At 43.5% G+C, this 72,089-nt stretch overlaps 2 protein-coding genes across 2 annotated transcripts; both read left to right on the forward strand.

The window, feature by feature from the left end:
* Positions 1 to 14,953: 14,953 nt before the first annotated feature.
* SLC25A43 (solute carrier family 25 member 43) lies at positions 14,954 to 48,379 on the forward strand (the record flags this gene model as incomplete). The annotated part of the gene is made up of 5 exons (XM_080652595.1): positions 14,954 to 15,258; positions 24,214 to 24,455; positions 27,903 to 28,075; positions 46,873 to 47,007; positions 48,179 to 48,379. Exons 1-5 carry the CDS (start codon positions 14,984 to 14,986, stop codon positions 48,377 to 48,379), a joined length of 1,026 nt encoding a protein of 341 aa, XP_080508721.1. The 5' UTR covers positions 14,954 to 14,983.
* A 12,448-nt stretch (positions 48,380 to 60,827) lies between these two features.
* SLC25A5 (solute carrier family 25 member 5) lies at positions 60,828 to 63,925 on the forward strand. The gene is made up of 4 exons (XM_080652850.1): positions 60,828 to 61,313; positions 62,309 to 62,795; positions 63,023 to 63,163; positions 63,506 to 63,925. The coding sequence occupies exons 1-4, from the start codon at positions 61,203 to 61,205 to the stop codon at positions 63,661 to 63,663; spliced, it is 897 nt and encodes a 298-aa protein (XP_080508976.1). The 5' UTR covers positions 60,828 to 61,202; the 3' UTR covers positions 63,664 to 63,925.
* Positions 63,926 to 72,089: the final 8,164 nt, after the last annotated feature.

Genomic DNA, 72,089 nt, shown 5'->3' on the forward strand with positions numbered 1-72,089 from the left:
TGGAATACATGAAACAAGCTCTCCAGTTAGATTTACCATACCTTTAATATCTTTCCTACTTTATCCTTATACATAACTTTCACTCTGAATTATTCTCATAGTAGGATGCTTTCACTCTGAATTATTCTCATGGTAGGCTCAATAAGCTTAAAGTCCTTCCCTATCTTAGTTAATTGCATCACCATCCAATCATTTACTCAAATCCAAAACTTGGAAGTTATCCTTGTTTCCTCTACATGGAAACTAGGAAAAAGAAAAGAGACCCAAAGAACCCAATGCAGTCATGATTCCAGAGCAACTTCCATGAATATTACCATCCAATAGGAAGGTATATTCCTACAAATGAAGATGGTTTGATAGCATTACCTATAAAGAGTATCCTAATATATTTCCCTAACTTCTCATTGTATATATACTAATCATACCCTATTAAGACTCCCCTAAAAAGAAGAGGGTACCCTGAATGTCTAAAGTGAGTATTCAGGTCTTCCTAGCTGTCATATTTATCTTGGTCAATTGATAAACAGACATTCTGATTCATATATCAGTATGTGTTAGATCATTCATACAGTCAACAAATATTTATTGAGTGCAGACTAGCCTACTATATGCCATGATTCTGTTCCACATGCCAGAAATATGTAAATATAAAAAAGAGACAAAACCTCTGCCCTCAAGCTTATATTCTAGTGGGCTAAAGAGAGTCAGTTTTTTAAAGGAAACTATATAGGGTGCAGGGATCCTCAAACTTTTTAAACAGGGGGCCAGTTCACTGTCCCTCAGACGGTTGGAGGGCCGGACTATAGTTTAAAAAAAAAACTATGAACAAATTCCTATGCGTACTGCGGGCCCGGAACGAGTCGGCTGCTAAGCAGGACAGGCAGCGGCACCCGGCAGGCCGGATAAATGTCCTCAGCGGGCTGCATGTGGCCCGAGGGCCATAGTTTGAGGACCCCTGGGGTAGGGGTTCAGAAGAGTCTCCCTAGAATATACCACCCTGGTATGCAGATTATTTCCAGCTGAAGGCAATTAAAGATCAACAAACTCAAGAAAAGTTTTGTTTTTGGTTTTTACCTCCCCCTCTACTTGCCTAAATAAATTAAAATAGAAACACCTGCTTTGGGAAGGAAATCTTAGTATATCCACCTTAGCATAATGTGAACTAAATGTGGCAGACATAGGATCCAGGCAAGTCTTTTTTATTTTTTGTTTCTTTAATCCTTACCCAATGATATATTTTTTTCATTGATTTCTAGAGAGTGTGTAAGGGATGGAGAAGACAGAGAGAGAGAGAGAGAGAGAGAGAGAGAGAGAGAGAGGAACATCAATGTGAGAGAGAAACATTAACTGGTGGCCTCCCACATGAACCCCTACGGAAGTTAGGGAACCTGAAACCAAGGTACATGCCCTTGACTGGGAATCGAACTTGAGACCCTTCAGTCCGAAGGCTGACGTTGAGCAAAACCTGCCAGGGCTTGCTTTTTGTTTTTTTGTGGGGTTTTTTTAAAGTATTTTTTTTATTATTATTCCCATCTGTATCCCACTGTTTTTGGGTGTCCAGGCAAGAATTGGTTTACCAAATGTTTGCTCTTTTCCATCTATCTGTGAATTGTCTGTTTTCCATATGAAGTCCCAGACCCCTTTTTCTCTCTCATTAGTCCAGAATATACCTCATCTCGCCTCACTGTCTTTGTAATTTTCATGCTTATGTGAATTCCCGGTGCATTAAAACTTGATTTTTTTTCTGTTAACCTGTTGTATGTTGTTTGAATTATTTCACCAGCCAGAAGAACTAAGAGGGGAAGGGAAAAGTTTCTCCATCCCTCATTAATAATATGCCAGGTAGTGATAAATTCTATAAAGAAAAAGAAAGTAGGGAAATTGACAATGCTAGAAGCAGAAAGACCTGTTAGGAGGAAATTCCAACAATGTAAGTGAAAGGTGTCAGGCATGACTACAGGATTTGGGCCTGAGTTACCATAAGAACCAAATTTTGGGATTTACTAAGATGGGTTAGACTGAGGGAGGGGCAGCTTTGGTAGGAAAGACCAGGTGTTTGGTTTGGGACACATTAGGCTTGAGATGCTCATTAAATGTCCAATGGATCTATTTTTTAATATATTTTATTGATTTCAGAGAGGAAGGGAGGAGGAGAGAGAGATAGAAACATCAATGATGAGAGAGAATCATTGATTGGCTGCCTACTGCACGCCCCACACTGAGGATCGAGCCTGCAACCTAGGCAAGTGCCCTTGACTGGAATCAAACCTGGGACTCTTCAGTCTGTAGGCCGACACTCTATCCACTGAGCCAAACCAGATAGGGCCAAGTGGAGCTATTAATAAAGCATCTAGGTATGAGGACCTGGAAGTTCAGGGCAGAATTCCAGGCTGGAGATACATATTTGAAAATCATCAGGACATACATGGTATTTCAAGACACAAGACTAGATGAGATCACCATGGAAATCAGTTTAAATAGAGAAGAAGCTCAAGGACTGAGTCTGGAGCATTCTAATACTTAGAGGTTGCAGATATGACGAAAAAGTTGCAAATGAGACTGAGGACTGACCAGGAGTCAGTCCCCTGAACCAGCTCACTACAGGATACACTGATAAAGCTGAATTCCTGGATCCATAAAACTAAGGAATAGCTAACAGGGACTCCCACCAATGTCCTGCAGTCCTGTGAAGTCTGGCTAAGTAGTCAGTCAGTCTTCCTTTTGACATACTTTAAATGCAACAAACCTCATGCAGATTATATGCAAAATAGCAACAGCATGGCCATATTGTGGTAGATGTGGCTAGTCTCTGAATGGGGATGTTAAATACCAGAACCATACATGTCACACTTGCAGGAAGAGCTCAGTCCTATAAATCCAACCAGGTCCTCAGGCCCTGTCTTGGAGAACACCCAAAAGGCACACTGAACACCATTCCCAGGACCTCAATAGCATAGGGCTCCATGGTTCAATGCCGCCAGCTGCTGCTACCTTCACTGCTGCTGCCAACACCAGCTGACACAGAAGTAAGGGAACACTTTATACCTTTACACCTGGAACTTACTAACAGGTTAGGGTAAGGATGAAGGATAAGTTAGGGTTAGGGTTGGTTTAAGATTAGAACTCCCAGTCCGTCATGGGCTAAGTCCCAATAGCCTTGAACCTCTCCTCATTCCCTCTACATCTTGATGGTGACTGACACCTTGGCTGTCTGCTGGCCTCTCTAAAATGCAGGCTGTTTTTTTCTCTCACCTCCCTGCAGCTAAATGACTTTGAATGCCAAGAGGCAGAGCTGGAGCTCTCCTTGCTCCCCAAAGCCACTTTATGACCTTTGCTCCTTCCCACTTTTGAGAAACATCTGGCTCCTCCTTGGCTCACACCATCACAATATTTCACCCTCTCCCCATCCTGGTGGTAGTTCTCTGTCACTCTCCTGGTCACTGCCCTCCTTCATAAAGGCTTTAGCTCTTGACTCACTATCTGTCCTTTTTGTCCCAACTTCTCCCATCCTCAGTGATTTCAACATTCACATAGCCAACCACCCAGCACCCTGGCCTCTTGTTTCCTCCATCTGTACATTGCCAATGATCCCTGCTATCTTGCAAAGCACTTCACAACCCAGAGAACCAGTATGGGGCCTTGTATCTTGAAGGTCCCTGTACATCAATACATTTATATGACATTCTCAAAAGGCAAAACTATAGGGACAGAGAACAGCTCAGTGGTTGCCAAGGGCTAGGGGTGGAGGAAGGCCTTGACTACAAAGGGGCAGCACATGAGAATTCTGAAGGCCGATGGAGCAGTTTTGTATTCTGATTGTGGTGGTAATAATCACACAGATCTAGAGTTAAAACTCCTAGAAGTCTATAACAAAGATTACAAGGTAATTATACCATACATAAATTGCAAAAAGTATAGAGGTAAAGTGATTAAAACATGAAGTTTAGCCTTAGGTCTTCAGATAAGTATCAGAAATTTTTTAAAATATATTTTTATTGGTTTCAGAGAAAAAAGGAGAGGGAGAAAGAAACAGAAACATTAATGATGAGAGAACCACCTCATCATTGGTCAACCCCTCTTGCACGCCTCCCACTGGGAACCGAGCCTGAAATCCAGGCATGTGCCCTAACCTGGAATTGAACCATGACCTCCTCGTTCATAGGTTGATGCTCAACCTCTGAGCCATGCCGGCTGGGTGGTATCAGAAATTTATCATTCCATCAACTGGACCATCTCTTAATGTAAAAATATCAATGGCAACAAAACTAAAAATATCATGTGACTCCCATGAAAAATCATTGAAATTTGTATTATCATAGCCTGATAATGGGAGCAAGTTAAATTCCATTAAGTGGTATATGTATCTCCAGCATAGTTCCTGATATAGAGTAAGTATTCAATAAATATTTGTGGAATGAATAAAACAATGAGTGAATGAATGAATGAATGAAAAGGCTCACACAGCCCACACCCAGGCATATAACTTCTTTAGTAAAAAGCCTACCTTGCTCTAGCTGGTTTTGCTCAATGGATAGAGCATCGGCCTGCGGACTGAAGGGTCCTAGGTCTGATTCCAGTCAAGAGCTCGATTCTGGTCAAGGGCACATACCTTGGTTGCAAGCTTGATCCCTGGCCCTGGTTGGGGCGCATTCGGGAGGCAACCAATCAATGTGTCTCTCTCACATCAACGCTTGTCTCTCTGTCTCTACCCTTCCCTTCCACTCTCTCTAAAAATCAATGGAAAAAGATCCTTGGGTGAGGATTACAAAAAAAAAAAAGCAAACTTTGGTCACTGTTTCTGTGCACCTATGTTAACACTCCTCTGAAATGCCTCCTTTCAGAATCCTCCTTCTAAATGTTTTTTGTTACTTGATTACAGAGAGAGGAAGGGAGAGGGAGAGAGGGATAGAAACATCAATGATGAGAATCATTGATCAGCTGCCTCCTGCACGCCCCCTACTGGGGATCGAGCCTGCAACCTGAGCATGTCCCTTGACTGGGTTTCGAACCGTGACCTCCTGGCAGAACCCTCCTTCTAAAATGTGACCACCCTTGCCCTGACTGGTGTGCCTCACTTGACTGAGCATCGTTCCTTGCACCAAAGGGTCGTTGGTTTTATTCCCAGTCAGGGCACATACCCAGATTGTGGGTTGGATCACGAAGGCACATATTGGAGGCAACAGATGGATATTTCTCACATCGATGTTTCTCTCTCTCTCCCTCTCCCTCTCCCTCTCCCTCTCCCTGTCTCTCTCTCTCTCTCTCTCTCTCTCTCTCTCTCTCTCTCTCTCTCTCTCTCAAGAAAAAGAAAAAAAATTAAAATGTGACCACCCTCAAGAGAGCGAATAATCTTAACTTCCTATAATCCAATTCCTGCCTTGCTTTCTCCTACCTTCATGTAGTCTTCCTTATGGCCCCTCCTTACTTTCAAATGCAGAAAAGAAACTGGATGCTGGAGGGTGAGAGGGGCCGGGGAGAGGTCAATGAGGGGGGAGGGGGGAGGAGACATATGTAATACTTTAATCAATAAAGAGTAAAAAAAAGAAAAAGAAACTGGAAACTATAATTCTTTGGAGCATTTGAGATCTTGCTCCCCGGCATATGTCCTCAGTTTGGTTTAAATAAACTCTTATATACAGGTTTGGGCATGTCTTACAGGGACATTTACTTGGTGTAGTACAGCAGGATTCTGAAGAAGCCCACCCAGGACTGTCCCTCAGGCGTAGACCAGGTGCCAGGTACCAGTAAGGGCTCTTTGTGCACCACCAGCTACTCACTTCACATCAGGTGAACTTGAGTGAGTCTTTTCTTGCAATCCCGAATGCAGCTACTTTAGGTAGTGGTTCCTGACCTTGAGCTGTTCTTATGTAACTGGTTTTAATTTCAGCTTTTTAAAATTGGCTCAAAAGAAAAATTAAAATTAAGATGGGAAATCCTGCTGACGAGGCAAACAAACCCTACAATAGTAAGCCTCTCTTTAGTACTCTGGCGAGTTTTATATACAATACATACAAAGCCTTAACTTGCTAGTATCTACAGAAATGGGGAAGTTTAAAATTGATATCATTTGACAATGGCCAAAATAGGGTGCTCTTTTGACACCTCTAAATTAATTTTTTTGTGTGTGCTCAGTTGGAAAAAGCAGGCTCTAAAACTGAACTGAATAAATGGGACGTTTACCTTGATTGGAAAATAGAAACCTCTAAAAGGAGCACAGATAGCCTGTCCAGTGTTGCTCAGTGGTTGAACATCCACCTATGAACCAGGAGATCTCAGTTCTATTCTGGTCAGGGCACATGCCTGGTTCCCGGCTGAATCCCTAGTAGGGGGTGTGCAGGAGGTAGCCCATCAATGATTCTCATAATTAATGTTTCTATCTCTACCTCTCCCTTACTCTCTCTGAAAATCATTAAAAACATATTTTTTAAAAGTAAGTTAAAAGAAACACAGATAAACTTCCTTCTTTTAAGAAAGTTAATAAAATTTTAAAGACTGTCTTTGAACCCTCAAATAAAAATCTCTTATCTTCAGGAAGTTAATAAGAAAATTTTAGAGAATGTCTCTGAACTAAAGAAGGCTTCCAAAACTGCTCAATGCCACACCCCACTTTCCCCCTTTCTCCAACAACCCCACTTCTTTCTGAGCTCCCTTTTTTAAACTTGCCCTCCCTTTCTCCTCTTTTCTCCTCTTCACCAACACCCTCTACTGACTTAGGGGAAACTAAGAATAGAAAGCCAGACCAGGATAGGCTAGAAAAACCAGAAATTCTGGCAGCTGCCTTTTGAGAAAAGCCAGTCCCAGGACAAGGGGAACAAGCAATAATTTACTCTCCTTTAACTAAAGCAGATTTAAGGGATCTAACTAAATATTTTACCAATCTTCTCTAAGACCCTGTTCAGTTGGTAAAGAAATTTTATTTAATTGTTAGAATACATGATCCTGGCTATTCTGACCTAGTCCAACTAATACACCTATTGATTTCTGAGAGCAAAGCAGCAGAATGGCTAGGTAAGTTCTGCTGGGGAACTCCTATAGAGGAACTTTTAAAACAAAGAGAAATAGACAAAGAAAAATGCAGGGAATTAGCCCACCAGCTTCACCAAGACATCCCTGAGATTTTCCCCTGGAAAATAAACTGGACAAAAATCTAGCAATTTAGACAAAAACCTGATGAAACCATACTTGCTTTCTTTGAGCATTTTGAAAAATTTTTCAAACAATATTCAAGATTGTCTCCAATTTTAAGAATCATCAAAATTATATAATGCTTAATTCAGCATTTCTAGAAGGATTAGATGACAAGCTTGTAATTCTGATTAAATAACTTGAATTAAACTGGGCAACAACACATGCCGATAAACTAGCAACTCTGGAAGATCAATTATTTAAATTAGAAGAAATGGATAAAGCTACTAAAATTATGAATTTACTGTTATTCTCTGAAGCATTTATCTCAGTCTGTTGAGATTTTGCTTCCAGGTAGTATCTTCTCTTTAGCTCAAATAAACTTTTATAAAGTTTTTCTACAGGTTTAGATGTTTCTTACATCAACACCCCAATTGTTGAGGGCAGAGCAAGGTTTCTGTAATTAGAGTAAGTCCTGTCAACCTAAACCTTGCAATACCTTTTAGAAAAGGTTCCTTTATCATGTGTATCATTAAATAAATGTAGAACATAACCATACAAGCCTAAAAGCAATTGTGTACCTGGGATGTCTTATATTAACAGACAGACATCTGCCCCTTTCCTTTTTATACTTATTACTAGAGGCCCAGTGCACGAAATTCGTGCACTGGGGAGGGGTCCCTCAGCCCAACCTGCACCCTCTCCAATCTGGGACCCCTCGGAGGATGTCCAACTGCCTGTTTAGGCCCACAGGTATCGGGCCTAAACAGACAGTCAGACATCCCTTTCACAATCCAGGACTGCTGGCTCCCAACTGCTAGCCTGCTGCCTGATTGCCCCTAACAGCTTCTGCCTTATCACCCCCTAACCACTCCCCTGCCAGCCCGATCATCCCCAACTGACCTCCCCTGACAACCCAGTCACCCCCAAATGCCCTCCTCTGCATATTCCCTCTTTATTAGATAGGGTTTTTTCTTTAACATATTGGACAGCCCTAACTGGTTTGGCTAGGTGGATGGAGTATTGGCCTGCAGACTCAAGGGTCCCAGGTTCAATTCCGGTCAAGAGCATGTACCTTGGTTGGGGGCACATACCCAGTGGGGAGTGTGCAGGAGGCAGCTGATTGATGTTTCTCTGTCATAGATGTTTCTAGCTCTCTATCCCTTTCCCTTCCTCTCAATAAAAAAATCAATAAAATACATTTTTTTAAAAAAGAAACATTTAAGATTCCTCCATATCTGCCTGGCTGGTGTGACTCAATGGTTGAGACCCCAGGCTGCCACCGCTGGCAGGGGGATCATGCCGTGAGGGTGCGCCCCCTTGACGGGCTTAGACCCCAGGCTGCCACGGCTGGGAGGGGATTGGGCCGTGGGGAGTGAATTTATTTTTGTTTTTTATAAAGGGTCAGGAGGGCCTCTGGGTGGCATTCTGCCAGGCCGCTTACTCTGCAGGATCTCAGCAGCAGCTCTCCCTGAGACTGGGGGACTCCGGTGGGGCTGAGAGGACTGGGCACCGCCATCTTGTGGCTATGGGCGCCGCCATTTTGTTGCAGAGTGATGGTTAATTTGCATGTTGTTCTTTTATTAGATAGGATTGATATTGGTTCTGATCTCTCAGCCCTGGTTTATACCATAAAAACCACAGTTCAGAGCATCAACCACTACCCCTCACATCACCATGGAGCAATACTACCCCCCATACATCCATAAGTGGCTAAAAATAATTTGGCATTGGGTTATGTGATACATAACAAAGACACTGGGCAAGTGACCAATTCTAATTTCTACTTGATGCTACACTCTTGGTAATGCTAAGTATACCATGTCCTACCAAGCCAACATTACAAGATCCCGATTCATATAAAACACATTTTCAAACCCATTAATTTGCTATATACTCTTATGAAACATGACTTGTTTTTTTATATGTTTATTGATTTCAGAGAAGAAGAGAAATGGAAAGATAGAAACATCAATGATGAGAGAGAATCATTGATTGGATGCCTCTTGCACATCCCCTACTGGGATCGAGCCCGCAACCCGGGCATGTGACCATGACCAGAATCGAACCTGGGACCCTTCAGTCCGAAGGCCAACGCTCTATCCACTGAGCCAAACCAGCTAGGGCAAACATGACTTATTTTTAATTGATAAACACCTTTTTAGAAATATATTCATATCCTGTTATCAAATCACCAATAAACCATTATTAAATTTCTGGATTAATTTCTTCTAAAAAAGAAAGATAAAGAGACAGGGAAAATTCTAAATTTTTAAAAATTTATCAAAATCTGTCTTGGATTCTTGCCAACTTACTCTTAGCCCTTCTTTCCCTCTATTGTTCTCTTAGCTAAGAGAACCATTGCAAATGTTCTTACTCAAGTTACAATCTGCAGTCAGGTGGATGTGTAGTGTAGCTGATAGTGGATGTTGCCACAAAACTGACCTAGATGTGAATCCTGACTGCCTAGTAGTAGCTGTGGTACCTTGAGCAAGTCAATCTCTCTTAGTTTCCTCTTCTGTAAAATAAGAGCTAATCAGTTAACACATATATAGTGCTTACTGTACTTTAATTCTTATAACACCCCCTAGCAGGGGTGGGCAAACTTTTTGACTCGAGGGCCACAATGGGTTCTTAAACTGGACCGGAGGGCCGGAACAAAAGCATGGATGGAGTGTTTGTGAGAACTAATATAATTCAAAGTAAAGGAGCAGAGGGGAGAGCAAGAGAACCCTCCGCTCTTTCGGCTCTGCTGGCCGGATAGAACAGCCTAACGGGCCGGATCCGGCCCGCGGGCCGTAGTTTACCCACAGCTGCCCTAGAGGAAGGAACTGTCAGGATTGGGGAACCTTTTTTCTGCCAAGGGTCATTTGGATATTTATAACATCATTGGGGGAACCATACAAAATCATCAACTTAAAAATTAGCTTGCTAGCTCTAGCCAGTTTTTCTCAGTGGTTAGAGCATCGGCCTGTGGACTGAAAGGTCCCAGGTTGGATTCTGGTCAAGGACACATGCTCGAGTGTGCCTCAATCTCCAGTGTAGGGGGTGCAGGAGGCAGCCAATCAATGATTCTATCTCATTATTGATGTTTATATATATATATATATCTCCCTCTCCCTTCCTCTCTGAAATCAATAAAAATATATTACAAAAATAAAAATAAAAAAAATTAGCTTTCTAGGCAATAGGGTAGTGAAGCCTGGAGCAGAGGGTGGGGGCAGGCTGGAGGGAGTAAATGTGGGAAAAGGGGGAACATATGTAATACTTTCAACAATAAAGATTTTTTTAAAAAAAATTAGCCTGCTAAAGGACCTAAATAGACACTTCTCCAAAGTGGACATACAGAAGGCCAAGAGACATATAAAAAAATGCTCGAAGTCACTAATCATCCAAGAGATGCAAATTAAAACACAATGAAGCATCACCTCACACCTGTCAGAATGGCTATCATCAATAAATCAACAAATGACAAGTGCTGGTGAGGACCTGGGAAAAAAGGAACCTAGTGCACTGCTGGTGGGAATGCAGACTGGTGCAGCCACTGTGGAGAACAGTATGGAGTTTCCTCAAAAAACTAAAAATGGAACTCCCATTTGACCCAGTAATCCCACTTCTAGGAATATATTCCAAGAAACTAGAAACACCAATCAGAAAGAATATATGCACTCCTATGTTAATAGCAGTGCAATTTACAATAGCTAAAATTTGGAAAAAGCCCAACTGCCCATCAGCAGATGAGTGGATTAAAAAGCTGTGGGACATTTACACCATGGAATACTATGCAGTGGTAAAAATGAAGGAACCCTTACCATTTGCAACAGCATGGATGGACCTGGAGAGTATTATGCTAAGCCAAATAAGTCAGTCAGAAAAAGGTAAGTATCACATGATCTCATCCATATGTGGACTCTAATGAACAAAATAAACTGGTGAAAAAAATAGATCCAGAGACACAGAAGCATGAAACACACTGACTAATTTCAGAGGGAAGGCAGGGGTGGGGTGGGGTGGGGTGGAGAGAGATTAACCGGGGAACATATATTGAAATATGTATTGCCCATGGACACAGACAATATTGTGGTGAAAGCCTGGGAGGCTAGCATGTGGGATGGAGTGGGTTAATGGGGAAAAAAACAAAGGGGACATCTGTAATACTTTCAAAAATAAAGATAAATTGGGGAAACCAAGATGGCGGCATAGGTAAACACCTAAACTGCTGCCTCGCACAACAATTTCAAAACTACAACTAAAAGACAGAACGGACACCATCCAGAACCACAGGAAAGCTGGCTGAGTGAAAATTTTACAACTAGAAGGAAAGAGAAAAGCTCACAGAGAATTGGAGGTACGGCAAAGGGGCTTTGTGCGTGCAGAGAGGAAGGGCGGCTGAGAGCCTGGCTGACTTTCTCTGGCAGAAGGGGGAAGGAAGCCTCCGACCGCACTGAACCCCAGTTCTGACTGCACTGAACCCCAGTTCCGGGCGAACCCCTGGGGACCCACGCTCTTACGGGGGGAGTCTGGACTCTCGGGCGGAGACTCGAGCTGGGAAAGGCAGAAGTCTGAAGGCGCACGCGGGCCAGTGCGCACAAAGGCTGCGGAGGTTGCCACAGGCTTTCCCTAGTGGAAGGGAGTCAGAGGATCCTGACTGCACTGAGCCCTAGTTCTGACTGCAGTGAACCCCAGTTCCAGGTGAGCCCCTGGGGACCCACGCTCTTGTGGGGGGAGTCTGGACTCTCGGGCGGAGACTCGGGAGCCGGGGAAGGCGGAGGACTGAAAGTGCGCACGCGCGCGCGTGCCAGTGCACACAAAGGCTGCGGAAGTTGCCACAGGCTTTCCCTAGTGGAAGGGAGTCAGAGGCTCCTGACGGCACTGAGCCCCAGTTCTGACTGCAGTGAACCCCAGTTCCAGGCGAGCCCCTGGGGACCCACGCTCTTGTGGGGGGAGTCTGGACTCTCAGGTGGAGACTCGAGCTGGGGAAGGCAGAGGACTGAAAGCGCACATGCGCGCAAGGGCAAGGCTGACAGGAAGCCAAGACTGAGACTCCACCCCATCCAAGCTGAGCACAGAGGCTATTGCAATTTGGCAAGTCTAATCCTATAAGGCTGTCTCCAGCACCGAACTTCTCCCAGCATAGACACAGCTGATCCTTACAGCCAACTGGCCCGGAGGTCAATTCTTCCCAGCGATACCAACAACAATAAAGACTTAATTACAACAAGGCTGTACACACAGTCCACAAAGGGGTGCACCAAGAGTGTCCACCTCAGGTTAACTGGGGAAGCAGACCACTGGGCCATATTGGAAACCTAGCACAAATATCTACCTTACCAACTCAGGGAATCAGTGAAAATGCGGGGTCAAAGAATCAGATCACAAACGAAAGAAATGGAGGAAAACAAACGACTGGATATAGAATTCAAAACCACGGTTATAAGACTTTTTAAGAATATCCTAGAAAAGGCCAATAAATATAACGAGACCCTCAAAGATATGAAAAAGGACCAACTAGAAATTAAACATACACTGACTGAAATAAAAAATATTATACAGAGACCCAGAAACAGAATAGAGGAACACAAGAATCAAGTCAAAGAATTGAAATACAAAGAAGCAAAAAACACTCAACCGAAAAAGCAAAAAGCAAAAAAAAAAATCCAAAAAGTTGAAGATAATGTAAGAAGACTCTGGGACAACTTCAAGCGTACCAACATCAGAATTATGGGGGTGCCAGAAGAAGAGAGAGAGCAAGATACTGAAAACCTATTTGAAGAAATAATGACCGAAAACTTCCCCCACCTGGTGAAAGAAATAGACTTACAAGTCCAGGAAGCGCACAGAACCCCAAACAAAAGGAATCCAAAGAGGACCACACCAAGACACATCATAATTAAAATGCCAAGAGCAAAAGACAAAGAGAGAATATTAAAAGCAGCAAGAGAAAAACAGTTAATTACCTACAAGGGAGGACCCATACGACTGTCAGCTGACTGCTCAACAGAAACTATGCAGGCCAGACGGGAGTGGCAAGAAATTTTCAATGTGATGAATAGCAAGAACCTACAACCAAGATTACTCTACCCAGCAAAGCTATCATTCAGAATTGAAGGGCAGATAAAGAGCTTCACAGATAAGAAAAAGCTGAAGGCGTTCATCACCACCAAACCAGTATTATATGAAATGCTGAAAGGTATTCTTAAAGAAGAGGAAGAAGAAAAAAGTAAAGAGAAAAATTATGAACAACAAATACATATCTATCAACAAGCGAACCTAAAAATCAAGTGAATTAAAAACCTGAGGAACAGAATAATCTGGTGAATATAATAGAATCAGGGGCATAGAAAGGGAGTGGACTGATAATTCTCAGGGGGGAAGGGGTATGGGGGGTTCATGAAGAGAATGGACAAAAATCATACACCTATGGATGAGGACAGTGGGGGGGAGGTAAGGGCAGAAGGTGGGGTGGAAAATGGGTGGAGGGGAGCTATGGGGGGAAAAAGGAGAAATAATTGTAATAATCTGAATAAAGATTTATTTAAAAAAATAAATAAGGATAAATTTTAAAAATTAGCCTGGTATAATTTGGCCAAACATTTAATTAACTCACCCCTGATGCCTTGGCAGGGCCAGACCAAATGATTTCATGAGCCAGATGTTCCCCACCCCTGCAAGCAACTGAGGCACAGAGAGGAAAATTGACTTCCCCAAGGGCACACAACTGGTAACCTGAAGAGCCAAAATTCTAGTGCAGTTTCCAGAGTCCAGGCTCTAACCACCACACCTACAGCCTCTCCAAATGAGAGCAATAAATGAGGCTATACTTACTAAGGGATGTTATGAGAATTAATAAAATAATGTATGTAAAGCCCAATATATGACAAGTGTCTGATAGGTAGCAGTTGTGTGTGTTATAGATTTTTCCTTCTGCACTTAGAAATCTGCATGGCTTTGTCTCAGAATAGAAAAATAAAAGAGGTTGGAAGGAAAAGAACAGAAGCCAGGGGAGAAAGGGGTGAGGTAGAATATGGAAGGGGAGAATATGGAAGAAACTTTCCTCTACCTTTCTAGTTCCTTCAGCTGGTCTAATAATCAAATAGACATGAGACAGATTAACAAGAGAAAATAAGTAAAATTAATTACATATGTATGTATGGGGACCTCACATACATGAGAGGTTCAGAGACAGAAAGGAAAAATGAGGTGTATATGGCATTCTAAGCTAAGGATAAGTAAAGTGCTGTGGGGCTTCAGAGGGGAGGAAGGTCATTCCCAGGCTGATAAGAGGAGCAGGTATTCAGTAATTAGGAGTTTGCCCTGCCCTATAGATAGATCACAAAAAGTTATTTCTGATGATAAGTCTTTTTACGGGCAAGGGCCCTAATTTAAATTCTTTAAAGGAGAGGTAAAAGTTTACCATGAGCCTGCAGGGTCTCTGTTGTTCCCTTTAGCTCAAAATAGTCTGCATACCACAGAGGCACATCTTAGGGTGACTGGTTCTGAATCCTTACAGGGTAAACAAGAAGAGAGGCAACCCTGAACACTTAGGAAACAAGAAGTCTAACTGGCTGGGCCTTGAGGGAGCATGGTGACTCTTTCTCAACAGCAAACAGAAACTTGCTAACTGCAGAGCAGATGGCAAATCCGAGAGGCTTCCGACTTTTGAGGCCTCCTCCGCCCCACCCACCCACCCCACCCTGAGGCCGCCAGGGCGGTCCGGCTTCCCAGCCTGGCCGCGTCCGTCCCCCTTCGGGCGGACCACGCCCGCCCCCTCTGCCAAGAGCCCAGGAGCCCGGGAACCCCAGGCCCGAGACACTTGGCGTCCCGGAGTCCGGGGCCGGGGCTCGGCTGGTGGGGCGCTATGGCGACATGGCGACGTGATGGCCGGCTGACTGGCAGCCAGCGGCTGCTGTGCGCGGGGCTGGCAGGAGTGCTCAGCTTGAGCCTCACCGCGCCGCTGGAGCTCGCCACCGTGCTAGCCCAGGTCGGCGTGGTGCAGGGTCGCGGCCGGGGACCATGGGCCGCGGGGCTCGGCGTGTGGCGAGCCGAGGGGCCCCGGGCTCTATGGAAGGGGAACACGGTGGCATGCCTGCGCCTCTTCCCTTACAGCGCCGTGCAACTCACCGCCTACCGCAAGTAAGGGCCGGGCGAGCGGGCGGGCGGGGCCAGGAGGAGGGATCGCTGGGGATCCCGGGTCAGGGCCCTGCCGTGGGCCCCAGCCCCCTTCCGGATCGCGTGGGAGCCCCTCGGAGCCGTTTGGCCAAAAGGTGACAACTAGGGCCCAAAGAGCAGTCCCTACGTTTGTCACGTGCTCTTGGGATTCCTGCCTCTCCAGGTGCGGTTTTGTGGGGGCAGCACTGGCTCAGAGAGGCTCAACGGGTTGGACCGGTGAGGAGGTGGAATGGGACAAAAGGAGATTTGGGGACGGAGTGAAGAGATCTCCGCAGATGGCTCCTAACCATTCCCACCATCCACCAACTTGGAAACTGCCTTGGCTAGCCTAGGAGAGACCCCTTGGAAGAAGGCGAGTGTATGCAACTGTGTCTGTGTGACCAAAGTCCACAGAAGAACGTGTTTGATAGGGGATTTCTACACACACACACACACACACACACACACACACACACACACACACATAAATGAAACCTGCCTTTAGGGTCCAGCAGAGGCCACAGCTGCTTCTCAAACTCGCTGGCCTCATTCTTCTGTTAGGGCTTCAGGCTTACCTCAACAGCTGCTTCTTAGGAAAGGATGAGGCCAGATGAGTCTTAAAGCTTCCTCAGAGCTCAAAGATGATTTTTCCTTTTAGTTGAAAACAAAGCCTAAAAGAATGAAATGGTAAGTGATGGAATTTCAAAGAGGGAATATTCCTATATTAGGAAGGGGAACACAGTGCCAACTCTGAAGACTGACCTTGGCTCTGAATTAGACAAAGAGCCCACAGTCTTGACTACATTGTTCAGCCTTGGAGGCTAATAGTCAAATAATTTTGCCTTTGACTCTGGGAGGCCGGAGCTGGAAGGCTCACCTGACAGCTGACAAGCAAGATGGAATATACACTGAAATTATTACCTCAATCAACCTTATCACTGAGTCCTCCCGGCCAGGGCTCATTTCACCTACGCCTGGGAGTACAGTTACCTTGTCTTCCTCTGGGAAGGGAAGATAGTGAGAGCACCAGGCATTTCTGTCAAGGCTCTCTTTCCTCCCCAGCACCCCATTGCCCTCAGCAACTTCTGGCCTGAAGTCTGTAAACAGCTGAGTTGTAATGGCTCATCTTCTCCTCACTTCACTTTCTTCTCCACAAAGCATACCCAGGGGAGGAAGGCAGACCTGCAAAGGCTGGTTTAAGTATTGTGGCTTTTCTGCTAACCACCTAGTACACAGTATACCTGTATACATCATTTGATTTTTAAAAGTTTTATTGAGATATCATTGACACAAAAATTGCTTATATTTAAAGTGTACAACTTGATATTTTTATATACACTGAAATTATTACCTCAAGCTAATTAACATATGTCACCTCTATATAGTTATTTTATGTGTGTGTGTACATGCGTGTGTACATCATTGAATTTTTAAAATTTCTGCCTCCTTCCCTGTAAGGTCCATAGTGTGAGAAATATGCCCATTTTACAGATGCAGAATTGTACTCCAACTGGCCATACCATTAATCAATGGCAGCTGAGCTCCACTGCTGGGCTTTCTGACTTCAAATCTCATATTCTACTACATCATGCTGCCTTTCTCTCTGTCTTTATTTCACATTAATTTAGCAAGTGTTCATTAAGTACCCATCGTGTGCATAATACTGGGAATGAGGCAAGGATGAAAGGGGCATGGTCCCTGTGCCCCAGAACTAAAAAGTTAATAGAAGAATAAGAGTAGTGTGTCCATAGTGTGTGATTGCCATGGTTGAAGTGCTATAGAAATAAACACTTCCGATGAGGGATGAGGAGGAAGACATGTGAAGACTTCACAGAGGAGAAAAACCATCTGAGTTTGGTCTTAGGAGAATGAGTAGGAGTTGGCTGGGCAAAGATGGGGAGAAAATATTGCAGGTAATGTCATGAGCAAAAGCACAGGGGTAGGAAGGCATGTAGCATGACTGGAGCATAAGGTGTGTCTACAGCAGTAATGGGAAATACAGCCAGAAAAGCAAGTTAGAATCAGATGTTGGAGGGGCAGGTTAAGGAGTTTGGACTTTTCTTAGTATGCAAGAGTAGCTGTGGGAGTTTTTTCAGGAGGACATGCTCTGATTAAAGTAATTCAGCAGGAATAATTGTCACCTGGATGCAGGGTAGGATGACTAGAGAGGAGGAAGACTGGAGAGGGATGGCAGGACCAGTTAGGAACCTATTGCACTGACCAGTAACAGCTGAGGACACCTGAAGTAGACTGGTGACTGTGTGAGTAAAGAAGATTTGATGCATGGGAGAGGAAGAAGAGATAGTTATTAAGCTAGGTTTGCTAATATTTTTTTCCCTGCAAGATTATTTTCTTTTTTAAAAAATAAATCTTTATTGTTCAGATTATTACAGTTGCTCCTCTTTTTTTCCCCCATAGCTCCCCTCCACCCTGTTCCCACCGCACCCCATTCCCTTACCGCCCCTCCCCCGCCACTGTCCTCATCCATAGGTGTATGATTTTTGTCCAGTCTCTTCCCGCCCCCCACACCCCTTTCTCCCCAAGGATTGTCCATCCATTCCCTTTCTATGCCTCTGATTCTATTATATTCACCAGTTTATTCTGTTCATTAGATTTTTTATTCACTTGATTTTTAGATTCACTTGTTGATAGATGTGTATTTGTTGTTCATAGTTTTTATCTTTACCTTTTTCTTCTTCTTCCTCTTCTTAAAGAATACCCTTCAGCATTTCATATAATACTGGTTTGGCGGTGATGAACTCCTTTAGCTTTTTCTTATCTGTGAACCTCTTTATCTGACCTTCAATTCTGAATGATAGCTTTGCTGGGTAAAGTAATCTTGGTTGTAGGTTCTTGCTATTCAACACCTTGAATATTTCTTGCCACTCCCATCTGGCCTGCATAGTTTCTGTTGAGAAATCAGCTGACAATCGTATGGGTGCTCCCTTGTAGGTATATGTTTTTAATATTCTCTCTTTGTCTTTTGCTCTTGGCATTTTAATTATGATGTGTCTTGGTGTGGTCCTCTTTGGATTCCTTTTGTTTGGGGTTCTCTGTGCTTCCTGGACTTGTAAGTCTATTTCTTTCACCAGGTGGGGGAAGTTTTCTGTTATTATTTCTTCAAATAGGTTTTCAGTATCTTGTTCTCTCTCTTCTTCTGGCACCCCCATAATTCGGATGTTGGTATGCTTGAAGTTGTCCCAGAGGTTCCTTACACTATCTTCATATTTTTGGATTCTTTTTTCTTTTTTCTTTTCCAGTTGGGTGTTTTTTGCTTCTTCGTATTTCAAATCTTTGACTTGATTCTTGCGATCCTCTAGTCCAGTGGTTGGCAAATTGCGGCTCGCAAGCCACATGCGGCTCGCGAGCCGTGGTTTGCCGCTCTGTTGACTAATGAGTTTCCTGACCACTGGGATAGGGGCTTAATCACAAGGAACAACAACAGCCTGTAATTATTGGAATTGAGAGTCTAGGTCAGTGGCCGGCAAACTCATTAGTCAACAGAGAGGCAAACCGCGGCTCTCGAGCTGCATGTTGCTCGCGAGCTGCAGTTTGCCGAGCACTGCTCTAGTCTGCTGTTGGATCTCTGTATATTATTCTTTATTTCACCCAGTGTATGCTTAATTTCTAGTTGGTCCTTTTTCATATCCTCGAGGGTCTCACTAAATTTATCAGCGGTTTCTAGAAAATTCTTGAAAAACCTTATAACCGTGGTTTTGAACTCTATATCCAGTCGTTTGCTTTCCTCCATTTCTTTCATTTGTGACCTGTTTCTTTGTCTCCACATTTTGGCTGCTTCCCTGTGTTGATAGAGTGGCTTTGTGTGCTAGGTGTCCTATAGGGCCCAGTGGCTCAGCCTCCCCAGTTACCTGAGATGGACACTCTTGGTGCACCCCTTTGTGGGCTGTGTGCACAATCTTGTTGTAGTTAAGCCTTGATTGTTGTTGGTATCACTGGGAGGAATTGACCTCCAGGCCAGTTGGCTGTGAGGATCAGCTGTGTCTATGATGGGAGAACTTCTGTGCTGGAGACACCCTTATGAGGCAAGACTTGCTTCAGTGGGGCTTTGGTGCTCACTGAGTCTGCCCCCTGAGTGTGTCCCTTATGGATCTGAGGAGTTGTAATCTGGATGGTCCCACTCTGACCCCTGGGTACACTGGCTCTTGGATCTCCAAGAAGGTGCTAATTTAGTCTCTGCCTGAGGCCACCCAGCAGGAGCTATGGAGAGATCTGCAGATTCCTCTTTGTTTGGGTTTTGGAGGTGCCCAGATGAGGCCCAGCTGTGAAGCAATGCAGGCTGCTGTGGGGCCTTGGGCCTTCTTTTGGATGTTCTCGGTTTCTCTGACTCAGCTGCATTTTGCGAGGTAAGTTTAGATTTCAAAGGACCAGGCCATTCATATGCAAAAGTCTCTGCACACAGCTTGGGTGGGGTGGGGTCTCAGGGCAGAGCAAACAGCAATTGCTTCCCGTCAGCCCTGCCCTAAGAGGGACACTGCCCCAGGTCTCAGTATCCCTCGGTAATCGCTACAAGCACCTCTGAGAGAAAGCTGCCCTCGAGTTCCACCTGCTGCCAGACAGTCCAGTTTCTCCCCGTGTGAGTCTGGGTCCCCAGAGTCTCGCCCAGAACCGGAGTTCAGCGCATACGGGAGCTTGTGTCTCCCTCCCACTTGAAAAAGACAGACGCGTACTCAGTTGCCAGCCCTCTCCATGCGAGCGCCTCCGTACCTCTGCACTTTACTTCTGCAGCTCCTCTGAGTCTCAGTGTGCTTTTCTCTTTCCTTCTAGTTGTAGAATTTTCACTCAGCCAGCCTTCCTGTGGTTCTGGGTGATGTCCGTTTTGTCTTTTAGTTGTAGTTTTGAAGTTGTTGTGTGAGGCGGCAAGTTCAAGTGTTTACCTATGCCGCCATCTTGGTTTCTCTTGCAAGATTATTTTCTTAGCTGGTAAGAGGTCAATGGGGGGTGGGGGAGAAACAAACAAACAAAAGATTATTTTCTTTCTTGAAACTAGAAGATAGTATTTCAGCGAATGGCTAGGCATAGGTAGAAAGTAAAGTGGTTGATTAATCATGGTGCCATCCTTTCTACATAAGGAAGATACTTTTGCTCCATCATTATACTGATTCATATCTACTCTTTCCTGACCATGAATTTGCAAAATAGTTGGCTGGGAGTAATGGTACAGCTTATGATCATGGATTTTAGCACAACAAACATCCCAACTGTTCAGAGAATGGAGTGGTTAAATAACTTGTCCACAAACACAATTAATGACAGAGCTGGAGCTTGAAACCAGGTCTTCTGGCTCCATAGTCCAGGACTCTGCCCTCCATTGTGATGCTGAAATGTCTACTTGCTTGGGCTAATGATCAAAAGAGTCCATTCAGGAGAGTCTATTAGGAGCTAGGTACTTGTAATAAATAAATAGAACCTAACAGGAAAGATGGCTTTCAAATACATCAAATAGTAGACCATCACCCAACTTTACACCACAACTCGTCTAGCTGTATAAGCATTGGTTTGGGTCCCTTACAGCTCTGAAATTGTTCATAACCAACACCAACTCCTTATTGTGTAACGACTTCATGAGCTGCTAACCTGTATTAGGTCAAAGTGTTAGAAGTTCTAACTACATATATCTAGTGTGTGTGTAATATTTGTGTGGCTGAAAAGAAGGGGTTACTGCTGTTCACCAGCTTATCCAATCTCATTGGTAAAAACTACTGTGCATGTGGGGGTGGGGGGAGAAGAGCATAAAGGGGAACACTGGTACCCTGGCCAATCAGATAAGATCTTAAGATGTGGAGACCAGGATGACATTATCATTGGCCTTTTAGGGTTGCCTGCCTTGACTCTGTGATTCTAAGGGGAACCAATTAGTGGTCATTGTCTCTGTGTCAGATGGTCAAAGTTTGAGAAGGGACTTCCTTTGGTTTTTACTTTTTTAAAATATGTTTTTATTGATTTCAGAGAGGAAGGGAGAGAGAGATAGAAACACCAATGATGAGAGAGAATCATGGATCAGCTGCCTCCTGCATGCCCCTTACTGTGGATCGAGCCCACAAGCGGGGCATGTGCCCTGAATGGGAATCAAACCATGACCTCCTGGTTCATAGGTTGATGCTCAACCACTGAGCCACACTGGCCGGGCTGGTTTTTTCTTTTCATTTTGTGTATTTGATAGTAAGACATGACTCTATAAGGCAATCTGATATAAAACAGGGTTCTTCTTCCTAGTTCCTCAAGTCATTCAGTCAACCAAAAGCTTATTTCCTCTCCTGTTACTCTTATCAGTCGTTTTTTCAGCAGGACTGTTGAACTCTCTTGTGATCTATGCTGAGTGTTAACACAGTGTCTGTCACATTGTAGATATTCAATAAATGGGTAATGGATTAATTAATGCCATGGAAATGGCCAAGTGGGATAGGGAATAAGGACGAGGCAATGAGAATGAATGGTGTTTCCTTTGGCATTTCGAATTCCATCTTCAGATTGTTCCAATTTGCTGCGGTCCACTCCTCCAGTCAAGCATTTTCATTTCTTCAATCTCCCCTTTCCCTTCTAAGGTCCTCCCCCCAACTGGACTGGCCAGAGGAGAGAGGAGTAAGAAACAAGGAAGTGTGGCCCAGCTGGTGTGGCTCAGTGGTTGAGCATCGTTCCAAGCACCAAAAGGTCGCTGGTTTGATTCCTGGTCAGGGCACATGCCCAAGTTGTGGGCTCCATCCTCAGTAGGATGTGTGCAGGAGGCAGCCTATTGATGTCTCTCTCATCAGTGTTTCTATCTATCTCTCCCTTTCCCTTCCTCTCTCTCAAAAATAAAAAAATAAAAACATTTAAACAGAAGAAACAAGGAAGTGTGCAGGGAGTGAAACTGAGGTAAATGGCCCATTGATGGTTGCCACATTTAGTTATCTGCATCTTTAAAAGATTGCTGGTTGACTCAGATGATTGTTTCAGGTGGTGCAGTTAAAGTACATTAACAAAATGAAGTAAAGATTTTCCTACAGCTTGAAGGAGATGGGTTTTTTTGTTTTTGTTTTTTTGTTTGTTCGTTTGTTTTTATCAATGAGTGTTTACTTGGGAGCAAGGAGCCATCCTAGAACCCCTTATATAACTGCACCTGAACACCCACTCATCTTATTTAGGGCCTTGATTTTCTGACAAACTGGAGGAGCAGGAAAGGCACCTCTCCATTGTAAGTTTGAAAGCCAAAGCACGAGGGATGTTCTACAATGCATTTATTTTATCCTAGCTCTGTTCACTTTTTTTTTTTATTTAAACCCACCCTTACTATCTCTCTCCCTCTCTCCCTCCCCACTCTGGCAGAAATCTTTCCCCCCTGATTTTCAAGGCCTTTATTATTTTATCCTCATCAGCAAGATGGAGTGAAATTTCTTTGTTCTTGACCAAGAAACATGTGTCGTATAAAAATCTCCTTATAACAATTTCTGCTGAATAGGCCCTCATGCCTGGGGGTGTGCTCCTTCCAAAAAGAGGGACTGTAACAGAATGGCTTTCTATTTTGCATTTGGAAAAGCCCACTCAAAGCCATTTTTTAATGCATTGTAAAACTGAAGCGAAACACAAAACATAATCTAGCAAACACCCACATCCAGAATTGACATCATGGTAGTATAAAAGATACCTCAAATGGTTTTTTTTAATAATAGGAAATAAAATGTTATAGAGCAAGCTATAGTCCTCTTCATTCTCTTTCCCAGTCCATTCCCTCTTCCACCTTCCCAAAGGTCTATTTTATAGTTTTTATATGTATCTATATCTACCCATGAATAATATATGATTTTGTGGATGTGTTTCTTAATTTAAATAGATCATTGTTGCCCTAGCCTAGATGGTTTGGCTCAGTGGATAGAGCATCAGCCTACAGACTGAAGGGTCCCAGGTTCGATTCCAGTCAAGGGCAGGCTTGATCCCCAGTAGGGGGTGTGCAGGAGGCAGCCGGTCAATGATTCTCTCATCATTGATGTTTCTATCTCTCTATCCCTCTCCCTTCCTCTCTGAAATCAATAAAAATATATTTAAGAAAAAATAAATAGATCATTGTCATAGATTATAAGTCATTCAGCAACTTGCTTTTTTAGTGCAACTTTATGATGTGTTTATGTAATTACATAGACCTAAGCTCATTCATTTAAACTATATAGTGTCCATTGTATGGTGGTTTGACTTTTTCACACTTACTAACAATGATGTAAGTGTGTTCATATGTACATGTTCAAGAATTTCTCTAGGATATGCACCTAGAAATGGAATTGCTGGGGTGAAAGTAGGCAGCATTTTTTTTTTTTTTACTAGATACTACAAAGTGGCCGTACCAATTTGAACTTCCACAAGAATGGGTGAGAGGTCCTATTTACATTAATCCTCACCATCACTTAATATTATAAGACTTTTTAATCCTTACCAATCTGCTAGGTGAAAAATGGTGTCTTGTTATTGTTTTTATTTCCCTGACACTAGTGGGGTAGTACTTCTCTTATAATTAAGCCAATATGTTTTTTAAACTCAATTGCTGGGGATGTTCAAAGTCATCATTTCAAGCAATTTCATTTCTTTTAAGTTTCAAAAGAAGCAAAGTAATACATTACAGTTTGATATTTACAAGTACTTCTGCAAATTTACACCTCACAGGCAAGCCAGAGTTGACAGTTATGTGGATAAACAAAGGAAATGTTTAAAGTGAAATGGGAAGGACTTAAGTTAGCTATAAATAAGAGAGTTGGGCATCTTTTCCCTATAGCTAACTAGAATTATATAAATATAATAGATTTGAATGTGTTAGTTATTAATCCTAATTCATTAGTATGGTAGTTTTCACTTTGTAAAGCATTTCCAAATGCTGAAAGATGTGAGAGTAATGTAGAGCACTCTAGCACAATCTATAGCTGATTCCCTTGGCCTTCATCCTCTGTTTCCTCCCAGGTTTGTCGTACTCTTCATGGATGACCTGGGCCATATTTCCCAGTGGAGTGCCATCATGGCTGGAAGTCTCGCAGGCATGGTTTCCACCATTGTAACGTATCCTACAGACCTCATCAAAACGCGCTTAATTGTACAGAATGTGCTGGAACCATCTTATAGGGGGATCCTCCATGCTTTTTCTACTGTTTATCAACAGGAAGGATTCCTGGCCCTTTATCGAGGAGTTTCCCTTACAGTTTTAGGTAAGATGGAAATTTTCTCCTTGTCCAAGGAAAGGCTGCATTCTTTGACATATATGAATAATTGTATGCCTTTGTAACCAGTTAAATCCATTTTATTGAGGTCAAGATCATATGAACTTAGTCCATATAGGGTCACCTAGCTTCATTCTATTCCACAGCTGTATACCCCACTCCTAACTTTGACCTTTTGCACCCCAGAGAGGGGTGGATGACAGTGCATGGAGGTGCTTCTGCACAAACTGATAGGAAGACAATCCCACACACTCCTCTTCCAACTATGGGAAGGAGTCTCAGTGTGCATACATGCAAATATGAGCACAACCACGATAGCAGTTGTAGCTTCTGTGGTCTTTGGAGCCTGTGCCAGGACTACACACACGCAGGTCACCGGAACCCCCGGTGGCCAAAACAGCAGACTTTTGCTCTTTGTCTGATGTTTGTTGCAACATTTGATGAGATTGATTACCCCTTCTTCTGGAAACTTGGCTTCTAGGACCCACTGTCTCCTGAATGTCTTTCTTATGTCTCTGGCAGCTTTCTTGTCTGACTCATCTGGCTCATCTGACACTGCTAGCCCCCTACATATTGCTATTCCCCCAGCTCCTTCCTTAACTTTTCCTTCACCCTCCACACCCTCCCTAGGTGGCCTCATCTAAGCTAGTAGCTTGAACAAGCATCATTATACTCTAATGACCCCAATATAATATCTATAGTAACATTTATTGGTGCTTACTATGTGCCAGGCAGTATGTTAAATGCTTTGCATACAGATTCTCATTTAAGCCTCATTTTACAGATGAGGAAATAGATGCTGAGGGAAGCTAAGTTACCTGCCATGATCACATGGATAGAAAGTGAAGGAACTTAGCAATATAACCCAGAACCCTCTCTCTTAACCACTGTCTGCTACCAATTCCCAGTGGCAGTATGAATACCTGCTATTGGACACCTCACCTGATGCTCCCTTAGTCTCACACCTGCTCTCCTCCTGTGTTCCCTAATGAATAAGACCTTTATTTCACCCAGTGGCCTGAGACAGAAGAAACCTAGATTCACTTCAACTCTACTTCTCACTCCACTCTTGCTTTAGTCACCAAGTATTTTCAAAATGACCTCTTTGAACTCTCAACTCTATCCCCCTTCTCCATCTCCATCTCCTCTGCCCTAGGTCGCACTCTCATCACCATCTTTCCCATAGACACAAGAAACACCTCTTACCTGCTCCCAGTCTTGGTTCTCCCCCACCCCAGTTTGCCCTGTGCACTGCAGCCAGGGTGTGGTGATCTCTCTAAATGCAAAATGATCATTTCACTACCCTCACTCCACTGCCCTCCTCAAAAGTCTTCACTGCCTCCTGAACTACAGGGGAAAACCCCAATTCTTTATAGCCTACCAGATCCTTCAGAACAGCTCGTCTAACCTCTCCTGTCACACCTACACTTGCACTGATGCTCCAGCCATACAGAAATACTTGCATTTCCCGGAAACATTTCTCCCTTTGTACATGCTGTTCCCTCTGCCTAGATTGCCTGTCTTCTCTATGTCTGATGAACTCCTATTAGTTCCTCAAGACCCAGTTGAGAAGTTCTCTCTTCTGTGAAGTCCTTCGTGATTCCCCCAGGCAAAATTAACTCCTCTCCTGGTGTACTTAAAGCACTTTGTATAGCCCTCCCTGTTCCAGCCCCGCCCTTATGGCACCTATGAGCTGTCTCACCACTAGATGGTGAGCTTCTCCAGGAATTAGCCTACTTACTCTGTATTCCTGCACCTGGCCTAGGTCCCAGCACACAAGTTTCACACATGTTTTCCAAATAAAGGTAAATGGGGGGTGGGTACATCTTTTTGAAAATTTTTTAAAATCCTCACTCGAGGATATGTTTATTGAATTTTAGAGAGGGAGAGAGAGAGAGAAAAAAAAGAGAGAGACATCAATATGAGAAAGAAACATCGATCGGTTGCCTCCAGTACATACCCTGACTGGGGATTGAACCCACAACCTAGGTATGTGCCCTAACCCGGATTCAAACCAGTGATCTTTGGTGTATGGATGATGCTCCAGCCAAATGAGCTACCCAGCCGAGGCTGATACATCATTTTAAATGTGTTTATTAAATATAAGTATTATATTATTTTAAGGACAAGCAACCCTGCTATGTTATCCTCTCTTTTAAATCTCTTTTTGAGGGAGAAATTTAGTCACTCAGTAAAATTAAGATGGTTCCCAAAGTTTCTGGAAGTTTGTGAAAATGCCATCTATTGTACTCCTTGCTCACCATATTTTCCTAGGAAGGTGAGGATGCCATACAGTGCAGGGTGCCCACTGAACCCTGACAGGGCCACATCATTTCCAAAAGCAAGGTCAAGTAACCTCCCTCTTTCCAGTTTTCACACAGAATATTTCCTTCTCAGCTAGAGACCACTCCCTCCTACCCTCCAAAAGTTGATTAAGGACAGTCACTATTTCTTATGAGAGTGATTTTCTCCCAACATTTTATTTTTTTACAATTTCAAACACCCAGAAATGTTAAAAGAATTAGAAACTGCCCTAACCGGTTTGGCTCAGTGGATAGAGCATTGGCCTGCGGACTGAAGGGTCCCAGGTTCGATTCTGGTCAAGGGCATGTACCTTGGTTGTAGGCACATCCCCAGTAGGGGGTGTGCAGGAGGCAGCTGATTGATGTTTCTCTCACATTGATGTTTCTAACGCTCTATCCCTCTCCCTTCCTCTCTGTAAAAAATCAATAAAATATATTTAAAAAAATAATTAGAAACGCACATATACCCACCATCTAGATGCTATAATTAACATTTTGCTTTATTACATATTTGTCCATCTATCCATCCTTCTAGCCATTCATCAGTTCATCTTATATATTTTTGATGATTTGCATGTAAGTTGCAAACATCAGATGCACTTCACCCCTCAACCCTTTGATATTTGTATCATAAACTAGATTAGACTTCAATATTTGTAAATGTTTTTTAAATATGTTTTTATTGATTTTTAGAGAGAGAGGAAGGGAGAGGGATAGAGACATCCATTGGCTGCCCCCTGCATTCCCTCCACTGGGGATCAAGCCCACAACCCAAGCATGTATCCTGACCGGGAATCGAACCGGTGACCTCTTGGTTTCATAGGTTGACGCTCAACCACTAAGCACCACCAGCTGGGCTGTTTATTACTTTTTAAAGTAAAATTTACATACAGTAAAGTGTGCAAACCTTTTGCGAACCATGTGATGCATTTTGACAAATGATACAACCCCTATCAAAATAGAGCACATTATCATTACCCAAGAAAGTTCCTTCCTGCTGTTTCTGTTGGAATGGTCTTAACAAGCCCAGAGAGGGTCCTGTTTACTTGCCCCGGATTCCCAACAGGGATTTGTGTTCCCAAGCTGGTGTTTGCCTAGACCTCAGCCGCCTCTTCCTGGCCTTGTTTTGCAGGTGCTCTCCCTTTCTCTGCTGGCTCTCTTCTAGTTTACATGAATCTGGAAAAAATCTGGAATGGACCCCGAGATCGCTTCTCTCTCCTCCAGAACTTTGCCAACATCTGCCTGGCTGCTGCAGTGACCCAGACCCTCTCCTTTCCATTTGATACAGTGAAAAGGAAGATGCAGGTGAGGAGTGTTGTTGGAGGACAGTGGGGAGATTCCTTGAAGTGTTGGTGGGTTGGTAACAATAGCAGAGAACACTGACCCTGAGCAATGCCAGGTTTCCAAGGGGATCATAACTATTCACACAAATACTATGCAAACCCCCACTCTGGGCATTTCTGCTGCTAACCTCAGGGCTATTGGCTCCAGCCCAAGCTGCTATTTCTTTCACATACTCTGCTTTTTTAGGACTTTTTAGCCCTTCCATATGAGGCCCTCTTTTCTTTCCTCTCTTTCCCATAGTTGCCACCAAAGCATAGTTGACATCAAAGCAGCCTCCTAGATCCCTCTCCTTGGGCCTCCACAGTGAGAGGCGGGCACTCTTACTTTCGTAGCCACCCCTTACCTCAGTGAAACAAACTGGAAAGAACCAAAATAAGCCAGGAGCTATTCGATAACCAAGCTCCAATAGTCCTTTACTCCCTTGCTAAGGATGTAACTACATTTGAAATGGGTCAGTGTCTTAGTGGGAGTCGCCCTGCGTTTTCCTAATTGTTGCCTGGGAAACTCACATTTTCTCTATTGACTACAGAGGCAAAAGCATGGTGGTATCCAAGGTCCCAAAGTGAGTAACTGGCTTAGCCTAGAATCAATTTTTATTTAAAAAAAAAAAAATCAGCGGGCCAAGTAAGGTTGGGGGTTACAAGCAAGTCTGAGGGTGGGCTCAGAATCAACAACTCTGAGGTTTTGTATCTGGCTTTAATTCAACTCCAGTTCACAGGCTTTCCTGCCTTCCCGACCTCTTCTGGGCAAATCTTTTTTTTTAAGGCCTCAATTCCCACAGAGAATAGGGTTCCAGGAGGTAGGAAGGTTACTCTTCATCCTTGATTTCTTTTTGTTTCTTTGTTGTTGTTGTTAATCCTCATCCGAGGATATTTTTCCATTGAGTTTTTTTTTTTTTTTTAGGGAGAGTGAAAGAGAGAGGGAAAGACAGAGAGAAACATCGATGTGAGAGAAACACATTGATTGGTCAAGGGCACGTACCTTGGTTGCAGGCACCTCCCCGGCCCAGGCCCTGGTCAGGGCTCATGCAGGAGGCAACCAATCGATGTGTTTCTCTCTTATCGATATTTCTCTGTCTTTCCCTCTCTCTTCCACTCTCTCTAAAAATCAATGGAAAAATATCTTCGAGTGAGGATTAAAAGAAGAAAAAAACTACAAAGATATAGAAAAGGAATTCTTAGGGTTGTGGTCAAAGTGTTATTTAACAGGGGTTAATAAACATAATGATAACTTGTCCACTCTACTTTAAAAAAAACTAATCCCCAAGATAGAACCAGAGGATGCTTTTTTAAATGTAAACATGCATTGCTTTCTCTGGCCAATAGATGTCGCTGCAGTAATTGGAAAGTATCTGAGCACTATCTAAGGGTATTAGAGCCATGGAACTAGTGATCTCTGTCCACTAACAACCTCTTAATCCCTGCTTGAAATATATCTTCAGTTTGGGAGATAAGACTCTAGAAACAACAGTCGAACTCTAAATTCTGCTGGAGTTGTTTTTTCCTGCAAAGCATACAATCCAAATTCTCCAAGAAGAGAGAACTTTAATAGTCTCCTCCCAGGGGAGTAGACAAGGTTTGCCAGCAGAATTTGTAAGGAAGGAGCTTTGCAGGGCAGCCAGGTTGCTCTTACCTGAGCACGTTTAGTGAGAACATTTGCATTCCATTGGCTTTCCTTGCTGCACTGCCTGTAGGAAGCAAATCCATGTCAGGTGTCTGTTACATAACCTGTTGGCCAGGGAATTTTGTCAACCCCGACACTGACTGGCCACTTTGTCTGAATGTCTCCTAATATACTTTTACACACCTGCCTGTTTAATGCCACATCAAGTTGGAATTCTCTTGAACATTAATGACAATAATCAGAAGTCTTGTTTAATCAGCTGAGCTCTTCCTTCACTGTGCTTACATTCATTTTATTCCTTTTTCTTTTTCTTGCCCTGGCTCCTGGCTGACATGCTAGAGAATGGAGAGGTAAATAAATTGTGCATGTGCATGTTTTGATGGCATGGTTTCTGGTGGGAAGGGGAATGGGTCAGCCCTCTGTGCAATGGAATGAGGTGCCCGCCACCTGGTGCGCTTTCACGTACCTTAAAAGCACCCTGCCTGAAATCTCCATGGCCACACTTCAGTGCATTTTAGTTCCCTCTCTTCCAGGTATGGCCTGGCCTTTTCATCTTCGAACTCCCATACCTGGCTCAGAGCCTGGGCCTGAAGAGGCTGGCAACACTTAGTGTATTGAGAGAGTAGAAAGGGTAAAATATTGATGGGGATTAATTTATCTGACTAATCTGTGGACTCCTAATAAGGACCTGGAATTCCTGAGCAAATGGTTCTCTGGATAGGCACATGCGGAGGAGAGAGGGAGACAGACTGCCCTGAAAATCTAGGGAGCAGCTGAGAACATGGGACCTCCTTGAGAGGATCAGGAGGGAGGCACCAGGCACAAGCTTGGTCCCCCCACAACTCTGCCTGCAACCCTCCCCTGTTGCCTGTATTAGGTGACTCCATTTCATCAAAGATAAAACTGAATGTCAGCCTGTTGCTTTACACCCCAGGTGACTTTGACCCCATCAAGCTCACAAGGTAAGCAGGATTGGGCCAGGTCAGCATTTGAACTGAAAGCACATAAGATGAAGGACAAAGGTAGTCTCTGAGTGGCACAGCTGACCGAGCAGAATACACACAATACCTGAGTGAATGTAGGCCCTGGCCTGTTCAAACAGAGATGCTGAGCCTGACCCAGATGCTTAATGCCTCAGGCTGTCTTTGGTCAACTGAACACTGTTGCTTCGCCAGGCCCTCCCAGAGTGCCTCTTCCCCACACGTGGTTTCTCATGCTCAAATCCACATCTTCACCCCTGCTCCCACATTGCTGGGCATTACCACTTGGCTATCACCTCTCCACTGGCACCTCTAACTGAATATATATCAAACTAACTTCCCTTCCTCTGAAAATGTCTTCCCAGAGTTTTCCATTTCGATGCCATCATTCCCCATTACCTAGGCTGGAAATCCACAAGTTATCTTTGAGCTTCTTCTTCCCCAACCCCCAATCAACCTTGAGGTCAGTTGGTTCTTCATTCCCAACATTCCCAATGCTCCCACACTGGTCTTTCTTTTTGTCACTGTTCCTGTCCTAATCTGGGGACTTATCAGCTCATATCAGGCTATTGCAGTAATCCTCTAATTGGCCTCCAGGATTAATTCTAAAAAAGATCCTGGAGCAATAATGTACCAGGCACTGTGGTAAGTGCTTTATGCTCAGTATCTTATTTAATTCTTACAACAACCCTATGAGGTGGTTACTGTTCCTCTCAAGCCCATTTTACAGATGAGAAAACCAAGGCAGTGAAAACTTCTGTAGCCTGCCGGAGTTCACCTACCCAGTAACTGAGCTGAAATTTAAGACCAGATAGTGTGCTTCCAGGGCCAATACTAATTTCAATCCCTGCAGCCCAGTTCATAGCTTCTTTCAGACTAACTTTCTTAAGATCTGCCTGTGTTTTGTCCTTTTTTGCCCCTAGAGAACAAAGGCTGAGTTCCTGGGCCTGGCATGCTGCCCTTACCAATTTTGCCACCCTCACGGCACAGAGGCCCTCTATATGAGGAGTTGCAAAATCCAATGTTAGCAGGAACTTGGAAGTAACATGAAAAAAGAGAAAATAGGGAAACCTAAATAGCATACACTTGCCCCCTAAAGAATAAGCTATCAAATGTGTTCTGAGCCATCAGGCTTTTGGCTTTTAAAAGCATTCTGGAGAGCTAAAGACATTGCTCACAAAATGTGATTAGCATCTAAATGTGAATAGCAGGAAGGAATAAAGTGAGCCAGTGGTGGCTGTGGCAAGCTCCCCTTCTCCAAAGCATGGATGCCATTTAGAAATGTGGGCCCAGTTTTTCAAGGGAACCTGAAATCCATATTTTTATATAAAATCTCCCAATTGCCTAATGTTGGCAAATAAAATTAGGAAAATTCTGCCTGGGTTAAATAAAACACCTCTGCTCTATTCAAACCTCCAATTCAATCAAAATGATCTCAGTCCACCTCCCCCAACCCCCTAAGCAGTGGTTCTCAACCTTTCTAATGCCGTGACCCTTTAATACAGTTCCTCATGTTGTGGTGACCCCCAACCATAAAATTATTTTCGTTGCTACTTCATAACTGTAACTTTGCTACTGTTATGAATCGTAATGTAAATATCTGTGTCTTCCGATGGTCTTAGGCTCTACAGCAGCGGTTCTCAACCTGTGGGTCACGACCAGGTTGATAACCGCTAGCAGGGTCGCCTAAGACCATCGGAAAACACAGATATTTACATTACGATTCATAACAGTAGCAAAATTACAGTTATGAAGTAGCAACGAAAATAATTTTATGGTTGGGGGTCACCACAACATGAGGAACTGTATTAAAGGATCGCGGCATTAGAAAGGTTGAGAATCACTGCGCCTAAAGAATAAGTGTATTTCCCATTTCAGGCACCTCTGCCTGGAGGATCGATCTCCATCTCCTTAAAGGCTCAACTAAGGTTTGCCTCAGTGGTTGCTGTCTCTTCTGACCTAAAATAGCACATATGTGTTGCTTTTGTTTGACAAATGAGTTGGCTTTTCATCCCCAGACAGCTACCCCATCCTGATGGATAAAGGCAGGTGTTTTGCCTTTGCAGAGTCACAATGGGGGTGTTCCAGACCACTGCAGAGGGGATTGTGAAGCAGGAAAAGCCAGTTAACTAACAATGTGCTCTAGCAATAAAATGGAAGATGCTGTGTTTTCACTGTCACCCCACACCCCACCCCAAGGGCACTGTTATTTTGTGGGAGTTTTGTGAGTGAATAACCCCTTTTAAATGATGCTATTAGCCTGTGTGCCCTTTGACCCAGCCAATTGAATTTTCAAAGCACTTCTGTACATGCCTCCACTGCTCCCATTTCTACAGCATTACTCTGTTTCTCCACCCTGTCAGAGCCACACCCTGAGGTCTTCTCTCACCTCCTGCAGCAGGAGTCTCCTCCTTCTGAATGCACATAGCATACTCTCACTGTAGCTCTCTCAGGCCCATGTAGCATGCTTCGTTGTGTTATGATCTTCTATGTCACTGTTCCCTCTACAGCTCTTTGCCTTTGGGAAGCTTGTCTTACACATTTGTATATCCTCACAGTACGTTGCCTCTTGTAGCAGGCATTTGATACTTGTTTAAAAATGAATGAAGCTCAGGGCCGGCTTATGGGATCTCACTGTGAGTACAGAATCGAACCTTAGCTGCTGCTGAGTGAGCTCCAAGTCTGTGTGCTTGTCCCTACCCATGAGGAAGGTAAGAACAGCCTGCTCTAAGGAAGCCTCTGCTTGTCCCCTGCCTATAATCCTCGCTCTAATAATGCACTCTTCTATCTCCTACCTTAGCATTCATGTTCTGTTTACCTCAGCCCAAACAGCTATTAGCATTTCAAGATAGGCAAATTGCTGAAAGGACAGAGAAAAAAAAAAAACATGAAACCATTTGGATATGCACCCCTTCTTCAATGCAACCTCCCACCACTTTGTATGGTGCCTAGAAGTGCTTGACAAATCCTAGCATCATAGAATTTGTATTTGTTAGTTTCTTGATTTCAGTAAATGTGACCTGATATAAACGAATGTGTCTAAATCTGTGCTTTCCTTGGTGGGGTGCTTTTGTCAGGGGTAAGGACAAGGACGAAATATGTCAGGAGGAGGTAATGAAAGGAGAGTATTCCCTGGGATTCAAAAATTATAATAATGTATCTACCATTTATTGGTCATTTAATATGACAAGGCAGATTATTATCCCATTCCACCCTCTTTATAGACCCTATAAAATAGTAAGTATTGTTATGATTCCTATTTTCTAGATGAGGAAATGAAGCACAGAGAAGGTAAGTAACTTGCCTAATAGTCACATAGCTAGCAAGTGGTGGAGCTGGGATTGAATGCAGGTGTCTCCTTCTTCAGGCCTGTGCTTCGTCCACCAGAAGAAATACAGGGGCTTGTTCCTAGATCTTAAGTAATCAGTTCATTTTTTTTTCAGTTGTTTTGCCTGAGGCTTGAGAGTAGTGGAAGAGGGAGAAGAAAACCTAACCTTGAGAATTAGGAGCTCACAGTGTGGGGCAGAAAAATAACTTTACTTCTACTCTTCTAAGTTCTTCTGGCTGGACTAATAATCAAATCAACATGAGACAGATTCACAGGAGAAAATGTATTACATATGTACATACAGGGGTTCCCTCAGAATATGAGACCTGAAGACAACTGGGCAGTTGAGGCTTATGTGCCATTTGGGGCTAAGGAGAGGGAGGCAGGGGTCTGGGACTTCAAAAGGAAAGTAGGCAATTCATAAGGAGATAAGAAGGAGCAAACATGGAGAAAAATTGTTTCTTGGCCACCCAGAAACAATGGGACACACACATAGGAGTCTAACAGACTGCCACATTTAGTTCCTATTATGATGCTAAGGCGATACTCCCTTCCTTTAAGCGGGTTTTTTCTATCTGAATTCCTTTTAGGCAGATAAGGGGGAGGGCCAAAGGTACTTTCTGAGTCCTTTGTTTCTTAATAACCAGCTTAAAATAATTAATATCCCAAGAAGCATATTTTGGTGTGGCAAACTCTGCTTCCCATCACAGTTGCAAAAGCAGTTAAAAAAAAACACAACACAAAATAGTGTGTAATCTCAAAAACAGGCAAGAGCCCAGCTTTGGTCAGCTCCTTGCTGTCATCTTACTTTGGGCTCTGGCCCCTTTGGGGACTGACTTCTGCCTAAGTCATTGGCATTGCCTTGGCAGTTTGAGAAAAAAAAAGGTCACATTTCAGCTCCAGATAGATGTCTGGATATTCCTTAGGCTGGGTGGCTTTGTTTGAGCATCATTGTTAAAATATGGGGAAAGGAAAACGCTCCCCTTTGATTTTTTTTCAAAAGGTATAGAATGCCCTAAATACAGTAGGGATGGTAGTTGTTGACCATGGAAACAAGACTGTCCCTAGAAGGCAAGCCAGGAGAATGCAGGGAGGAACCTTCATTCCACTCTTTGTCAGATCACTCTGCCCTTTTCTCCTGACCTGAGCTGACCTACTCCTTTGAAGAGATAAAGTCTGGGAATCAAAATGTCCTAAGCAGACTTCTTTCAGCTCCAGCTAAAAAGTAATAGCAGCTAAGATGGGAGCTTACCCCTCTCTCCACTTCCAGCCCACCTCCAAAGTGGGGATGAAGAGAGAGATTGGGGAAAGGGAAACAAAGGTCCCAGAAAAGGCCTGCTTGTCAGCTGAGAAAGACCCGCAACTGTGAGCAGTCATCTGCAGCTGCTGTCAGAAGATGCCTAGAGCTTGCAGACGCCTCCCCCGCTGGCCTCAAGCCACTTTTAGAAATGGGATGGAGGGTACCTTGTCAGCAGGCCATGCTGATGAAGCTGCCTACACGCACTTTTCTGGACATCCTTTAACTGCTCATTTGTACTTTATTTTTTATTGTTGACAGTATTACAGATGTCCTCCATTTTCCCTCCTTTTTCCCCCCTCCACCCAGTCCCTGCCCCACTCCAGACCTTCACTACTCTATTGTCTGTGTCCATGCATATGTATATTGGTTATGGCCTAAAGGTTTAATCAGTAGAGTAGCTCCATGGTCAGGAGTGTGGATTTTGGACACCAACTCTGCCCTTACTCCTGCATGGACGTGGGTAAGCCAGGATGAGCCTCATCTTCCTCACCATGGGGAGAAGCAGAGTGCCTAGCTCATATACCGAGAAAGGACATTGAATTGGGTTAATACAGATACAGAGCCAGGCACATGATAAATATTCAATAAAGCCGAGGTGCTGTTTCTATTGTTCTTGAAGCATCTCTTCAGAATCTAAGCATGGCATTGAAGGCCTGATTAGAATGATAAAAGCTGGCCCAGATGTGTTTCTATGTTCCCCATGATTGTTATGAATACACCAATGAGTTAGCATCACAAAACCTCAAAAGACCTTCAACTCTATAGATAATGATGATCAGGGATAGTAGGAGAGTTATTCATTTGTTGAGTTCCTTTAACAGGCATTTACCTAGAGATCACCATGTGCAAGTAATGCATCTATCTGTACATTCTCAGTCTCCTGAAAACTGTCATCTTCGATATCTGTTCCCTCACCCTTCCTGGTGGATCACATTCTAATCAAGGTGACGCTAAAAGTTAGCTCTTCCAGCCACTGTTGCCTGAGCTCCCCTGGCCTCCTCCTGGGCAGCTCCAGCAGCTGCCTCACTTGCATCTCAATTGCTTTCTCTAGCTTGACCCAGCTGCACTATTTGTTTCCCTATCCCACCCCCCACCATCACACAGGAACAGACTGTTTGTCTTCTCTTTCCAAGCAGAATACTAACCTGCTGTCCATTTGCTTACTCCCCCCTCCCTTATCCCTGGGCTTTCTGAGCAGCTGGTCAGCCCTCTAGCCTGCTGCTGAACCATGAGGCTCCAACTTCAGCCAGGATGGAGAGTATCTTCAAGGCAGGCCATGCTGGGGGCAACTGCCAACACCCACTTTTATGGGCTTCCCCACTGCAGAGCCTTAGTGCATCCCAGCTCTGGTTCACAGTACAAAAAGGTTCTTTTACTTCAATATGATTGGCTTTTTTTGTTTGATAATTGGGGATTTACCAAATGACAAAAGCCTCCCACCACAGGTAGGTGTGCCCTAAAATGGTTTGGGAATTGGACAGCTTCATCTCCGGCTTGTGTCCTATATGTCCACAGAAGATAATGTCATTTCCAAATAACAAGCAAAGGGTTCTGAGCTCCTGTTTGCTCCAACTAGCAGACTCTTTTACTTTTGTTTCTTTTCTTTCTTTTATCTCTCCTTTTAAATGCCTTTTTCAACTTATTTTTTAAAAACAGTTTTAGGTTGACCTCAAAATTGACAGGAAGGAGTGGAGGATGGGTGAAAAGATGAAGGTGAATAAGAGGGACAAACTTCCAGTTGTAAAACAAATAAGCCATGGGAATGTAATGTACAGCACAGGGAATATAACCAGTAATATTGTAATAACTTTGCACAGTGATTGATGATGAATAGACATATGGTGACCACATCATCCTATCTAATAAAAGAGTAATATGCAAATTGACCGCCACTCCAACACACAATATGGCCACCCCCATGTGGTCAAAGATGGCTGCCCCCATGTGGACACAAGATGGCCTGCAGGGGAGGGCAGTTGTGGGTGACTGGGACTGCAGGGGAGGGCAGTTGGGGGAGACCAGGCCAGCAGGGGAGGGCAGTTGGGGGAAACCAGGCCAGCAGGGGAGGGCAGTTGGGGGGAACCAGGCCAGCAGGGGAGGGCAGTTGGGGGGAACCAGGCCAGCAGGGGAGGGCAGTTGGGGGCAACCAGGCCTTCATGGGGGGGGGGGCATTTAGGGGGAACCAGGCCTGCAGGGGAGGCTAGTTGCGGGGAACCAGGCCTGCAGGGGAGGGCAGTTTGGAGGGATAAGGCCTGCAAGGCAGGGCAGTTGGGAGAGATCAGGCCTGCAGGGGAGGGCAGTTAGGGGTGACTGGGCTGGCAAAGGAGGGCAGTTGGGGGTAACCAGGCCTGCAGGGGATGGCAGTTGGCGGGGGGGAACCAGGCCTTCAGGGGAGGGCAGTTGGGGACGACCAGGCCAGCAAGGGAGGGCAGTTGGGGGGGACCAGGCCTGCAGGAGAGGGCAATTGGGGGCAACCAGACCTGCGGGGGAGTACTTGGGAGGGGGACCAGGCCAGCAGGGGAGGGCAGTTTGGGGTGACCAGTCCAGCAGGGGAGGGCAGTTAGGGGTAATCAGGCCAGCAGGGGAGCAGTTAGGCATTGATCAGGCTGGCAGGGGAGTGGTTAGGGGGTGATCAGGCTGGCAGGCAGAAGTGGTTAGGGCAGTGGTCAGCAAACTGTGGCTCACGAGCCACATGCGGCTCTTTGGTCCCTTGAGTGTGGCTCTTCCACAAAATACCACGTGTGGGCACACACATACAGTACAATTGAAACTTCGTGGCCCATGTGCAGAAGTCGGTTTTCGGCCCTCAAAAGAAATTTCAATCATTATACTGTTGATATTTGGCTCTGTTGACAATGAGTTTGCCGACCACTGGGTTAGGGGCAATCAGACAGGCAGGCAGGCGAGCAGCTGGGAGCCAGCAGTCCTGGATTGTGAGAGGGATGGCCGACTGCCCATTTAGGCCCGATCCCACTGGTGGGATCGGGCCTAAACGGGCAGTCGGACATCCCTCGAGGGGTCCCAGATTGGAGAGGGTGCAGGCTGGGCTGAGGGACACACCCTCCCCCCCCCCCCCGCACGAATTTCATGCACCAGGCCTCTAGTAGGGTATATAAATTTCAAATCACCATACTGTACACCTGAAATGAATACAATACTGTATTCCAATTTACTTTAATTTAAAATGTTTTTTAATGGAAAAGATGCTACAGAGATTTTCCACATACTCACTGCCTGTGCAATGCATTACCAACATCCTCCACCAGAGTGGCTACATGTTACAATTGAGGAACCTACATAGACACATCACAATCACCCAAAGTCCATAGTTAACAGTAGGGCTCACTTTTGGTGGTGTACATTTTATGGCTTTGGACAAATGTATAATGACTGAAAAGTTATGTCGGTGATGTGTGGGCAGGCTAAATAGCCATCTCAGACAGTGATTAAAGAAAATTGAACTTATTTAAGGAAAAGGCCTGGGAGATGGGGATATCCAAAAGGAAGGGCTACACAGCACTGAGCCAAAGGGCACTGGGTCCATGATGGCAGCAAAAATATACCTAGAACAATGAAACAAGGAAGAGCATAGAAGAAGCAACAGGAGAGCCTAGGCTGGGCTGCTTTGGCTCACTGGGAAGTCAGAGAAAAGGCGGCCTTGCAGACAGGTTCAGGGGGTTAGCCTGGGACAAGCTGTCACTGCCCATTGTTCCCCTGGTTGCAAGTCTCATGGGGTCCCATAGAGTTTAGGGAATATGTGCCTGTGGGGGATTGGCACAGTCATGCTTCTTGGAGGGAGAGCTCACACTGGGTCCTCCATCCTGAGCATATTTATCTCTCTTTTGCAGGTGGAAATCTTAGGGGAGTCCTCAGGGGAGGGTCTCAATAGAATATTTATCAGTTTTCCAGGTGTGCTTTCTCAGGGTCATGGTCTCTACTGATTGGTCGGTGCCAGGGCAGGGGGTTATTAGTCAATGCAGCTGGTCCTGAGGCAGCCATAGAGCCACTTGCCTGGTTTTGCTGCTTTTCTGGGCCTGGAGCTGAAATACAACCGAGGCCTAGAAGTTATCTGTAGAGAGGAAAAGGTCAGAGGGTCTAAACTGCCTGACCAGTGATATGAAAGATCAGGGGCCCAAACCGCATGACCAATGATATGCTGACTGAGAAAAGGTTTACCCTGGGGGCAAGGTTCTTGTTTTCCCAGTTTTGCTAGGCATCCGGAGCTTTCTGCCCTGGTGAGTTTCTATACCTGGCCCATTGTCCTTTCTCTGCTCAGGTCTAACAGTGGCCTGTATCTTTAATTATAGTATCATACAGAGTATTTCCACTGCCCTAAAAATGCTCTGCTCTGCCTATTCACCCTTCCCCTCTCCCCCAAATCATGGCAACCACTGATCTTTTTACTGTCTCCATAGTTTTCCAGAATGTCATATAGTTGGAATCATACAGTATGTAGCCTTCTCAGATTGGCTTTTTACTTTCTTTTTTAAATCATTTCTTTTTTATTGGATTTATTGGGGTGACATTGGTTAATAAAATTATATAGGTTTCAGGTATACAATTCTATAATATGCCATCTGTATATTGTATTGTGTGTTCACCACTCCAAGTCAAGTCTCCTTCCATCACCATTTATCCCTCCTTTACCCTCTTCTACCTCCCCCTAGCCCACTTTCCTCTGATAATCACCATACTATTGTCTGTGTCTATGAATTATGTGTGATTTTTGCTTAATCCCTTCACCTCTTTCACCTAGCCTCCCAACTCCCCTCCCCTCTGACAGCTGTCATTCTGTTCTCTGTATCTGAGTCTGTTTCTATTTTGTTTGTTAGTTTACTTTGTTCATTATATCCCACATATAAGTGAAATCATATGGTACTTTTCTTTCTCAGACTGGCTTATTTCACTTATCATAACCTCTCCAGGTCCATCCATGCAATTGCAAAGGGTAAGATTTCCTTATTTTTTATGGGTGAGTAGTATTTCATTGTGTAAATGTACCTCAGTTTTTTTTTAAATATATTTTTATTGATTTCAGAGAGGAAGGGACAGGGAAAGAGAGATAGAAGCATCAATGATGAGAGAGAATCATTGATGGACTGCCTCCTGCATGCCCCCTACTGGGGATTGAGCCCACAACCCAGGCATGTGCCCTTGACCAGAATCGAGCCTGTGACCCTTCAGTCCACAGGCCAATGCTCTATCCACTGAGCAAAACCAGCTAGGGTGTACCACAGCTTTTTATCCACTCATCTACTGATGGGCATGGGCTGCTTCCCAATCTTGGCTACTGTAAATATCGCTACAATGAATATAGAGGTGCATATATTCTTTCAAATTGGTATTTCAGTTATATTCCCAGAAGTGGAATCATTAAGTCCTATGGTAGTTCCATTTTTAATTTTTTGAGGTAATTCCATACTGCTTTCCACAGTGGCTGCACCCAGATTGGCTTTTTTCATAGTAATATGCATTTTAGTTCTCCCCATGTCTTTTCATGGCTTGATAGCTCATTTCTTTTTCATGCTGAATAATATTCCATTGTCTGAATGTACCACAGTTTATTTATCCATTCACCTAAGGACAATCAAGGACATTGTGGTTGTTTCCAAGCTTTGACAATTATGAATAAAGCTGCTATAAACATCCATGTGCAGGTTTTTGTATGGACATAACTTTTCAACTTATTTGTGTAAATACCAAGATCTAGCATAATGTTTCATTTTGTAAGAAACTGCCAAACTGTCTTCCAAAGTGGCTATACAGTTTTCTGCATTCCCACCAGCAATGAATGAGAGTTCCAGTCGCTACACACACTCACCAGCATTTTGATGGTGTCAGTGTTATGGATATTAGCCATTTCCCCTTTTCACCCATCTCCCCAATCCCACTCCCATCTGGCAACCATCAAAATGTTCTCTGTATCTACGAATTTGTTCCTGTTTTGTTTTTTTAAGTGAAATCACACAGTATTTGTCTTTCTTTGTCTGATTTGTTTCACTTAGCATAATAGATGTACTGTTTCTTTAACTAGACCCGTATTAGTGGACATTTAATTTATTTCCAATTTTCTGCTGTTACTAATAATGCTGCAACAAAAGTCCTTATAAAATACATCAGTTCTCCCGGAAAGCATTATGCTAAGCGAAATAAGCCAGTCGAGAAAGATAAATATCACATGATCTCACTCATATGTGGGATATAATGATCAACATAATTTGATGAACAAGAATAGATCCAGAGACAAATGGCATGGGAGCGGGGGTTAGAGAGCAACCAAAGGACTTGTATGCATGCATATTAGCATAACCAATGGACACAGACACTGGGACGGTGGGGACTTGCCTGCCCTGGGAATGACTGGGGGGGGGGTGTCAATTGAGGAAAAAGGAAACTTATGTAAAACTTTGGACAATACAAAAATAAATAAGTAAATAAATAAATACCCCCCCAAAAAAATACATCAGTTCTCACATGGACAAATATATCTGTAGAATAAATTCCTAGAAGTAGGATTGCTTTGGTCAAAGGGTATGAGTTTTATATATTTTAAAAAATATTTTTTATTTCAGTACTCATGGAAAGAATGAACAACCTGAAATGTTATCTCTGCTGGAAGGCCTCTGTGAAGTTTGTCACAGAAACCATCAAATGCTTGGCTTTCTTTGAAGTATTTGTCCTTTTTTAAAAAAAATATATTTTATTGATATTTTACAGAGAGGAAGGGAGAGGGATAGAGAGCTAGAAACATCGATGAGAGAGAAACATCGATCAGCTGCCTCCTGCACACCTCCCACTGGGGATGTGCCCGCAACCAAGGTACATGCCCTTGACCGGAATCGAACCCGGGACCCTTCAGTCCGTAGGCCGATGCTCTATCCACTGAGCCAAACTGGTTTCGGCAGAAGTATTTGTCTTTTATTGTGATCTACTGCAAGTTTGCTTCTTCTTTCCCCCAATATATATTAAGCACATGCTACATGCCAGGCATGTTGGTAGGCTTTGAGGATAAAACCACAAACAAGGCAGACATGGTCACTGCCCTCATGGTATTTACAGCTCAGAAGGCCAGGGTTATCAGGGGCAGTACACATGAAAGAAATAATTATACACCAAATCATTACAGAGTGTGTCACATGCCATAAAGGAGAAGTACAGGGTGACCAAATGTGTTTACTAGGCTCTTGACTTTGGGGATCTGAGAAGACTTCCTGGAAGAAGTGATATGTATTCTGATCAGAAAGAGAGACTCAGCTAGGCAGAGGAAATGGCAGGTTTGAAGGCTTAATGTCAGGAATGTACAGTAGGGGCAACAGCATGGATTATAGAATTAAGAAAGGGCATTCAAGGTCATTTAATTCCAATTTCCTCATTTGACATATGAACAAACTTAGATTCAAAGAACTAAACGACTTGGTCAAGGTTATATAGATAGTGGCAGAGCCAGAAATAGGACCTGTTTCCTCTGATTTTTTTCAGATGGTGCTATGCTGCAAAAGCAGCATGCCCTGGAAACATGGAACAGACCGGCAAATCTCGGGGTGGGGGTGGGGGGTCGAAGACATTAACCAAATAATTTATATGCATATACTAGTATGCATTACCCATGGACACAGACAATAGGTGGTGAAGGCTTGGGGTAGGGTTGGAACAGGGGGTATGGGGAACAAGGGAGAAGAAACGGGGGACATCTGTAATACTCTCAACAAAGATTTTTTAAAAGAAATAAACAGAAAAATATACTGAAAACTAAAAAAGAAAGTTTACAATGCTATCAAAAGTTAGCACATATTGAATATGAGTTGCAATTGACTGCATTTTATCATTTCAGTTTAAAAATATTTATAGTGTACTTTCCTCTTTCCTACTTTTATACTATTTATTGTTTTACAAATTATTTAATATAATTTTGTCAGTTGGTTTGTTACGTTTTAGAAATATTTTACCAATTTTTAATCCTACTGTTATCTTCACTTTTAGTCTTCTAAGCAAAATAGTAACAAACTTCAAAGGGGGAAAAAAGCAGCATGCCCATCCTGGGATCTATAGAACTAAACTAGATATCTATGGGATAATTGCCTGGGGTCATGTGGGAGTGTTTAAGTTCAGGTCCTATAACTAGCAGCCTGACATGTTTGTTTCTCTTTACTAGTAAGATAATGTTTGGGCAAATGGCAGTCTAACATTCCAGTCAAGTGGATTGGTTTAGTTTTCAGCATACTTGTCTCTTCTCCAAGTTTAGATAATAAATAATAATCTATATTATAAAAACCCAGTGGCCCTAACGCCACAACAACCAAAGACCAGTCACCAAGAGGCTGCGTGTACAGCAAGGCATGCGCGGGTGGGTGGGGCTGCGTGTGAGGCATGTGCGGGTGGGCGGGGACTTGACTCTAGGTCTCACAGCGTGGCAGGGTCTGGGGTCCCGGGTCTTGTGCGATTTCCCGCGGGTCTGGGTCTCTCGTGATTTCACGTGCTGGGTCACTAGTGATATTAATAATGGTGGTTACTTTTTAGTGCTTGCTATGCCAAATGCTGTTCTAAGCATTTTATATGTATTTCATTTAATTTTGACAACAATCCTATAAGGTAGGTATTATTATTACCCCATTGGATAGATGAGGAAATTGAAGCTCAGAAAGGTCAGGCATTTGCTTAAGGCCACAGAGCTAGTGAGTAGCAAAGCAGGGACTCAGTCCAACAGTCGGGCTTTAGGGCCCATGTACTTTTCCCAAGCACTCTCAGTATCAGCAACAAGCTAGGAGATTTGGTCTGAGCCCTGAGCAGCCTTGTGCTTTGGAGGGCCTAAACAACCCTGGCTGCACATCAGAACCACTTGAGGAGCTTGCCAAAAATGCTGATATCCAGACCTAAACCTAGGACAGTTAAATTGCAGTCTCTAGGAGTGATTCCAATCATGGATGGTTTTATTTATTTATTTATTTATTTATTTATTTATTATTTTTGTTGTTGTTAATCCTCACCCGAGGATATTTTTCCATTGAATTTTAGGGAGAGTGGAAGAGAGAGAAACATCGATGTGAGAGATATCAATTGATTGCCTCCTTCATGAGCCTTAACCAGGGCCAGGGCCAGGAGGAGCCTGCAACCAAGGTACATGCCCTTGAATGGAATCAAACACAGGACCTTTTGGTCTGCAGGCTGACGCTCTATCCACTGAGCCAAACCAGCTAGGGCATGAATGGTTGTTTTTTAAAATATATTTTGATTGATTTTAGAGAGGGGGAGAGAGAGAAACATCAGTGATGAGAGAGAATCATTGATAGGCTACCTCCTGCATGCCCCCTACTGGGGATTGAGCCCACAACCCCGGCATGCGGCTCGCGAGCTGCGGTTTGCCACTCTGTTGACTAATGAGTTTGCTGACCACTGGGATAAGGGCTTAATCACAAGGAACAACAACAGCCTGTAATTTTTGGAATCGAGAGTCTAGGTCAGTGGTCGGCAAACTCATTAGGCAACAGAGCAGCAAACCGCGGCTCGCGAGCCACAGTTTGCCGACCACTGGTCTAACATGTAACTAAGGGTTGAGAAGCAGTAGTATATAGCCTTACCATTCCTTCTTTTTTTGGGTGTGTTTTAGTTCAAGCTATTAAACAAAATACCATAGACTGGGTGGCTTAAACAACACTTACTTCTCACAGTTGTGGAGGTTGGGAAGTCCCAGATCAAGGTGACAGTAGATTGATTCAGTGTCTGGCAAGAACCCACTTCCTGGTTTGCAGCCAGCCACCTTCTTGCTGTGTCCTCACCTGGTAGTGTGAGAGAGATCCTCTCTCTAAGTCTCTCTTTATAAGGGCACTAATCCCATTCATGAGGGCTCCACCTTCATGACCTAATCACTTGCCAAAGGCCCCAGCTCCAAATACCATCACATTGGGGATTAGGGCTTCAACATATTAATTGTGGGGGCACACAAACATTCAGTCCATAGCAGGAAGCAACCATCAATACATGTTTTCTTTTGTGTTGTGAGTGTCAGTTTAGGTACAGCCGTGGGCAAACTACGGCCAGCGGGCCGGATCCGGCTGTTCTATCCGGTTCTCTTGCTCTCCCCTCTGCTCCTTTACTTTGAATTTATATTAGTTCACACAAACACTCCATCCATGCTTTTGTTCCGGCCCTCCAGTCCAGTTTAAGAACCCATTGTGGCCCTTGAGTCAAAAAGTTTGCCCACCCGGGGTCCCGGGTCTTGGTTAGGATGACACTTGTAGAGGCATTGATTCACACCACACTATGAGCTCCAGTCTTTATATAAATAATTTATTCAGTGTACATGCTATGGCAGCCACATTCAATGTTGATGTGTGGTAAGCAGAGTATCAAGGGCTAAGATAGCATGCTCACTGCTGGGCATCAGGGTAGCTTAGTGGTGTAGAGCTTCATTCCGCATCAAACATACCCAAATTCAAGTTGATGCTTTGTCTATTACATTCTGTGATTTTGGAGATTTATCCTTTCACTGACTCCATTTTGTCATCTATAAAATTGTGCTAATAAGACAATATTACCTATTTCATGAGGTTTTTGGGAAGATTAAGTGAGCTGGAACATGTAAAGGACACAGTGTAATAATGCCTGACACCTAACACTCAGTAAATATTGGCCATCTTTTTTACTTTATGACCATTCATGTAGTTTATTTGAGCCTGGTCACAGGTAAACAGTTATATTTGGGGAAAGCTACTAGGGACACTGATATTGAGGAGAATTTGTTTTGACATTTACTGAGTTGCCTGATATGTGCAAAGAAGTATGTTAGGCCCTGGAGAGCTAGAACAGGGAGGAAGGCCCAGTACCTGCTCCCCTAAGTGCATTGGCTGCCAGCCCAGATATTGTAGCCAAATCACTCATGCCAGATAGACTGTCCCACAGTAGAGGTCTAAACAAGAGGGTGAGACCCTAGTTGGGTAGGTCAATTTGTTAGAGCGTTGTCCTGATACGTCAAGGTTATGGGTTCCATCCCCAGTCAGGGCAATATAAGAATCAACCAATGAATGCATAAATAAGTGGAACAACAAATCTCCCCCCCCCCTCTCTCTCTCTCAATCAATCAATAAATTTAAAAAATAATAAAAATTGATGTCTTTGTATCTGTGAGTTTGTTACTATTTTTAAAAAATAAACAATAAACAAGGGAATGAATCAGACAAGTAAACAGGAGCACTTTAAAAAGGTTAAGTACATGGGAGTGTATGTTGAGCATGTCTAGAAGGCATACGTTGGGAAGGAACGTTAAGTGTAAAGTTGAGTCTGTCCCAAATGGCTGCTTCCTTCCAAGCAAAATAAGCCACAAATTTGTGAGCAATGTGCCATGACTTTACTTCATGTTCATATTCATTTTCAGCCCATGGAACAAGAAGAGTCCTGTTACAGCCTTTCTTTGCCATCCTCTTGGACAGGAGCATGGCATCCAGAATCCAGACTTGAGACCTCAACTAATTTGACTAGAACATTTATTTCCTGGTGATTACATCACTTCATCCCATCTTCTATTTCCCGTCAGGCTCAGAGCCCCTTTCTTCCCTGCTGTGGAGGAGTAGATGTCCATTTCTCAGGAGCCACGGACTGCTTCCGGCAGATAGTGAAGGCCCATGGGGTACTGGGGCTCTGGAATGGATTGGCAGCCAACTTACTGAAGGTGAGAAGAGTGGTCAGTCTCTACTGTTTCTCTGCCTCTTATAGTTCTAGCCTGTTCCTTTGCCACTCCTAGGACAGTTTGCATGGAAATGTCCCCTCTAGCATTGATGGTAGCCCAAGGCCCTCAAGTGCAGCCTGGCTGTCAGCCCTGAAGAGAGAGGACCCTGTGCATCTGATACCCCATCCCAAAGGAGCTGACCATTTAGTGTACAGGTTCCTACTATGAGGGTTCATGGACTCCCAAGGGGAACATAACCCTCCATCCTAAAATTGTATGTGAAAATGCAGATGTGTGTGCATATGTGCCTCTCTCTGGGGAAAGGATCCATAGCTTTCATTGTATTCCCAAAAAACTCCATGACCAAAAAAAAGGTTAAGAACTCTAGACTGCCCTGGCCGGATGGCTCAGCTGGTTGGAGCATCACCCTGTACACCAAAATGTTGTGGGTTCAATTCCTGGTCAATTGAGTTCAATTACGTAGGTTTCAAGTTTCATCCCTGGTTGGAGTGCATGCGGGAGGCAGTCGATCGATGTTTCTCTCTCTCTCTCTCCCTTCCACTCTCTAAACATATGCTCAGGAGAGGACTGAAAAAAGAAAAAAATTCACATACTATGTTCTAGGAGTTAAAAAAAAAGAACTCTGGACTAAACCTTGTACTAATTGACACATAAATGGTTTCAGTCAAGACAAACATATGTTGACAAGAAGTGTCAGATTGTCCACGTGCATATAAATCCAGAACTGTGTTCCCCAAGGCCCTTCAACTGCTCTGCCATTCCTCACTCTCACCCCTATCTTCTCTGATTCCCAAAAAGAATTACTATGGCCGAGACCGGTTTGGCTCAGTGGATAGAGCGTCGGCCTGCGGACTGAAGGGTCCCGGGTTCGGTTCCGGTCAGGGGCATGTACCTTGGTTGCGGGCACGTCCCCAGTGGGGGGTGTGCAGGAGACAGCTGATCGATGTTTCTCTCTCATCGATGTTTCTGGCTTTCTATCCCTCTCCTTTCCTCTCTGTGAAATATCAATAAAATATATATTAAAAAAAAAAAAAAGAATTACTATGTTGTATTATCCACAGCCTTTAACTCAGTTTATCCTGACTCAAATTGATTGCAGACACATTGACACTTTTTAAGATTTTTAACATGATTTTCTTTTCATTTTAAACAGATAGTTCCATATTTTGGAGTTATGTTTGGTACCTTTGAGATCTGCAAGAGAATCTGTCTTTACCACAATGGTTACATTGTGTCTCCTCTGAGCTATAAATTGACCCCAGGGGTGGATCAAAGTTTGAAACCCCAGGAATTACGGGAATTAAAGAAGTTCTTCAAAACTGGAAAACTAAATTCTAGAAAACCAACTCTTTAAAACTGAATGGAACTAGAAGTGCACTGACCGAAGGCGTGTTGCAATCACGGATAAATTTAGCTTTAAAATTGCACAACTGTGGAGTGAGGAGAGGGTACTCCTGTCTGCTGCTCTTGGAAATGAGAAGACTCAGCCATATGCCACCTCTGAGTTCCAAATTGATGTCCCTGGGAACACCTGCACCCCAGGAAGGTTTCCCAACATGACTGTCCCCTGATGGCATTACACCAGATTTTATAACAAAAGCTAGAAGTAATGATATGTGCTATTTACACAATACCAAAGAAAGGGCATTCTCATGACACCTCAAAGCAACATGTAGTTGAAGTGGCTGGGCAGAGGCCACGTCGTGCTTTCAGTAACAGCGTCACAGCTTGCACTAACCCACATCAGCTTAGTTTTGCTCAATTTGACCTGAGGCTTCCTAATATAATCGCTCTGTAACTCATAAGCTTTGCTGACTTATGAGTGCACACACCACAGTGTAAATTATGCCTTCTCAGAAGCTAACTGAAAATACTTTTTAATTTCTTTATTGATTAAGGTGTTACATATGTGTCCTTATTCCCCCATTACCCCCTAACTGAAAATATTTAACATTTAAAAGTTATGAGTATCATAGTAGAACTAAATTTGAAGCATCCCAGGCTTAAATCTTATTTCAGAAAGGCAGTTTTTATCATGACTGCCTAATTATGCCCCAAAAGACCTTCTTTGAATTGCAGTCATGTATAGTGTAAATGGCCTGAATTCTCTGCCTTTTTTACTTGCTTTGCAAGCTTACCCTGAAAGTAAATTATTTAGTCAACTTAAGTTATTCTCAGAAGATGTCCCAGTTGCGTAGAAAGGATCAAATAGAGCATTTGACACGCATACCAAAAAATAAATAAATAAATAAATAAATAAATAAATAAATAAATAAATAACTGAACAAACACTTTAGGTTAATCATGTCTACCAGATTTTTAAAAAGTCACATTTTGGATTGTTCCACCTTGGAGATTCTGTCAAGTTTATAGAACTGTACTTCCAAATAATGCCTGTCTTTGCATTAAAAATGTCTAATATTATGATGCTAATTTATACATACGCAAGTATGTTGAAAGTATTTTCCCTATTAAACTTATTTTCCAAATAAAAATTATGTGTTGGTCATTTATTATTACTAATCTGAGTTACAAAACTATGGTAAAATATATACTGGCCAAAACCTTTAAACTCTCAGAACCTTGTCCTATTGAAATATACCAAAATAACTCATTTTTCCAATTGCCCTGGCAGATAGTGTTTCATGGGGAATAGCAGTTAATATACACATGAAAATCTCATCGATAGCCCAATCCGTTCAAGTTTGGAGGGTGGAAATTCTTTACCTGGAGTGAATAGTTCATGTTTGTTATTCTTATTTCCCTTGAGGTGAAGCACATTTTCACATTCTGAAAGTGCAAAAAAAAATTTTTTATAACTAAATCTAAAATCTTAACCTCAGTTTACTTACCTCATATCTTCTGTGCATTCTTCCACAGGTATGATGAAATAGATAGCTAAATTCTTGCTACTGCCACACACAGGAATGTTTTTGGAGCTGTTGTTTTGATTTTTTTTTTTTAATAAAGAGGGAAAAGCATATGCCTCCTTTTTCTAATTTCAAAACAACTCCTTAAAAGACTAGCTCTGTTCCTAAAATGAACTTCCAGCTATTTGCATTTTCTCTGAGCTATAAAGGGAGTGTTCTGCTTTATGGCTGGCAGTATGCACCAAAATGGACTAAGTACTTTAGCGGAATTATATAAAGTGTGATGCAATATTGACCCAGGAGTAACTTACAGTCTTCGGGAACAAAACTTACCTACATACATGAAATGACTATGATTACAAAGCAAATACAAGCAAAGGCATGATAATGTGGTAACAGCTGTTTGCAAGATTGCTAAGGGGTTCTGTGTATACTTACTGAATCAATGATTAACGGACCATCAGGTGAGAGAGGCCAGTAATGAGCAGGGGGTTTGGGAGGTAATGAGTCTTGAACTAAATTGTTTTTTGTTTTGTTTTGTTTTGTTTTAATATATTTTTATTGATTTCAGAGAGGAAAGGAGAGGGAGAGAGAGATAGGAACATCAATGATGAGAGAGAATCATTGATCGGCTGCCTTCACACCCCACACACTGGGGATTGAGCCCACAACCCGGGCATGTGCCCCTGACCGGAATCAAACCCGGGACTCTTCAGTCGGCAGGCCAACACTCTATCCACTGAGAAAAACCAGCTAGGGCTTGAACTAAATTTGAAGGAAGTGAGAGGATATTAATTGGTTAAGAATAAGTTGGAGGCCTTGCTAGTGGATAGAGTGTCGACCTACAGACTGAAGGGTCCCGGGTTTGATTCCTGTCAAAGGCATGTACCTCAGTTGCAAGCTCAATCCCAGGTCCTGGCCAGGCACTTGCGGTAGCCAACCAATTGATGTATCTTTCTAATACTGAGGTTTTTCTCTCTGTGTGTCTCTTCCCCTCCCTTTCACTCTCTCTAAAAATCAATGGGAAAATATCCTCAGGTGAGGATTAACAACAACACAAAAAAGAATAAGTTGGAGGATATTGCAGGTTGAAGGCAGGTCATGTGCAGTGTCACAGAGATGGAAACAAGAAAAAGGTGTTTGGGAGAGTGGAAGAAGACTGGCTTCATGTATTTATTCAGCTGTTGGGCACTCTGGACACAGTGGTACATAAGTTAGATAATGTTCTTGCCCTCCTGGAGCTTGCATTCTAATGAAAGCAGCTATCAATAAAGAAGTAAATCAACAGATTGCAATGTTATGAGGAAAATAAACAGGGCACTTTATTATAGAAATATGTGGGAGTGAGGCAAATATTTTAAATCAGGAAGCCAGGGAAGGCCACTCTGAGATGTGACATTTGAGATCAGACCTGGAGGGTGAGAATGAGCCAACCATGCAAAGAACTAGGGAGAACATTCCTGCCTGAGAAAGCAGAAGATGCCAAAGTGGTGTTGGTAGTTGGGAAGACTTAGTGAACAGAAAATGGGTGAGTGTAGCCAGTGTATGAGTGAGTGAGAGAGTGTATGAGATGACATTGGATAGAGAGCCGGATCATATGTGGCCATTTAGGCCATAGTAAGAAGTTAGACTTTACTCTAAATACAGTGGGGAGTCATTGAAGGTTTTTATGTAGAGAAGATACAATTTGATTTTCATTTTAAAAATTTCTTTCTGGTTGCTGTGTGGATAATAGATTGGAGGGAAGCAAGGCTGTGAATGGGAAGAACAGTTAAGAGACTATTACAAAGTCCAAGTAAGACATGATGGCTTGGGCTAGAATAGTAACAATAAAGATGGAGAGGAGTTGCCTGGCCAGTGTGGCTCACTTGTTGAATGTCGACCTATGAACCAGGAGGTGACAGTCATGCCCAGGTTGCAGGCTCAATCCCCAGTAGGGGGCGTGCAGGAGGCAACTGATTAACAATTCTCTCTCATCATTGATGTTTCTAACTCTCTCTCCCTCTCTGAAATCAATAAAAATATATATATATATTTAAAAGATGGAGAGAAGTGAGTAGATTCAAGACATATTTTGGAGTTGGACTCAGCAGGATTTGCTGAGCGATTGAATATAGGGAATAAAAAGAAGGTATCAAAATGGCACCTAGGTCTTTGGCTTTTTTGTTTGGTGTTTGTTTCTTTGTTAATCATAATCATCCCCCAAAGATTTTTTTCCATTGATTTTCAGAGAAAGTGAAAGAGAGGGAGAGAGACAGAGAGAGAGAAACATCATTGTGAGAGAGACATGCCAATTGGTTGCCTCCTGCATGCACCCTGACCAGGACTGGGAATTGAACCTGAGACCCTCTAACCACTGAGCCAAATGGGCCAGGGCAGTTTTTGGCTTTTGACTTGACTGACAAGGTAGATAATGTTGCCATTTACTAATGTGGGGAAGACTGGTGAGGGCCAGAGTTTTGGTGGGGAAGAAATTAAAAGATCTCTTTTGGCCCTGGCTGGTTTGGCTCAATGGATGGAGTGTCAGCCTGTGGACTGAAGGGTCCCAGGTTCGAGTCCAGTCAAGGGCACATGACCGGGTTGTGGGCTCGATCCCCAGTGGGGGGGCGGGCAGGAGGCAGCCGATAAATGATTCTTTCTCATCATTGATGTTTCCATCTCTCCCTCTCCCTTCCTCTCTGAAATCAATAAAAAATATTTTTAAAAAAAGATCTCTTTTGGACATGTTAAATTCGAAATGCTCCATGAGACATCCAAGCAGACAGTTGTCTGGAGCATAGACTGTGTAATTGTCCAATCCAGTTGTGGTAGACAGAATAATGACACCACCACTCCCCCGAAAGGTTGTCCACACCCTAATCCCTAGAACCTATGAACATTTACCTTACATGGCAAATGGGACTTTGCAGATGTGATTGAGGTTAAGGATATTGAGATGGAGAGAGTATCATGGTTTATCTGGGTGGGCCCAATCTAATCACAAATCCTTAAAATTGGAAGAGGAAGGTGGAAGAGTGGGACAGAACAAGAGGCAGTAGAAATGGGGCAAGTGAGGAACTTGACTCACTTTTTTGCTGACTTTGAAGACAAAGGAGCCCAGGACCTAAGGAATGGGGGCGGGGGGGGGGGCTCTAGAAGTTGAGAATAACCCTCAGCTAACTGCCAGCAAGGAGATAGGAACTTCAGTTTTACAACCACAAGGAACTGAATTCATCCAATAACTTGAAAGAGCCAGGAAACAAACTTTCCCTGACAGCCGCCAAAAAGAGACATATTCCAGCCAGACACCTTGATTTTAGCCCATCAGACTTCTGATCTCCCTAACTGTAAGATAATAAATTTGTCTTGTTTAAGCAACTGAGTTTGCAGTAATTTGTTACAGCAGCAATAGAAAATTAATATATCAGAACACTATTAATAATAATGTCTAATGTCACAATAATAAGCATAACCCAGAACTGTCCTGGGAAAACTGGATAAGTCTGGAATTCAGGGGAGAATGGTGACTAGAGACAGAAATTTGGATGTCATTAGCAGATAGATGGCATTTAAAGCCAAGAGACTGAATGAGACTGCCAAAGGAGTAGATAGGAAGAAACTCCTGGGGGAGGGGGAAGCAACAAAAAATGACATTGAGGAGATGGTGGCTAAAGAAAGGCCTCAAGCAAGATGTGGAGGAACTGGAATTCTTGTATCCTGCTATTGGGGATGTAAAATGCTACAATCATTTTAGAGCCTGGTGATTCCTCGAGTGGTTCAACGTGGAGTTATCATATGGCCCAGCAATTCCACTTGTACAGATGCCCTTGCCGGTGTTGCTCAGTGATTAGAGCATTAGCCCAAGTACCAAAGGGTCGCAGGACCCATTCCCAGTCAAGGGCATGTACCTGGGTTGCAGGTTCGATCCCCACCCTCTCGCTCCATCTCCCTCCTCTCCCTTCTCTTCTCCCTCTCCCTCTCTTCCTTCCATTCTCTCTAAAAATCAGTGGAAAAAATACCCTCAGGTGAGGATTAACAAAACCAAACAAACAAAAAATCTGTACAGGCATGTTTATAGCAGAATCATTCATAATAGGCAAAAAGTGTAAATGACCCAAATGTCTATCAACTGATGAATGGAGAAACAACATGTGCTATATCCACACAATGGAACTACTTAGCAATTGAAAATAATTGACTATTGATACACAAAAAGCGTGGGTGAAACTCAACATACTAGTATATGGAAAGAAGACAGACACCTCCCCAAAGGGTACATACTTTATGATTCCATTTATATGAAGTTATAGGAAAGATAAACTAATTTATAGTAACAGAAAGCAGATCAGTGGTTGTTTGGGGAGAAAAGGAGGGATTACAACGGGGCACAAGAAAATTTAGGTTGTTGGTGGTGATGGGTATTTTCACTATCTTAACTGTGATGGTTTCATAGATATATACCTATGTAAAAAACTTAGCAATTGTACACTTTAAATATGTACAGTTTTATTATGTGATACCTCAATAAGACTGTTTTTGTTTTAACCAGTTACTCCAGGGCTAAAATTTATAAGCCTGCCCAGAGGGGCCAGAAATTAAATCCTTGGAGGAGGGAGAGAGAAAAGGGCTTCAAATGCTAGGCAGATGAGCTTAGGTTTGACCCACTAAGCAAAGAGGAGTAACTGGTTTCTTAAGCAATATAGGTGATGTGATAAAAACTGGATGTGAGCAAGATTGTTCTGGAAATTGAAGTGAGAGACTGGAGATAGCAAGATTGGCCCACAAATGATGAGTATTATTTCCTCCTCAGTAATTACACAGCCAACACCAGTGTGATGCTAGGATCTTCCATATTACGAATGCAAGCTAGGTCTGAAAACTGAGAATGCTTGATCTGGGACGGGTACTTCTTAGAAACTCAAATCCTGCTTAAATGGTTTCTGATATGGTTACCAGATTATAGATAGGGCCCTTACCAGGGGTAGAGAACTGGCTTATCACCCTTCTTAAGCAGGGGTGGAGTGATTTGGTCCTTAGTATTTTTCTTAGTAGTAATGAAATTTAGCATGTATTGAATGTTTACTATGTACCGGACTTTGTTTATACATATATTACCTCATTTAATTGTCCCTACAGTATTATTCTCATTCCCATTTTACACCTGAAGACACTGAAGTTTAGAGAGATTAAGTAACTTACCCAAGGCCTGACAGCAAGTGGGCAGAGCCAGTATTTGAACTTAGTCTGACTCTAGAACCCATCCTGTTGACACTGGGTTAAATTATTTCTCTTCTTATTTTGTCGCAGATTCCCAAACTCAGATGCTCAAGTCCAGTTCAATCTTGTGGATACAAAAGCATATAGCCATAGACTCTTGGGAGGGTGTAGAACTCTCTTTTCAGCCAACACAGCAATCTCCTCTGCAGTGTCCCCAACAAGTGTTCAATTCCACTCTTAATATTTCCAGTGACATGAAGTTCCCCACATCATAAAGCAACCCGTCCCACTTTTAAGTAGCTGATATTTTAGAAAGTTATTTCTTGTTCAGCTGAAGTCTACTTTCATGAAAATTCTACTAGTTGCTGTTGATTCCATATAGAATGTCTAATTCTCCTTTACCTGAAAGTTCTTCAATTATGAAACAGGATGTCCCTCCCTCACCAAAAGCTTTCCCCGTTAAATCTCTCTCATTCATGCAGCCATTTCTCATATGACGTGAATTATAGGCACTTCTCTTTCCTGACTGCCTTCTTTGAATGTTCCAGTTCATTAATGTCCTCTTAAACATGGCATCCAGGAGTAAGCTTTATGAGCCAGCTAGGGAGGCCCAAGTGGGACCTGATCAGTTCACCACCATCCTCTTGGCCGAACTTAATTCTCATTAGCATTTTTTTTGCATTGTCACCTCACAGTCAACTAAGACCTTCAGCTTTCACAATGCTACATTAAGCTCTAGCTCCTCATTCTTAAATGCCCTTCACTAAATAAAGCATTAGAACCCTTTATGTGGCCCTTCACACTTTTATAAGCCTGAATTTATTCTGGCCTTAGGCTCTTCTGACTCATTTCTTAGAGGTCTGTGATACATTTTGGTCTTCATCCTTAAAAGCCTAGCCCTCCTTCTGTCATATATATGTGTACTTTCAAAATCTGAGCTCCTCAGAGAATAATCTGTAAGGACACTTTAATTAATTAGATCTTTCTCCCTTTTTAATTTCTCATTGGACTTTTTCTAAATTGTACAGGTCTGAATCTTTGGAATCTCTCACCCTCTTGAGCTATCTTTCTCTTTAAATATTTGGCCAGGAGATAATATTATCGTATTTATCTTTTCTCTTTTGATATCTCTCTCTCTCTCTCTCTCTCTCTCTCTCTCTCTCTCTCTCTCACACACACACACACACACACACACACACACACACACACACACACACACTTCAGTTAACCCATCTGACCATGCCTACTCATTCTTTTGCTTAACAGATCCAGATGGCATGGTCAGTTTCCCCAAGATTCTTGTCATTTTTACTTTGCTAACCAAATCTTCCTTATTTATAGTCAGGATTAAGCCCAGTTCAGCAATTTCCTCTCTATGCTTCTTCAGTCTTCTGAAAACTATAATCATCAGCAAGAGAGTCAAGAATATATCAGATGGCTTATGTCTCTGATCACCATTTCTTTCCTATGTGATGGTTTTATGAAGTACTATTCAGAACTATCTAGGCAGTCTCTTGTATATTTGCACAACTACAATCACTTTCATTTCTCCCTTTCATTTTCACTGAACATTTTCACCTCAAGCCAATAAAATACTACTCTGCTCTCCTTTTATATGGTATCTTCCTAAACAGGTTTATCCTTCCTTTTTGAGATGCCAGTCAGAAGTACCATTTTACCAAGTTTGAACAATACCTATATCCGTGGTCGGCAAACTGCAGCTCGCGAGCCACATGCGGCTCTTTGGCCCCGTGAGTGTGGCTCTTCCATAAAATACCACGGCCTGGGCGAGTCTTATTTTGAAGAAGTGGCGTTAGAAGAAGTTAAAGTTTAAAAAATTTGGCTCTCAAAAGAAATTTCAATCGTTGTACTGTTGATATTTGGCTCTGTTGACTAATGAGTTTGCCGACCACTGACCTATATAATTGTTTTTCTGCCTGCATTAATGTTTTACATTCACTTTATTCCCATATTCTGGGTGTTGGTACATAGATCACTAACTGAGACCTTACTAGTATGTATCATTTCTGACCCTCATCCTTGTTTTTTCTTGAGAATTACTAGGCACTGCCTTAGCTTTAGTTCTTCTTTCTTAATTACACTTGTAGTCTACATAGTTTCCAGAAAGACAGTATTTACTAACATAGAACCCCCACTATGCCTCACTGGAGGAATCCATTTTTAATTAATTGACCTGCCATATATCATTATCAATATCATTATCGTTAACATTTGTCTCTGTTTTCCTGGGCTCTTGCTACTGGTTTCTTTTTTCTTCTTTTTACTTTTTAATTTTTTTAACCTTCAGACATAAAAAAATATTGCCCAAAAAACAGTATAAAGAATTTCCATATATTCTTTACTCAGCTTCTCCAAATGTTAACATCCTATCTAATAAAAGAGTAATATGCAAATTAACCATCACTCCACTACACCACAAGCCACCCCACCGTCCAATCAGGAGTGGGTATGCAAATTAACCCAACCAAGATGGTTATGGCCACAGAGCAAGCAAGAGGATTGGGTTTCCCCAGCAATGGAAAAAGCCAAGCTTTCTGCACACCCTGGCGGGCCCAGGCCTCCACTCAAGGCTATAAAGTTTCAATTATAGAAGATAAATAAATCCCAACAAAAATGGCGGCAGCCACAGAGCTGGAGAGAGCATGAGGCTTGAGTTGCGCCCCACCATGGAGGAAGCCAAGCTTCTGCAGCCCTGGCCTGCCTTGGCCTCCATTCAAGGCTACAAAGTTTCAATTATAGAAGATAAATAAATCCCAGATACCAGGGCCTCTGCTTGGGTTGCCGTGCCCAGGCCACCCCACACCCCAAGGGAACCCACATCCTGATCCGGGACACCCTTCAGGGCAAACCAGCTGGCCCCCACCCGTGCACCAGGCCTCTATCCTATCTAATAAAAGAGTAATATGCAAATTTACCATCACTCCAACACACAAGATGGCTGCCCCCATGTGGTCAGAGATGGCTGCCCCCATGTGGACACAAGACGGCCACCACAAGATGGCCAGCAGGGGAGGGCAGTTGGGAGGGATCAGGCCTGTAGGGGAGGGCAGTTGGGAGGGACCAGGCCTGCAAGGGAGGGCAGCTGGGGGCAATCAAGCCTGCAGGGGAGGGCAGTTAGGGGTGACCAGGCCGGCAGAGGAGGGAAGTTGGGGGCAACCAGGCTGGCAGGGGAGCAGTTAGGCATCAATCAGGCTGGCAGGTGAGTGGTTAGTGGGTGATCAGGCTGGCAGGCAGAAGCGGTTAGGGGCAATCAGGAAGGCAGGCAGGCGAGCAGTTGGGAGGCAGCAGTCCTGGATTGTGAGAGGGATGTCCAACTGCCCGTTTAGGCCCGATCCTACCGGGATCCCAGATTAGAGAGGGTGCAGGCTGGGCTGAGGGACACATCCCCCCCGCCCCGTGCACGAATTTCATACATCGGGCCTCTAGTCTTACATAATCACTGTAACTAAGGATAGTATTGGTAGCCCTAGCCGGTTTGGCTCAGTGGATAGAGCGCAGGCCCTTGGACTGAAGGGTCTCTCTCGGGTTCAACTCTGGTCTAGGGTACCTACCTTGCTTCAGGCATGTGGGAGGCAACCTATCGATGTGTCTCTCTCACATTGATCTCTCTCTCTCTCTCCCCCTTCCTTTCACTCTCTAAAAATCAATGGAAAAATATCCTCAGGTGAGGATTAACAAAATAATAAATAGTATTGGTAGAATACTCTGAAGGAATCCACAGATCTTCAAATTTCAACGATAGTCCCACCAGTGTCCATTTTCTGCTTCAGGATCCAATCCAGGATCTCACATTGCATTAAATTATCATTCTCCTTAGTTTCTTTAAATCTGTGACAGTCCTCAGTTTTTCTGTTTTCCAAGACTTCGACACTTTTGAGAACATTTGACTCCTCTAAGTGTACCTGCTCATAGGCAACTAGGAGAGCTCCAGCTCACAGTGGATTTGGAAAAATACCAAGCCATGGCATGAAGTTGCTTTTAAATGACCCATCTTGTATTTCATCTTCAGTAAAACTACATTTTGTTACCCAAAGACTAAGAAGGGGAAAATTCTATGTAATTATTTGATCATCTTTTTGTGTGGAGAGAAAGAAATGGGACAGAGCAGAAGTGCAGAAGTGCTTGAAACTGTAAAAGGAATCTGGACTAGAATACGTGCTCCAAGGGAGTAGCAGATATGGCCTGGAGAGATAGAAAAAGGGTAGATAAGTGATAGCCCTGCATTTCAAAGAGTAATTAACATTTGAATAAAAAGCATTAATCAAAATGTCAAGGGTTCAAACTAGAAAGGTTTTAAATTTTATTTTGAAATGTGTTCTGAAAACCACCTCCCTCTAAATAAAATGCTCTGTAGAGATTTGCTTTACCTGTTAATTCTCTCCCTAGTAGAAGTAGAGGAGTGGCTATCACTTTCAAGGAATATATCCTGCCATTCTCTGAAACTGTACAACAGGTTATTTTTGTATCCATATGCGTTACTAATTACAATCAGCTACTTAGAAAACTAGCAACCTCTCATGAACACAGGTCAAAGATAACCCCCAAGATCAACAAAGCTGAATTCAAACTTGCTCTTCTTTGAACACGTGATGTGTTGTTGCTGAGGTTCTTGGGAGGGCTAGCAAATTGCAAAGTATACTTAAAGGATCTGACAATCTTGGAGGAACCCTCGAATAGGGTCTTTTGATGGGCAGATCTGGAGAAGATGGGAGAGGGGAGGAAAGGAAAGTGAGGGATATGCCCCTTTGTCTTCAGTATGCTGGGCACCTAGGGTTTAGCTGCAATTGCGGTTCTCAGGCATTATCCTTATTTTTATAAACATTCTTGAGATTACTTAGACATAGGACTTGTGATTACACTCTTGGTTCCTGTTCTGAACCTGAAAGTACATTCAAACTAATAAGAATTTGTGTGTCAAATGCTTACCCAGTGCAGGGATTAAAGGGCTCAGTAAGCACTTGTCCATTGAACAATGGCTGTCTATCTAATTCTATTGATTCCTCTTTTTTGGAGTTCAGGAATCAATTCAATCCGAGAGCACTTTACCTGGAGTCGGGGAAGCCAAATGCCAACCTAGTTCATACAGCCTTTTAACCTTCCCTGTACAAACTTTATATTTGGCTTCTTGCTACAATTTCCCCATCCCTAGCCAGAGTCCTTTGGACTCTCCTCTACAAGTTCCCAGAAAGATCTTTGTTAGGCAGCATTTGCAAAGCCGGGTCTGGAACATGTTGGCAGTGCCCCCGCTATGCTGTTCCCCCAATTTCCTCTGGCTTCACAGACATAACTTCAAGGCAGTACCAGGTCTAGAGTGAAGAGATACTTGCATTGGCACAAAATTTAAGGGGATTCCAAATATCTTAGTAAGCAAAATAAATGATTTATAATGCACTATCTTAAGAACTCAAAAGTAATGAAAAAAGTCATAATGAACAAATTATCAAAATTTTAAATAAAGACAGGATACCCATGCCCCCACACTTGTATGACCCTGCCTCACTTGTTTCACCCTAATCTCAGGCCTGAGGGTTCCAATTAAACTTTATTTACTAAAACAGGCTACCGGTCAGCGGGCTGCAGTTTGCTTGTATGAAAAATTTTAAATGTTGCATTAAATTTTATCTTGATTACCGAGTTGTGTACTTTTTGTTTTGTTGTGTTTTGTTTGGCGGTTCCCTTAAATCCTGAGCCTCATCCTTGTCTGGGCCCTGCTCCAGAGGTTTTGGTCCAAGAACCTGGTAACGTCAGCGTCCCTTCCAGCTCCCAGGCCCCTCCCAGGGTCCAGGGTCCGAATCCCGGTATTCCCTACCTAGGGCCACCCCTCCCTCAAGCTAGGTCAGCTCCAGTGGACCAGCCGGGAGCGTGGAGGGCGGCCCGGCCGGATTTCGTGGCTCCTCCCCCGCCGCGCCAAGCCACTCAGCAGTCCCCTGGCTTAGCGCGCCGCCAGCTACCAGCCACGCCTCCGACGCCGGCCTCCAGGGCGCCGGCTCCGACTATATATATCAGCCATTTGCTTCGCTCCGCCCTAGAGCCCCGAAGTTCAGCCAGTTACGGTACCAGGCCTGTAGTCGCTCGCTTCTTCTTTTCAACATGACAGATGCCGCCGTGTCCTTTGCCAAGGACTTCCTGGCAGGTGGAGTGGCCGCAGCCATCTCCAAGACAGCGGTAGCACCCATCGAGCGGGTCAAGCTGCTGCTGCAGGTACCTCCTGGGATCAGAGAGCCCGAACAGGAAGTGGGGGAGGGGACGGGAAGAGGGTCGCACAGAAAGTGGGGCCCAAGGAATGGAGGGGGATGAACTCTTTAGATAAGTCCCGGGAAGTGGCAGCGTGGGAGCCAGGGTGGCAGCAGAGGCGGACCAAAAGGCAGGTTTAAGAGAGGTGCTTTCTTTAGTGACCCTAAGTTCCAGATCTAGGAAAGGGTCGGGGGTGGAGGGAGGTGACGAAGGCCCGGGCCTCGGCTTCCCCGAGGCCGCGAACTCGGGCCGGCGTGGGGGGGGAGGGGGCGATTCCGGCAGTGCCTAGCTGTCTCCCCGGGCCTTCGGGTCAAGGGCAAAGCCTGAAAGCCGGCGAACACCTGGCTTTACAGAAGACCTCAAGGTCGCGGCAAGGAGATCACAGCCTTGAGGAAGCCACGCGGCCGATAGAGCGGCCGCGCTCCAACCTGGCCGGAAGCCTGTGCAGGGAAGCGCGTGTGCCTGCTGCGTCCGCCTCCGCGCAGCCGCCGGCGTTTTCCCGCAGCCGCCTGCGCCGCGCGCTCGCACGTTCCGGCTCTAGATGGCGCACTCGAATGGGCAAAGTGGCCTGGTGGCCCGCGGGTCACCTCTAGGAGACAAGTAGGGTCTGAACGGAGAGGGAAGGAAGCAGCTCTGGAGAACTGAGGCGTTGGCCCTGGTCACCAAGGTGACCGCACCCTACCTGGGACTCACCTTAATGCCTCTGAACTTGGGCCTGACCTTTCTCCTAGGTCTAAAGGGCACCGGTCCGCGTAAGCGTGCCTGCTCCCCACCCAAAGGGGTGGAGGCTTAACATCTCTAATGATGCAGATCACCTCTTCCATCTGTGACGGCTGTGATACAGAAGACTAGATGGGGGTCAGGGAGCTAATCTTAAATCGCTTTGATTGAGATGAGATATTCTCTTCCCTTTTCCCTTCATGGTTATAACTCTCCCTGTTGGTCTCCTTTTTGTCTCTCAGGTGCAGCATGCCAGCAAGCAAATCACTGCAGATAAGCAATACAAGGGCATTATAGACTGTGTGGTCCGTATCCCCAAGGAGCAAGGAGCCCTGTCCTTCTGGCGTGGTAACCTGGCCAATGTCATCAGATACTTCCCCACCCAGGCTCTCAACTTTGCCTTCAAAGATAAATACAAGCAAATCTTCCTGGGTGGTGTGGACAAGAGAGCCCAGTTTTGGCGATACTTTGCAGGGAATCTGGCATCAGGTGGTGCCGCTGGGGCTACCTCCTTGTGTTTTGTGTATCCTCTTGATTTTGCCCGTACCCGTCTAGCAGCTGACGTGGGCAAAGCCGGAGCTGAAAGGGAATTCAAAGGCCTCGGTGACTGCCTGGTTAAGATCTACAAATCTGATGGGCTTAGAGGCCTATACCAAGGCTTTAATGTGTCGGTACAGGGTATTATCATCTACCGAGCTGCCTACTTCGGTGTCTATGATACTGCAAAGGGTAAGTTTTCTATATGCTTTGAAGTTGTGTTCTTATGAGACAGTGTGGAAGGTTACCATCCTAATTTTCCAGGAGCCTGAGATTTTTTTTTTTTTTTTTTTTGTAATTGCTGAAGGCAGCTAAGGTCATCAGTTACAACCCTTGTGACCAGATGAGATGTTAGGGGGATGTGGAAAGCAAGTCTGTAAAACTGCTTTCTAGTAAAGATGCCTCATTCCTATTCTCAGGAATGCTTCCAGATCCCAAGAATACTCACATCTTCATCAGCTGGATGATCGCACAGTCCGTCACAGCTGTGGCTGGGTTGACTTCCTATCCATTTGACACTGTTCGTCGCCGCATGATGATGCAATCAGGGCGCAAAGGAAGTAAGTTCCCCTTGAGCAGAAGATGAAGACATGGGGTTGATAGTCCATTCAGATCAGGGGGTGGGGTTGATAGTATCTACTACATGCCCTTTGGATGCCTATGAATGAGGGTGCTTAAATGGTATTAGAGATTAAGTCTGATAGGTAGTCTACATATTACTGTTCTCTAGTCATAGCATTAATATTTCAGCATTTCAGTTAGTTCATATTTCATTAACTAACGTGTTAATGTTGGGATTTAAAAAACTGTTAGCTCTTAGAAATGGGGCTCTGGTTTAGTTCAGTAAATCCTAGGACTTTTCATCAGCCTTTTGTCACTAACTCTGTCTTTCTTCTTTGCAGCTGATATCATGTACACAGGCACACTCGACTGCTGGAGGAAGATTGCTCGTGATGAAGGAGGCAAAGCTTTTTTCAAGGGTGCATGGTCCAATGTTCTCAGAGGCATGGGTGGTGCTTTTGTGCTTGTCTTGTATGATGAAATCAAGAAGTTCACATAAATTATTTCCTCGTCTTCCCTCCCCCAGACCCCGTGAACAGGCATGTTGTATTATGTAACATATCTTGAGCATTCTTGACAGACTTTTGGTTGTCTGTTTATCAGTGGCAACTATTTACTGGTTGAAAATGGGAAGCAATAATATTCATCTGACCAGTTTTCTCTTAAAGCCATTTCCATGATGATGATGGGACTCAATTATATTTTTTATTTCAGTCACTCCTGATAACAAATTTGAAGAAATAAAACATATCTGAAATTAATTTTGTTTGTGGTTTATTTGCCTATAAAAATGTCTTGTTTAATTTAGTGAGTGCTACACTTGAGTAAATGCTGCATGTTTAATAAATACTGCTGTGTCTCCTGAGACATGAACAGCTTTCTTCCAAAACCAACCTTCAGCCATCACTTATCAAAGAGTAGCTTGGCTGTGTGACCTGTCAACATTCCCAGTACATTAGCAAAATGAAATTCAGGCCCACTGTATCCAAAAACCATTGGTCCGTTGCCTGTGGAAGGTCATAGCTGAATGAGCTTTCTCCAAAAAGTAAAATGTATCCACCTTACCTAGTCCTATGGTTATTAATCAAGAAATATAAGCTGAAATGTTCACTCCTTAAGGTTGCTTTTTCTGTGAATTTCCTCACACTCAAAAAGAATTGTATAATACACGGTAATAGCAATTTTCATCCAGTTGCCTTCCCTCATCCATCTTCACCTGGATCAAGCCATTTTAATCCCATTCAAAGCAAAGGATTAGAGCTGGCACAATTAAGCAGTTCTGAGATTGCAGTGCTGTTCAAGATTACAGGGAGATCTGGACAACTGCCACGACCTCAAAATTCATTTTACAGAGAGGAAATGTATCTGCATTTTGTTTAACGTGCTATTAACCCCAGTCAATGAAGGACATTTATGTTTCTTACGGATAAGCCCTTACTTAGGATCCACATGAGAATGTTTGCAATTTCTGTAGCTCTTGAGCCTCAGAAAGCCAGTAACAAGATTTATGAATAAGGCACCATGGTTGTCAAGGCACAGCATTAATAGTGGAAAATGATAGGTGATTCATGTGCATATTCCTAAGGAGCATCACACACATGCTGGCAAGTTTCAGTGCTGATCACGGGGTTTGCATGGCATGCATTAATGCCCAAAGGACCCTAGATATTTCAATCACTTGAAAAGTGTAGCTTAGTTAAGAACTCCTCACACTATATATATGTCAAAACAAAGTTGTGCCCTTTAAATATATATAACGTTTAGGCTGGCCAGCATGGCTCAACCAGCATGGCTCAGTTATTGAGCATCGACCTATGAACTGGGAGGTCATGGTTCGATTCTCAGTCAAGGCACATGCCTATGTTTCAGGCTCCATCCCCTGTGTGGGATGTGCAGGAGGCAGCCGATCAATGATTCTCTCTCATTGTTGATGTTTCTCTCTCCCCCTTCCTCTCTGAAATCAATATATATATTAGTATATCCTTGGGTGAGGAGGATTAAAAAGAAAAAGATCTTAAAGTTGTTTTAAAAACCAAAAAAACTTGTTCTGATATTGTGCTATTGGGCAAGTTACCTAATTTCTCAAAGCCTTAGTTTTCGTCATTTATAAATTGAGGATAATATTGGCTGCCTTGGAGGGCTGTTGCAAGAATTATATAATTTATGAAAAGCATCTGCCTTAGAACATAATAAGTACTTTATAAATAGTAACTATGATAATTATTAAGAGGCAGTAAAGATTTTGGGGATCCCAGAATCAGAAGTACCTGGATTTGAGGCCCTGGCTGGTTGGTTCAATTGGTTAGACTTAGAGCATTGTCCTGATACGCCAAAGTTGCAGTGCAGGTTTGAACTCTGGTCAGGGCATATACAAGAAGCAACCAATGAATACATAAATAAGTGGAACAACAGATCGATGTTCCTTTCTCTCCCTTCCTCTCTCTCTCTAAAAATCAATAGATATTTTAAAAAAGAAGTATCTGTGCCCTAGCTGGTTTGGCTCAGTGGATAGAGCATAGGCCCATGGACTGAAGGGTCCTAGGTTCCATTCCAGTCAAGGGCATGTGCCTGGGTTACAGGTTCAATCCCCGCCCAGGTCCGGGTATGCGGGAGGCGGCTGGTCAATGTGTTTCTCTCTCTCAGTCTTTCCCCCTCCCTTCCACTCTCTCTAAAAATCAATGGAGGAATATCCTCCGGTGAGGATTTAAAAAAAAGAAGAAGTACTTGGATTTGAATCCTGGCTATGCTGCTTACCTTGCTCCCCGAGTCTGTTTCCTCATCTGTAAAATTGGGATATAATAGTGCCAGCCATATTTCCTATGGGTGTTTTGAATGAGGGTTAAGGAACATAAAGCATGTAGAGCAGTAAGTATGACACCTGGCATCTAGTAAGCACACCAACGGGAGTTTTTCATAATTAGGCATCCATTTTGTTGAATGAAGATTTGCCCCAGCAGAGTGCTACTTAAGAATGAATTCAAGCCCACTTTTCCTGCAACAGTCTTGACATACTATATTGTGTAGAATTTCTGTAAAATAAACTTCAGCTTAGGTCTTTTTCAGTTGTAGATTTTGACCCTGAAAGGAGCTAAGAGGCTCTCCAGTTAGGGCTGAAAATCACAATACAAGAGAACCCAAGCCCCCTTTATGGTTATTACAATATATGCAGACTCACTGAGCTGCAGCTATTAAAATAAACCTAGGACTAGGCATAAATGATCAGAAAGCAAGAAGTGGTGCCTCCTACAATTGGTTGGCTGATATAAATGAGGTGGTGGTTGTTGTTTTTTCTGTTCTTTCTATTCTTGTTGTTCAATGATTTTTGAAATTTAATTTAAAGACAAAATGGTTTTAATCTCTCCAAGCTGTGCAGGATAGTGCTATAGAATTCATTACGTCCATTATGCTCATGTGAACATTGATGGTACACAATCTTAGCAACACCCTAATTTATGCTGTTGTTTTGTTACTATTCAATGCATAACAGGATGCATGAAGCCTGATTCCAGGTGAGAGAGCCGGAATACAGGTCAGCTTGTGCACAGCCGAGCTTCCCATTCCAGAGGCCCCTCCAGTCACTGAAGGCAGCGTGCTGCCGGTGCTCCGGACCATTGGAGAAGGAAACCAGGGGTGTCTCCCCACAGGGGCAATTGTCGTGTGGATGGTAAGTCATTTAAGCCATTATTTTCATATTAAAAGACGTGGATATGTTAGAGAGTCTATTGCACCATTTGAATGCGTTTTTAAACCAGAAGCTGCAAAGAGAGTTCTTGTGTACAGAGGACCATTTCTGGCACTGCCCCCAGACCCCTGGGAGTCCCAGCCTGCCCCCAGACCCCTGGGAGGACCATTCAGCCTCCACTGTTATTATGGATACTTTGGTAGAAAAATTTTAAAAGTACTACTATATGGGATGATAGATTTTTCAAGCATCAATGTTACTGGGGTAAATTGCATTTCTCCTGTGAAGTTTGTGAGCATAGTGTTTCTATTTTGTTCTTTAGGTTTTTAACACAGTTAATATCTGTACATGGCAATCAGTCAAATAGTGAAGAAAAGATATAAAATGAAAAGCAAATATCTCCCTGTCCTGCCTTTCTCAACCCTAGTCCCCCTCCTTAAAAGTAACCATTATGAACAGTTTCTCATATATCTGTCAAAAAATGAATGCATATTCCTGTAATTGTAGCTGATTTGTTTGTATCTGAATCATATTCTCACTGCTTGCATTCAAAATGGCATGATTCTTTTCAACCAGTGTCAGCAGTGGGGTACCAGAGCTCACAGATGCTGTAGGAGGCAGGAGGGTGGGGAAAGGGTAGCTTCCGGACTCTGAGCAAGGATTTCTAAGTGTGAACCTTTATTGAAACCCTAAACCAGTACTTTCCTTCCCTTTTTGGTTGTAGCTTTGGTCACTGAGTGGGGCCTGTCACTTCTAACATCAGAGCCTTAGTTTCTCCTCTAAAGTCCTTTCCAGTCTTAACGCTCTCTGGCTCCATCATTTTTATATAAAACAGAATCTGTGAAAGGGCTAGGATTAGGTGATTTAATCCTTCCAGAGAACATTTTGAAATATCTAACAGAGTCGTAAGTGAATAGTCTCTGACTCAGAGCAGTCATTTGCAGACTGTGTGGGTGGGTTGGCATTGCAAGTAAAATTACAAATGTAAAGATTTACATTAATTTTGGGACCAAGAAGCTGAGCAAGAAAATTACAGCTCGGAGTTTGGATCAAAGGTGATCTGATTTACCTCAAAATAATTAACATCTTTCTTGTCAAAGATTCATCTTATTAAGTGTGATATGCACTTCGGCATGCAGATGGAGATTTATTTGCACAACAAATATTGGGCATTGCAATTTCTGGACACACACAAAAATGCCTTATGTTCCACTCAAAATGTTTGGAGGAGCCTTCCCATCATTTGTGTACAGAGGACCATTATTTGCTTTATGTGCATGTGAACAAGTTCAGATGCATGGTGCTCTTCTTAACCAAAGGCTTAAAAGAGCCTTTGGTATCCTAGCAACATATATAAACAATGTTCAAGAAATAGGTTGGGCAGTTGTTTTCACTGGATTCTCTTCAGAGACAAAACTGAGTTCAATTAGAGGAGCCTATTAATTCGTGCCTTTTTCAATACTATCAAGGAAGGAGACAGTAGAAGAGAGGTCTTATTGTGAAGCTGAGCATCCAACCTGGAATTTCCTTTCCTTGGGCAACTTTTGTAAAGAAGGGAGGAAATTTAGCACTGTCAAGATTTAAGAGTGTGCAGAATCTGATCACATGACACATTTCACCGTCTCTAATGTTTTCACTCCCCGAATGGAGATATCTGTCACCATATAGACATAACCAGAGCAAAGTTTGTGCTAAATTGCTGTTGACAGATCAACTTCCGAGGGCTTTGTGTTTGGCAGTGAAAAGGAAAACTCTTCTGTCTATATGAGCTTCCAATGCCCTGCTCTGCAACAAGCAGCGACATCTCACAGACAGAGGCAGAGGGACTGTGAAGTTACCGATGCTTTAGCTTCAGAGCCACCCCTGGCATTGGCTCCTTCCCAGCCCTAGGAGGTGTCATAGCCATGTATTCATTTAGATGAATGAATATGCAGCCCACCCTGTACATCAGGGCAGAGGTGGGACCCAGTCTGGGACTTTCTCATCACCTGATTTCCCCGCTGTTCCCCATCTTTCCACTCATGTTGCACTCATGAAAACCTTTTAGGCTAGAGGTCTCATTTTCAAATACCAAACTTTGTCACTTGATAGTTATCCAGCTTTTACTACTTTGGGCCTCAGTTTCCCCATCTGGCACACATGGATAACAATAGTACCTACCTGGAAGGAGTATGTGAAGATTAAAGGTGTTAATATATGTAAAATGTTTAAAATAATGCTAGGCACCTGCTTAACCCAATTTTGCTATTATTATGATTGTTATTATTTTATTGGAAGACTTAAATTATTTTTATTTCATTCATGAGATACTGGTGTAATGGATTTATCTCTGACCTACAGATTTTCTAAAACAGTCTCAAGAAAATATCACATGTAGTATAGAAACTGAATCAGAGAGAAAGTTGGAAAGAAAGGAAGGAACCCTCCCTAGCTGGTTTGGCTCAGTGGATAGAGCATTGGCCTCTGGACTGAAGGGTCCTGGGTTCGAGTCCAGTAAAGGGCACATGCCTAGTGGGGGGTGTGCAGGAGGCAGCCAATCAATGATTCTCTCTCATCATTGATATATATATCTCTCTCCCTCTCCCTTCCTCTCTGAAATCAATAAAAATATATTTTAAAAGAAAGGAACCTTTTTTGAATGGAATGAATAGGAACATGTGATAATCATAAACTCTAACTCAGAGCACACATTTTACAACACTGATTATGAAAGAGAGCAAAGGCCAACAATAAATCAGTTCTGCCTCACACCAGACTCCACTGCCCTGCTGGCCCAGGAGCCACTATGTGATCACTGAGGTTCCCTTTGCTCTTGTATTTCAAGGAATCCATAAAGTCCCAGCCTGCCCACCCAATCCTATGATTTCAGTCCCTAGGGAAAGAAGCTGCTGGGAAAAGGCAATGTACCCAGATCTTGGGAAGCAAAAGATTGCCTTTCACTTATGCAATTAAGTTTGGGGCTCAGGAGTCCATTTATTATAAATACCTCTCACTTTGAAAGGCCTTTTATTTTCAGATTAACACTAGAAAATATGCAAATGAATGGCCTGGCTAGGGAACAGCAAGTGACTATACTAATAAAGGGTAATATGTTAATTAGACGGGAGACCTTCTGGACGTCCTCCTGGACAAAGCCATGGTGTCAGGGCCAAGGCAGAGGTGGTTAGGGGTGATCAGGCCAGGAGGGGAGGGCAGTTGGGGGTGAGCAGGCCAGCGGAGGGGGGGGCAGTTGGGGATGATCAGGCCAGCAGGGGGAGCATTTGAGGGTGAGCAGGCCAGCAGGGGGGGCAGTTGGGGGTGATCAGGCCAGCAGGGGGGCAGTTGGGGGTGAGCAGGTTGGCGGGGGGGGGGAGTTGGGGGTGATCAGGCCAACAAGGGGGGCAGTTGGGGGCAAGCAGGCTGGTGGGGGGGGGGCAGTTGGGAGTGAGAAGGCCGGCAGGCAGAGTGGTTAGGGGCAATCAGGCAGATAGGCAGGTGAGCAGTTAGGAGCCAGCAGTCCCCGATTGCAAGAGGGATGTCTGATTGCTGGTTTAGGCCCAATCCCACAGGGGTCCCAGATTGGAGAGGGTGCAGGCCGGGCTGAGGGACAACCCCCTCTCCCCCCATGCACAAATTTCATGCACCGGGCCACTAGTTTATTATTAAACCTTGAGCCTTGTTGTGCGTTTACCCAAGACGTGAAAGCCAGGAGTAAAGGTGCTTGGGGTTCTGGGTAAAAGCATGCTGCTTGCCAATTATGATAAAAAGCTGGCAGTTTGCAGCATGGCTCAGTGGTTGAGCATTGACCTATGAACCAGGAGGTCATAGTTTGATTCCCAGTAAGGGTACATGCCCGGGTTGCAGGCTCGATCCCAGTGTGGAGCATGCAGGAGGCAGCTGACCAATGATTTTCTCTCATCATTGATGTTTCTATCTCTCTCTCCCTCTCCCTTCCTCTCTGAAATCAATAAAAATATATTTTAAAAAGAAAGCTAGCAGTTCAGCCACTGCATTTGTAATCCCACTGGAACTCCATGCTTCTCTGTCTTGGGTCATGTCACACCTCATTATGGGTTAGTGCTTCAGTTTGTCCACCAGGAAAATTGGAAATCAACTTTTCTTGAGTTACAATGTAATTTCTTAAATCTTCTACTAGGGGTTATGGCACTTTTCAGGATTTCTAGAGCTAGACAGATTGGATTAGGTTAAGCCTGCTTCTCAAAAACAATCAATACAACCAAGTAGCAGTGATTTCTCTAAAACTACAGAATCAGGATCATAGCTAATTATTGTGACCTCTTATAAGCTGGATATTGTGCTAAGCAGTTAACATGAATTAACTCTCCCGATCCTCTCAAAAACCGCCAGAGGTACATATTATTATTAACTCCATTTTACAACTGATAAAACTGAGACTCTGAGCTCTTCACCTGACAGAAGATTTCAAAGAGAACTTCAAGGTGATCCTGTCTAACTATTTATTTTGTGTCATGAAATATATTAAAATATGAAAGCTGACTAGTTTCAATACCAACAGACAAAATCCACATGACAGATATTAAATAGAAATTATAATAATCAAAACACTATCTGCATAATCCATTTTTAGAGTATGGATTCTTTTCTATTTTCAGCCAATTTAAGAATTATTGTTATAAAAAAGTCCCTTGAATTAAATTTGATTTGATTTAAGTTTCTTTGCTTTTTTCAGGATAGACCATCCTTTTAAATGAAGGCAACTAGCAAAGAAGGCTGAGCCTCCTCAGTTATGTCCTAGGGTTACTGGGCCATTGGATACTGCCCCACTTGACAAACACAACCACGTGGCTGGTGGTATTTGGCACCCCATCACGTATGAGAGTGTCTCAGAAAAATGCTGAGACCTGGGCTTTTGTCTGTTTTATTTGACTGAACCTTATATGGAGAGACCGTACATGCACGTCTTGTTTTGCTACTTCTACACATGCTCTGTAGTCCCAAGCCAAGCCACTTGTTATTCCCTAGCCAGGCTATTCATTTGCATATTTTTTAGTGTTAATCTAAAAATAAAAGGCCTTTCGAAGTGAGAGGCAATACACATTTATTTGAGATTTTTAAAAAAGATAGCTATTCACGATGCACTGATTTGATTCAGGCAGAAGCCCAAACAGTGTTCCAATTATGAGACAAAGGCAGTGGGTATTTATGAGAAAGGGAAGAGGAACAATTGCATCAATAGAATGAAGGTATTTCTATTGGTGAAGATAACATAGTATAATGATGCT

The sequence above is a fragment of the Plecotus auritus genome (assembly GCF_963455305.1).
Source record: "Plecotus auritus genome assembly, chromosome: X".
NCBI lineage: Eukaryota > Metazoa > Chordata > Mammalia > Chiroptera > Vespertilionidae > Plecotus > Plecotus auritus.

What these genes read in the sequence shown, in the direction of transcription:
- SLC25A5 (XM_080652850.1), top strand. Translation starts at nt 61,203, where the DNA reads ATGACAGATGCCGCCGTGTCCTTTGCCAAGGACTTCCTGGCAGGTGGA. An exon ending in GGGTCAAGCTGCTGCTGCAG is followed by an intron (nt 61,314 to 62,308) that starts GTACCTCCTGGG and finishes TTTGTCTCTCAG; the next exon opens with GTGCAGCATGCCAGCAAGCA. An exon ending in TGTCTATGATACTGCAAAGG is followed by an intron (nt 62,796 to 63,022) that starts GTAAGTTTTCTA and finishes TCCTATTCTCAG; the next exon opens with GAATGCTTCCAGATCCCAAG.